Genomic DNA, 60,948 nt, shown 5'->3' with positions numbered 1-60,948 from the left:
CATTGCTTCATTTGTAAATTTGAAACTAAACTAATTTTCTACTCATATCTTGAGTTTAATTCATTTTCTTTTACATTTTATTAAAAAACTAATAAAAAAAGAGTAGCACTTTTTGAAAGAAATGTAACATAAGAAAGGTAAAGGGCAAATATTAACCATGTAAGCTGTTTATATTGCTTGCAATTTAGGTGAAGCAAGCATGTGTAAAGCATTTTAATGTAAAATTGCTTAATTTTGCTGAATTAAATACAAGTAACAAAGTAAACGAGTAACAAAAATATGAACACCACACAAGGGTTAACATTATGGAAAGAATAAAATTAAAATGCCCAAAACATTGGCACAAGTGATGTTGCAGTGACCTTATCAGATAATAAAAAAAAGTTAAATAAAAATTTAACGTGGATTCCCATTTGAAAGTTCTGTTCCACCTTAAAAGCGCCAAGCCTGTGTGCCTCGACAGCAGCATTTAAGGCGGAATGGTAAATTGGCAGCATTTAAGGTGAGAAAGCAAATTCATGTGAGTAATTTATGTAAGGGAAAGCGTGTTTAAAGTGCATATTTAAGAAAACTAAGTAGATAACAAGCTACTTACACCACGTAACGCTGTAGCTTGAGCAGCACGCGCACCTTAACTTAGACACAAGCCACCTGACCAATAATGAGGCAGCAGCAGGTAAACGGGAGAAATGATTATTAACATGGAATGGTATGGTCCACTTTAGGGGGGGTTGAAATCGTATCACAATATTCTTCCAGGCATAGATACTGTATTGTGTTTTAACCCCCCCAAACTATTGTTTTTACCCCTTTAGTTGGGGGGGTGGGGGGGGGGGATAATCTGGAAGAAAGTATTATTTAAAGTGGTATATTTCATTATTTGTTTTATTACAGAGTCTGTGGCCCGTGACTTTAAATATATTTCTCCATCTGGCCCCCAACAAAAAAAGTTGGGACACCCCTGGCTTAGACAGAAGGTGTGAAAATAGACTGTTGGCACGGTGTAAGATAGCAATGAGCGTTACAATGCACCTTGTGCAGAGCCCTAGGTCTTTCAGTTCATTTTACAACCCGTTCTCATAGGTATTCCACTCTGACACGGAGTGAATGGATGCTGTTTAATGGCGTCTTTTTTTAAAGATCAGACTGATTAAAAGTGGTTGATTCTAAATTCTCACAGACCACAGGAGAGGTTTATTCAACTCCCCCACAGACACGTGGATCAGCACCGCTCCCACACTGCTGTCCTGCGCTGGGTAATTACTAGTGTTGGGGTTTAATGTGGGACTCAGAACTGGTTTTGGCGGCCCACTCGTACCACAGTGACTCTGCTCGTATTACCAGACCTGAGGTCACTCTGTTCAGTTAAAGCTGAACTTTGTATTGGAGGAAGTTGATTTAGGTATTTTTTAAGATGCTGGACTGAAACTCAGACAGGGATCACTTTTCACACTCCCACTAACTTCACCAAATGTGTGTGTTGATGTGAGTGACATATGACATCACACAAACAAAGAGCACTAGAGCAAACCAAGAGGCACATAAATCTGATCTTATGACTATGTATCATGAAAAAAAAAAAATTAAGACATTTAGGCTGGTGCCTAAATTTGGGCACACTAACAGAAACATTACATCAATATTTAGTAGATCCTGCTTTTGCAAAAATAACAGCCTCTAAACTCTTCCTATAGCTTCCAATGAGAGTCTGGCTTCTGGTTGAAGATATTTTGGATCATTCTTCTTTACTAAACATTCAAATCATCTCCAGTTCAGTCAGGTTTCATTCAGGTTTCTGATCATGAACAGCTGCTTTAAATCACACCACAGATTTATAATAATATTCAGGTCTGGGGGCTGAGATGATCTGAGATGATCATTCCAGAATGTTGTACTTGTTCCTCTGCATGAATGCTTTAGTAGATTATGAGCAGTGTTTAGTGTTTAGTGTTTAGGGTCGCTGTCTTGTTGAAGTATCCAGCCCCGGCACTTTAACTTCAACTTTCTCACTGATTCTTAAACATTGTTCTCAAGTTGAAGCTCATTGGTTAACCCAGACAGAGCTAGCATCCTATTGGAGCAGTAAAGCTTGATCGCGCCTTTCTTCTAGAAGTAAGTGGAAAACTAGAGGAGAAACAGCCAGAACAAAATGGTGGTGTGGAGCTTAGGAGATAGCTGGGGAAAAAATACAGCCTAAACCCTAAATTATATGGTGTTCATGGTGTTTTCCAGCAGCTGAGGTCCAAAACTGATAATTGTGAGGATTATTTGATCCTTTTCTGTTTAATTTGGCTAGGTTTTTGAGAGACCCTGAAAGTACCTGGATCCTGGATTCTCTCTCTTCTGGGGAGATGGCGAGCCACCCAAATTCAGTTCCTGACCCAAGTGCCACACCTTTGAGGAAGACAAGCTGTTGATTTCACTGTTGCAAACGCTGATGTTTGTGGTAGGAACGGATTCACCTACAACATTGTTTTTTTTTTTCCATCTTTTCCTGGATTTCATAAGAGGGGTAGGACCTTGCCTTAATGCCCATTCTCCATTTCTTTTATTTGTTACTTTGAAGGTGCACCCAACAATGGACATTGACATTTACTAGACATTTTCTATATACTTTGAATGCCGGCTTATTTCTTATTTGTTGTTGTTTAATTTAAATACATTTCAATCTCATACCATATCTGTGGCTCTTGTAACTCATTGTGTCCATTTATTTCAACTCCTCTATCCGAACCTAGACTCTTGTCCACCCTAGCTCACTTAAGTGATTCCTTCAACTAGCAAATTGGGCTACATATCCTTCCTCTAAACCATGATGTTGAACAATCTTTGTTTTCAGGTTATTTGAGAGTTGTGTGTTTTGAGGCTCTCATGTTGCCACTCTTCAGAGAAGATGCAAAGAGGAGAATGATGAATACAGTGTACTTTTCAGATACCACAGCTTTGAGAGAACATTTTACTGCTGCAATAAAACAATGTAGTATAAAGAAGAAGCGTAAGTGTGAGGGAAGACATCCGCTCTGAGGGAAGTGGTTTGTGCTGAGGTAATGTCTTTCTAATGAAAATACAGCCGACCACACCCACAACCGCACTGCACAACCACACTGCACCCATTATCCAAACCTCCCGCTCCGAGCCGGAGCTTCTCCCAGCAGCAGAACGCTGTTCCAGCTGCTGTTCCAGACATGTCTGAACACACGGCCTACTCTGTTCCCTTTCACTGAGTGATGCCCTCTTTACTCCTTTCTGCCAAAACAACCAGCATTTCTCTTGTATAAAGACCTGAAGTTCTTAGTTCTGATGGAATTGTTTGATTATTATTAGTATACCCTGGTGAAAATAAAAGATATACTTAATTGTCCTTAAAACATATTGAGAAATTGAGAAAAAAATGCTGTATATATACAAACAGATTTATGTACTTACTTAAAATATATATTAAAAATACATTAATACTATGCTTTTATCAAATGTTTGAAAGTAAAGTTTCATCACACATTTTTTTTAAGTACAATATAGTGTATTTTAAATAAATAGACCACAATCAAGTACACTTTTAGTTTAATGTAATTCAGTATACTTCTAAAATACTTATTTCCAAATATAATACTGTATATTTGTAGCAAAGTGTGTTAAAAACAACTGTTACAGAAGTTCACTTAAAGTGCAATGTATCAAAACCTTAATGTAACTTTTTAGAAAGTTAATTAAATTACTACTACTAATAAAAAAAAAAAAGTTTGTAATATGCTAAAAACTGTAGTACAGTATATTAAAATATATTTTTATACCCAACAAAGTATATTAGAAGTGTGATACTCACAAAAGAACAAGAACAAGAAGCACATATGTTCTCTAATGTAAATAGATACACATATATTTAACATCAAATCTTAGTACATTTCTAATATACCTGGTATATAATAATCATACAGTTTCAATACCCATCAAATGTATTATAATTGTGTTCAAAATATGGAGTTACATACGACGTAGTATGTTTAAATGTTACTTAAGTATATTTTAAATATTTCCATTTTACTACAGTTAAGTACACTTTGTACTATTTTTTATACAATTAAAGTATAATAAATACACAAAAAGTACTCTTTAAGGGTAGTGCAGTATAAGACTCTGTGGTGTGGCCTTAGCTTTGGTCCTTAATAGTATTTTTCCCCTTACATTACTTTTACTTTTATACTTTAAGTATTTTAAATACAGTACCTTTTACAAATTTTACTTAAGTAAAAAGCTTAAATTGATATTAAAACTTCGACAGAAGTATTTTAAACCCTAGTATCTATACTTCTACCTACAGAGTAATGAATGTGAATACAGACATCAAAGACAAAGTTACATTAGAATTGATTTAAAACATATTTTTATTTATACAGTGCTCTATAAATACATATTAAGGGAATTGTTCTTGGCAGTGATTGATTTTTACAATGAATAGTACATTACATGTTCAGTACACCAGTACTACATCAGTACACCAGTACTGCATCAGTACATCAGTACTACATCAGTACATCAGTACTACATCAGTACATCAGTACACCAGTACTACATCAGTACACCAGTACTGCATCAGTACACCAGTACTACATCAGTACACCAGTACTACATCAGTACACCAGTACTGCATCAGTACACCAGTACTGCATCAGTACACCAGTACTACATCAGTACACCAGTACTGCATCAGTACATCAGTACTACATCAGTACACCAGTACTACATCAGTACATCAGTACACCAGTACTACATCAGTACACCAGTACTACATCAGTACATCAGTACACCAGTACTACATCAGTACATCAGTACACCAGTACTACATCAGTACACCAGTACTACATCAGTACATCAGTATACCAGTACTACATCAGTACATCAGTACACCAGTACTACATCAGTACACCAGTACTGCATCAGTATACCAGTACTACATCAGTACATCAGTACACCAGTACTGCATCAGTACATCAGTATACCAGTACTACATCAGTACATCAGTACACCAGTACTGCATCAGTACATCAGTATACCAGTACTACATCAGTACACCAGTACTGCATCAGTACATCAGTACACCAGTACTACATCAGTACACCAGTACTACATCAGTACACCAGTACTGCATCAGTACATCAGTACTACATCAGTACATCAGTACTACATCAGTACATCAGTACACCAGTACTACATCAGTACACCAGTACTACATCAGTACATCAGTACACCAGTACTACATCAGTACACCAGTACTACATCAGTACATCAGTACACCAGTACTACATCAGTACATCAGTACACCAGTACTACATCAGTACACCAGTACTACATCAGTACATCAGTATACCAGTACTACATCAGTACATCAGTACACCAGTACTACATCAGTACACCAGTACTGCATCAGTATACCAGTACTACATCAGTACATCAGTACACCAGTACTGCATCAGTACATCAGTATACCAGTACTACATCAGTACATCAGTACACCAGTACTGCATCAGTACATCAGTATACCAGTACTACATCAGTACACCAGTACTGCATCAGTACATCAGTACACCAGTACTACATCAGTACACCAGTACTACATCAGTACATCAGTACTACATCAGTACATCAGTACACCAGTACTACATCAGTACATCAGTACACCAGTACTACATCAGTACACCAGTACTACATCAGTACACCAGTACTACATCAGTACATCAGTACACCAGTACTACATCAGTACACCAGTACTACATCAGTACATCAGTACACCAGTACTTCATCAGTACACCAGTACACCAGTACTACATCAGTACATCAGTACTACATCAGTACATCAGTACACCAGTCTTACATCAGTACATCAGTACACCAGTACTACATCAGTACATCAGTACACCAGTACATCAGTACACCAGTACTACATCAGTACATCAGTACACCAGTACATCAGTACACCAGTACTACATAAGTACATCAGTAGTGTCTTAAGAATACATTACAAGTCCAAATATTTGTGGACACCCTTTCAATTTAATGCATTTTGCTACTTTATCTTTAAACAGCCACTGCTGATTTAAATTGGCTAGACCCTGTAGAAAACAAGTACTGCCATTAGAATAAGACTCTCTAGAGCAGAGAAATATCCAAGAAGCATGGCCCAGGATTTGGGGAGGTCTGAATGCAATCAAATATGGAGAGGAATTATTGCCAATTTGAAAAGCGAACACTACCATGGAAAAATATCCAAAATGAAATGCATTTATAGTAAATCTAATACTCTTAACATTTAACACTGTTTATCTTCTCAGATATGTAATAAAAATACCACTCTGTTATGACTTTACAAAGGTGTGGGTTGACACATATGTACATCAATAAGTACATCGATTAGAAATATCAATACATATATTTTGTATTTTACATTTTAGTACAAAGGAAGGATGAGTGTGTTACGCTGGGGTGACTCTGTGCACAGGGGGTTATTTATAGGGGCATAGGTTGGGTTAATTTGGGTTGGGTGGGTCATGTGATCTGGTGCGGAGCTTCAAGCATCTCCATTAGGAAAGTGTCTATGGGCGTGTCTCCGATGAGCTTGAAGAAGAACAGATGCTCGAGACACTTCAGGCCTATGGAGCGAAGAGCAGGAAGCCGCAGGAGGAGCTTAGCGAACCTGTGGATCAGAAAAACAACAGTTTAGCTTAAAGCTAACGACTCAATATCAATATTAGGTGTCTTCTGTGTTGAAGCAGAGTTTTAAATTTCATATACAAACACTGTGTAACAAGAGGATCACTCTGAATGGTCACATTATTACACATATAGAGGAAGAACATTAAACTTTACTTCATAAAAAAATTAATTTACAATGTAATCTTTTGAAAAAGTGCTTAAATAACACAATGTAAAGGATGCATATTATGCTAAAAAATGGAAACTGAATGTGAACACGCAGGTCAGTCTCCTCTGCTGAGACACACAAAGCACCGCGCTGTTAAGATACGAACGCGCCAAAGTCAGAGCACATCTGCCTCTTAAAGGGAATGAGAACTGGCACACTGATTGGTCTATTACATGCTACGCCCAAAACACACCCATGATTAATTTAGAGAATTAATTTATGCCTTTTGTGCGTTTCGAGCTGCGCAAGACATATTTTTTTTGCGCCTAAATGGTACAAAAGACACAGAGACACGCCCTAAATCCAGCTACATAATACACAATTGACCAGTGCGCTATAGATCAGTAAAATAGGGCCCTTAGTGTTACACTATCATTCATGGCTTTTTTTTTTAAATATCAGTGATTTAATCAAAAGCTGAAAGCTGTGATGTCTGGGCTGTAGAGGTCTGTCCCGTCTGTCTGGTCGTGAACTTGACCACAGGTTTTCATCACAGGTTCGGCTTCACAGTAAAACCTCCGCTCAACCCCCTGAGCATGTGTGCAATAAAAGCACTGCCGGACTGAGAGTGTAAACACGGCCTGCTGGTGTTAACAGCCGTTTAACACAGTCGTCTGAACCCGAGCTTCACAACACATACGCCTGGCAGACGCTCGCTCATCTGCTTTGAAGTTGCAAATTAGCACCCATTTAATCACTGGGTTAAAACGTGTGCTGGACAGTAGCAGCAGTAGAGCTCAAGAGCATCACTATTGGAATATTGTGACTTTTGGTGCCTCATTACTTTAAATAAATGATGGAAGATTTTCTATTCTTTTTCTATTCTATTATCATACTTATAAGACACACTCTACACAAATAATTATATTCTCCAGCTTATTTTTATTTTCACATTTGTAAAAAAAAATGCATGCATCTATTCACACTATTAAAGTCGTTTGATGGAATTGTAGTTGATCTACAGAGTCGGAGTTGAATTGTTTGTGTTGACCTTGTCCTGTTTAAAAGATACCGTGATATTTTACAGGGTAGACAACTTAATCTTTTCCTCAGATAAGTATGGAGACAATGGGCCCCTTTTTTAGCAATCTACTGATCAGCTGTTAACCACACACCATTCTTGACTGAGGGTGTATCAGTGTTATCACTGTGTTTGCTATCATAACGATGGGAAAAGTATTCTTTGGATGTTTGGGTTTAAATGGGAAATAGATGTATCAAAGATAGATTTTCTCTAAACGTAAAACCTTTAGCCTTCAAATGTTCGATAGAGCTCAATAACATTATTTATTGAGCAGCATACCGGCTAACAAAAGCTAATCTTTCTTATTAAATAATATTTAAATATTTTCAAAACCCACCAGAAACCTGAGGACACGTATCAGGCAAACTCATGCTCTCTTTAGATTGGATAGACAGAATTTGGTTGGATGGATACAATAGCCTATAGTTCGCCAGATACACACCAGATAAATGCAGCGTAACTGTTGACGTCTGTATAGGCGTATTGTTTTCAGTCAGTGGTGCACCTGTGTTTATTGTTGCCAAGATAGCAATATGCCAGAAATGTACCTGAACATACCTCACCTTCCGACCACCATACCCATCAGTGTAGATATATTCACAAGCTATATTGCTATTTAAATGATACAGGTGGAAGGTATAAACTCACCTGCCAGGCTGCTGGGGGTATCTGTGTTTAGTGTAGGACTCTAAGGAGGCGTAAACCTTCTCCCTCAGCACTTCCACATCTGACGGACTGGACAAACCCTTTGCATCTATACAACATATTAAACAACAAAGATCAATATATCAATATTATCAGCGCATTACAACCTATAGAACATTTTTGTTGATTATAATCTTTTACAGAAAGGAGGATCAAAGATTTACACTTCATCTGCAGTCCTAAAATTCAACTGCATGAAGAATTACTAGATAGCTTAGTATGCATAATATAAAAGTTTATTTAATTAGTATCTACTAAGATTGATTCAGTATCTACTTGAATTATTATGTAGCAATTATGAATTAATAAGTAAACAATATGTAAATACTATAAATGTATATATTTAGAATTATTTAGTTAATTATTGTAAATTAATCAGTATCCTACAATTAATTATTTAGCATATTTTATAAAGTATTTTACTTATTTGTTATAGTTACAAATATTTAATTAGCATATTTTATACATTTTTCAGTATCTACTTATCAATTAGAAATTACCATTCTACCATATTTTATGAATTTCTTAGAATTTATGAATTATTACTGGTAAAAATGAATTGTTTTGCATATCTTATACATGATTCAGTATCTATTAATCAGTAAGTAATTACAATAAATTATTTAACACATTTATGTTTTATTTAGTATTTATCAGACATTCATTAGTTACAATTAATTATTACACATTTGAATACTTATTCAGTATTTATGAATTAATCAGTAATTACAATTTATTATTGATCATATTTTAGAAATTATTCATTAATTGAAATTAATTATTTAGCACATTTCATGTTTTATTTAGTATCTACCAGTCATTCATTAATTACAAATAATTATTTAGCACATTTTAAATTTTATTCAGTATCTGTTAGTAATTCATTAATTGCAATCACCTATTCTACACATTTTATGTATTATTCAGTATCTATTAATTATCCAGCTATTACAATTGTTTAGCACATTTTATATATTATTTAATATCTATTAATCATTCAGAAATTACAATTAATTATTTAGCATTTTAAATGTATTACTTAGTATCTATCACTTATTCATTAATGACAACGAGTTAGCATTCCCAATAATAATTGGTATCTTCTAAAACTTTTTACTATACAATACAATTAATCAATATGCACTATAAATAATTACATTTTTACTATGAATCATGCAGTGTTTACTATGTAATAATCAGTCTCCACTATAAATATGTATTTGTGTATGAATTCTTCATGTATAGGATGACTTGTTTAGTGATAGTGTACAGCAGGGGTGTCGAAACTACGGGCCGCGGGCCATTTGCGTCCCGTTTCCTTTTTTGGAGCGGAGTATTTTAGAAATAGAATGAAACTTGGCCCGCTGTTAAGCAGGTTTTTATAAGAGGGTGCGCATTTCTAGCGCAAAAAACGGTGCAAAAGAGTCTAAAAGCGGAGAGAGTGCGCATTTCTAGCGCAAAAAACGGGGCAAAAGAGTCTAAAAGCGGAGAGGGTGCGCATTTCTAGCGCAGAAAATCGGCCCAAAGAGTCTAAAAGCGGAGAGGGTGCGCATTTCTAGCGCAGAAAATCGTCCCAAAGAGTCTAAAAGCGGAGAGGGTGCGCATTTCTAGTGCAGAAAAACGGGCCAAAGAGTCTAAAAGCAGAGAGGGTGCGCATTTCTAGCGCAGAAAAACGGGCCAAAGAGTCTAAAAGCGGAGAGGGTGCGCATTTCTAGCGCAGAAAATCGTCCCAAAGAGTCTAAAAGCGGAGAGGGTGCGCATTTCTAGTGCAGAAAAACGGGCCAAAGATTCTAAAAGCGGAGAGAGTGCGCATTTCTAGCGCAGAAAATCAGGCCAAAGAGTCTAAAAGCGGAGAGGGTGCGCATTTCTAGCGCAGAAAATCGGCCCAAAGAGTCTAAAAGCGGAGAGGGTGTGCATTTCTAGCGCAGAAAATCAGGCAAAAGAGTATAGAAGTGGAGAGAGTGCGCATTTCTAGCGCAGAAAAACGGGCCAAAGAGTCTGAAATTAAACATCAGTTTGAAAAATCTTAGTTTACACAAGACTGTCAAAAATAAAGATAGTAAGTTAAGTAAAATGGTGTGTTAATGAAATAATCAGGAAAAATGTATTATTTAAAGTGGTATATTTCATTACTCGTTTTATTACAGAGTCTGTGGCCCGTGACTTCAAATATATTTCTCCTTCTGGCCCCCAATAAAAAAAGTTTGGACACCCCTGGTGTAGAGGATCAATGTAAGATTTTAGTGGGAGTTTAGTGATAGTGTAGAGGATCAGTGTAGGATGTGAGTGGGAGTTTAGGAGCTGTGCTGGTTGCTGTGGTTTTGATTAACCTGGGTTAAAGAGGACGATGGCTCGGAGGCATCCCAGCTCAGTCTTATCCATCTGCATGTCCTTCATTTTAGACACCAGCTCAGACAGCACCCTGCAGAACAGCCGGAGGAACATCAGACACGTGAGGAGTGAACACCAACTGCACACCTCAAACTGAACTGTGTGATTTTATTCAGTATGCTTTTTTTTTCCATACCACTGTACATTCAGAAACTACCTGAACTCCAGCCTAAAGTTCTCTAAGTTCTCACTAGGGGTGGGCGATATGTCTCTAAAATAATATCACGACGTTTCAGGGTATTTTTGCGATAACGATATACTTGGTGATATAGGAAAACTAAAATAATTCATTCATTTCAGGAATATAGTATAATAGTATGACAGTATAATCATAATGTGGCAAAATAAATAATATAGCATAAAATAATATAATGCAGCAAATAATATTGCAGAATATTTAGTGCATGCAGAATAAACTGCAAACAAAAACAATTATACAATAAATACACCTAAAGCTTCACAGTAAATAATAATAGACTACTTTTAAGACAGAACATCTCTATTATCATGATATGGATTTTTAATATCATGATATTTCTTTGTCACGATATATTGTATACAATATAATATTGCCCACCCCTAGTTCTCACCACTATCTAATGTCTCCTACCAATAATTACATCAAAGCATCAAATAGCAAGGAGGTTGTGGGTAAAAGCTGGGTTATTAAATGAGCTCGGTTCTGGTGTTCAGCAGACCTGTCGAAGATGGAGCCCACTCCTGCACTGTGGGCACTGCTGCGGTGCACGTGCAGACCGGTCGCCAGCAGAATACCATCCTTCACCGTCACAGAGCGATGAGAGAACGAGGCAATCAGCAACTCATTCCAGCCTGTCCACACACACACACACACATTATGAATAATAATGGTAAAAACAAATATTGCCATTTTATACAGTTCATCTATGAAATTGTTATACAGTACATTAGTATTACAAAGTACCAGTCAAAAGTTTTCTTTCATTTTATAATTTCTTACATTGTAAATTTAATATAGAAGACTATAAACAGGAACACATGCAGAATTATTAATAAACAAAAAGTGTTCGGGCATTTTCACACCTGTATTTGGTTTCTATGGTCTGGGTCGGTTGATGAGTTCATGTACTTAAAGCGTTTTCTCCCTCTGTTTGGTTTGGTTTCACACAGGCTAAAGGCACTAAAATGCGCACCACTACACCACTTAAGCATGTTCTCTCCTCTGATTGGTCAGAGCTGTCTGACGGGGGAGCAAAAAAAGTAAATATAGTGAGAAGATTCTGTATTACAGTGTGTTTCAATGTCCTCTTAGTGTGTAAACAGCATGGAGCAGCAGAGATGTTATCTGGCTAATATATCAGATTAAAGAGATCACCTGCACCTCCACCAGTTTTCACACCTGCTCAATCGAGACCGCACTAAGGGTACAAACTAACCAGAGTCTGTTTTAACCTGACCAAAGAGTGCTGGTGTGAAAACACCCTTAAACAAACCAGATTATGTTTTATAATTTAGATCCTTCTCTAAGCAGCACATTTATCTTTGAGGACAGATCTGTACACTCTTGGTGAGATTTTAATCTCAGTGTCTTCATGAGGGAGAGTCACCTGGAATAGTTTTCTCAGCGTCTTGAAGGAAGGAGTTCCTGGAGGTGCTGAACAATAGCTACTGTTTTTCCTTCACGCTGTGAAGCTCCAGCTCATCCCAATTAAATCACCTCAAATCACCATCTCAGTTCATCAGTTTAGATCAGGGGATTAATGTGGAGAATAAACACTTTTTCACTGTTTACTACAGAATTCCATAAGTGTCCCTTAATTATTTACATGTCTTTATTATTAATCTACAATGTATAAAATAAATAATAATTAAAAAATAATAAAATAATGAGAAGGTGTGTCCAAACTTTTGACTGGTACTGTATATTCACACACAGCATAAATACATGTATTATCTGTATAATCTCTGACCTGCTCGCAGGAGGATGACCTGGTCGTCCAGAGGGAGCTGAGAGAAGTGCGGGATGCGTTTGGCCCACTCTACCAGAGTGAACAGCTGCTTATCAGCTGCCTGGCAGATGTTGGTGACGGGGTCATTGGTCTGCTAAAAAAGAGCGATAGGTTCAGTATAATCAGAATAATTCATTATACATACTGGATAAATCATAGGGGATACTAAATATTCAGAGTAGATAATATATCATTTAGGGGTGGGCAATATTATATCGTATACAATATATCGTGACACAGAAATATCATGATATTAAAAATCCATATCGTGATAATAGAGATGTTCTGTCTTAAAAGTAGTCTATTATTTACTGTGAAGCTTTAGGTGTATTTATTGTATAATTGTTTTAGTTTGCAGTTTATATGCATGCACTAAATATTCTGCAATATTATTTGCTGCATTATATTATTTTATGCTATATTATTTATTTTGCCACATTATGATTATACTGTTATACTATTATACTATATTCCTGAAATGAATGAATTATTTTAGTTTTCCTATATCGCCAAGTATAACGTTATCGCAAAAATGCCCTGAAATATCGTGATATTATTTTAGAGCCATATCGCCCACCCCTAATATCATTTACCGATAAAACATCATAGTAAATTGTAGAATGTTGTAGTAGTTAAAATAGTTCAGACAATGATGCATAGTGGATATAGTGGTTCATAACACATTCTGAATAAATATTTTTCTAGTTACTGAATAATACATAGTGGATATTGAATATTCAAAGTTAATAATTAAAATTGACTAGAAATACCTTATAGTTTGTTACAGTAGTTACTAAATAATGCATAGATGATATTAAAGAATTCGTATTAATAATTAATGATGGTGTGATTGTGATTTTTATTTCACAATTTATGGTACTTGCTGCATAATCTGTAATGGATATGTTATATATAAAAAATAAATACTGTACACTGTATAGTAAATAATGTATAATTCATAGTAAATATTTAATTTATAGAGAATACTAAATAATCAGTAGTGGGTGCTTAATAATTTGTTGGATATACTGAATAATTTGTAACATAGTGAATACTTTTTATGTAGTGCATGCTTCATAGTAATAATTCATAATGGATAGTAAATTATTCCTGGTAGATGCTGATAATTCATGATGGATAGTGAATAATTAATGGTGGATAGGGATTAATTCATAGTGGATGCAGAATAATTTATGCTGGATGCTGAACAATTCACAGTGGATGTTGAATAATTTATGGTGGATATTGGATAATTCATGGTAGAAAGTAAACAATTTGTGGTGGATAGTGAATAATTCATGGTGGATGCTGAATAATTCATAGTGGATAGTAAATAATTCATGGTGGATGATGAAAAGTCATGATGCATAGTGATTTTTTCATAGTGGACAGTGAATAATTCATGGTGGAAGCTGAATAATTCATGGTGGATAGTAAATAATTCATGGTGAATAGTGAATAAATTGTGTTAGACAGTGAATAATTCATGGTGGGTGATGAAAATTCATGATGGATATTGGATAATTCATGGTAGAAAGTAAAAAGTTTGTGGTGGATAAGGAATAATTCATGGTGGATGCTGAATAATTCATAATGGATAGTAAATTATTCCTGGTAGATGCTGACAATTCATGATTGATAGTGAATAATTAATGGTGGATAGGGATTAATTCATAGTGGATGCAGAATAATTATGGTGGATGCTGAATAATTCACAGTGAATGTTGAATAATTTATGGTGTACAGTGAATAATTCATGGTGGAAAGTAAACAATTTGTGGTGGATAGTGAATAATTCATGGTGGATGCTGAATAATTCATAGTGGATAGCAAATAATTCATGGTGGATGATGAAAAGTCATGATGCATAGTGATTTTTTCATAGTGGATAGTGAATAATTCATGGTGGATAGTAAATAATTCATGGTGAATAGTGAATAAATTGTGGTAGACAGTGAATAATTCATGGTGGGTGATGAAAATTCATGATGGATATTGGATAATTCATGGTAGAAAGTAAATAATTTGTGGTGGATAAGGAATGATTCATGGTGGATGCTGAATAATTCATAGTGGATAGTAAATAATTCATGGTGGATGATGAAAAGTCATGATGCATAGTGAATATTTCATAGTTGATAGTGAATAATTCATGGTGAATGCTGAATAATTCATGGTGGATAGTGAATGATTCATGGTGAATGCTGAATAATTCATGGTGGATAGTGAATAATTCATGGTGGATAGTGAATGATTCATGGTGAATGCTGAATAATTCATGGTGGATAGTGAATAATTCATGGTGAATAGTAAATAATTCATGGTGGATGATGAAAAGTCATGATGCATAGTGAATATTTCATAGTTGATAGTGAATAATTCATGGTGAATGCTGAATAATTCATGGTGGATAGTGAATGATTCATGGTGAATGCTGAATAATTCATGGTGGATAGTGAATGATTCATGGTGAATGCTGAATAATTCATGGTGGATAGTGAATAATTCATGGTGAATAGTCAATAAATTGTGGTAGACAGTGAATAATTCATGGTGGATAGTAAATAATTCATGGTGGATGGTAAATAATTCATAATGGAATTGTAAGAATAAGTCAGGACTGTGTTCTTACTGAGTTTCCTGTGTTGGACGGCAGGTACGTCTCTGTTTTCGGCTCCACGGCTAATTCAGCATCTAGAATCTTCTCCACCGGCATCTCCTCATTTAACCCAGTGCTGGAGTCAACCTCACTATCACTCATCCTCTCTCGACCCCGCTGCCTCTCCTCCTGTACAGCTACACACACACACACACACATATATATATATATATAATATACCTAGGGTGCTTTTTTCAAAATGTTCTTATTGCTTAGAACTAGTATCGTAAGCTTACAGGCATTTCCCGAATAACTTCATACATTACGTAGTACTTAATCTCCCTTTAATTTAAGAGGAACCTGACCCACTTATAAGTACTTACGTTCCAATTTTTTTACATGCAGTTCCACCTAAAAACCGTCAGGTGCCGACAAAGTTCTTTTTAAAAAATTAGACACTCTGGATGAAAAAGCACATTTTATACATAATTGTCATATACATATATTATGTCAAGCCAAACAGGAAATATATAATGAAAACTGATATGCTATATGTAGAAAAAAAACATTTGTTTTTTACAATAACTAAATCAACACAAAAAAATAAATTCTACAGCTTGAGTTATATGCTTATGTGATACTGTTCTAGTCGCACGCATTAATATATGTAAAGTAATATTTTAATCTATGATTGTGTTACATTCTAATTCGTGGTTTAACACCAGAACGCCAGAGACGGTCATTTACATTTATTATTGACTCAATAAACTATCTGTTTAATTAGATGTGGTACTTTTATTATATTAGATTATACTTTTGCCTAACAATATTATTAAATAAACACTACAAAGCACCAAAATGTAAAACGTTTGAGTGTAAAAATAACCGTCTCTTTTTCCCACCATTTCAGCTCCTCAACTCTGCTACTGTTTAACTCAGAAACAGCTCAAAATCACATTTTTAACTTACTAAATACAGAATAAAATAAAAAGCTTCAACCGGTATATATATACTCTGCTTCGTAACTTTGGACAATAAGAAGACTTTAAGGAAACAGGCGTAAAATTGGTGTTTTTAAAGTTACACCATTTTTAAAGTTATGCCGTTCTTAGAGTTACATCGTACTTAAAGTTGTGTCGTACATAATTTGAGTTGAGTTGTTCTTAAAATTGTTTAGAAATCACTAAGATTATGCGTTATTACCCCTAAACATTTAAAAAAATATTTGCATGTCCCCACTGACCAATTATTACATTTTCAATGAACATCAGACAAATCAAAATTAAAAATGAGTGTACCCTATTTTTAACTAAATATATAATTCTTCTAAAAGTTTGTCTGTCTGAAAGTCCCCCTCCTGTTTATATTGTAGCTGTTTTTTTTTTTTTAAAGAGGCCTGAGTTTGAAACAGGCTGCAGTAATTCAGTGCTGGCTGTTGATCTGTGGAAGCTCACCTTCTCTCTTCATGCCCATGGCCAGACACTTCTGATAGCGGCAGTACTGACAGCGGTTCCTCTGCCGTTTATCTATCAGACACTCTTTACTGTCCCGGCACATGTACGTCAGATCTTTACGCACTGTTCTCTTAAAGAAGCCCTTACAGCCCTCACAGCTGAACACCCCATAGTGCTTTCCTGCAAATAAAGAATGAATAAATAAATAAATAAACATTAAGGCAAAAATTATGCGTGATATCAAATGCATTTAATCTGGAAACTTTAACACATGATTTTGTTTTAAATGCAAACTCATCACATGAAGTTTACAGTGATTTATTTAGATATGTAACACAGCATCACTACTCTTTGAGTACAGACTTTTTTTTACTTCTACGGATTAAATCTCACACACTCATGTCTGCATGCACGCACAAACACACACACATATGCACACAGCTAAAGGCATTTTCTCTTAACAGGTTGTTAAAGGTGGAATATGGAGCTACACTAGCATTTATTTTCTCTATAAAAGAGCTCTGTTTAATGTGTTATTATTATTTTCCTGAAAATATAGTTTTTTTTTCCTGGGTAAATTGTACAATCTGGACTCACAGTCATCGGTGGCTTGAGGGTTACAACCGTGTAAAAAGTAATTAAAAATTGAATAAAAAATATATTTATTGCTACAGGGTAGCAGAACTCGACAGAACACCAGTTCCTCGTGAGCCAAATCCTCTTAGATTACGAGAAAGAACCAGACTTTTTTTGCTTTTTTAAGCAAACTTATTTAGTTTGTTGTTTGTAATTAGGTAAATGCATTTACAATTTCAAGCACTTTCTCCAAAATTCCAGCACTTTTCAGGCCTGGAAAACAGAATGTTATAATTCAAGCCTTTTTCAGGATTTCAAGCACCCGTACGAACCCTGAAAATTACATCACAGAATATTGTTGTGACTAAAACAATACGTTTTTAAATTAATCTAATAACGACTCTCTACGATTTAATGCTGACTCTTTTATTTATGTTTAAAAAAAAAACACTATAAAACATTTTAATTCGCTAATGTCACTTTGTAACACTGAAGCTCTTTGTAATAAACTTCTGCTTCTGTACCTTTTGCGTTTTTTTACCAAAATAATGTAGCACCATATAAACCCATGCATCTTCCCTATTGGCTCCTGGTATTATTTATTAGCATAATGGCAGATTATAGAGGAGTAATAAAGCAGTAACTTCAGTAAGTTAAATTGGGGAGCGAGATGAAGGGAGTTCAGCGCACCTATTTTTCAATAAAGGTATCCATATTGTATCAGTAATTGAAGCTTCTCCTGAGAGAATAAAATAAATTAAAATAATGTGAGGTGATGTTGAGTAAAGATAACCTGAAGATCGATCTCCACAGATGGAGCAGATGTGTTTGGACAGGGAGCCTGGACTGATGCACTGGAAGCTGCTGCTCCTGCTGGTCAGACTGGGAAGAGGCTTCATGTCGTCTGAGCTGCTCAGAGAGTGAATCTATAGAAGAGAAACACAGAGTGAAACACAGTGTTACAGAGGAAAACTGCATCTCATACACTTTCCACTGGATATTTACAGCACAACACTCTACTGAGCTTATATCACACTCAGCCTGAACAGCACACACACACACACACATTTAAAACTAGTGCTTTAAACTCTTCTCTGAACCAGTAGAGGGCAGTAAATGATTTAGATATACTTGAGAGAAGTCCTTGAGACTTTAGACGCTGTAAAATAACTCTACACTTGGTAGCTGAATCCATTAAACGTATCCACTGTGAATTATTTATTACTGGCTACGAAATATTTAATATATATGATGAGTTACACAGTATCCACTATTAATTATTCCAAATTTAACTGAATTATTTAGAATCATTCAAAATGTAACTGAATTACTCAGAATGAAAAATATATTGTTCAGTATCCACTAAGAATTATTCATAATTGAACTAAATTATTCAGAGTGCACAATATATTGTTCAGTATCCACTATGATTTAATCAGAATTATTCAGATTTTAACTAAATTATTCAGAATGCACAATATATTGTTTAGTATCCACTATGAATCATTCAGAATTAAACTACATTTTCCAGAATGCACAATATATTGCTCAGTATCCACTATGATTTATTCAGAATTAAACCACAGTTTGGTCCGACCCTGCAATGTGATTGGCTGAGAGGCGTTCTATAAGTGCCGTTCTCAGCCGGTAATGCACTGTAACTGAAGCTCTCCATGTATTACTCCGCCACATACAGGTAACCTAGCAACCATGCAGCTCTTACAAGCCAAACAGCGCTACAGCTACAAACAGAGCAGCAATGGAACTATTTTAAAGTGCTTATTACGTATATTACCAATATGACACGTTATAGCATGCACCTCGAGTGTATTATTGCTTAATTATTCAGAATTGAACTCAATTATACAGAATGGACAATATATTGCTCAGTATCCACTATGAATTGTATATAATACACAATATATTGTTCAGTATCTACTATTATGTGTGTTATAGATTATTCAGTATCTACTATTAATTATGCCGTTGCCGCTATGAATGATTTATTTACTACTATGAATGATTCTGTTACTACTATAAAAAATTCCGTATTTATAAGGAATTATTTAATATTTGTTATGGAAACATTTAGTATCCACTATAAATTATTCAGTGTCTATTAATAAGTGAACTCTAGTGTCTACTAAAAAAATATTCAGTATGTACTATGAGAGTTTTCTTTACCACTATAAATAATTCAGTATTATATCAATAAGGAATTATTTAATATCCACAATAAATTATTCTGTATAATCTGGGATGAGAACATTCAGTATTAACTTTGGAATACACCGTATAGGCTACAAATTTTTCAGTATCCACTATGAATAAGTCAGTAATTCTTCTATAAATTTGAATTAATTGAGCAGTTATTCTGTGTAGTGTATTGCAGTTTCAGGGTGAGAGTTTGACCTGTGGGCTGTATGGGCTGTAGCCCCCGCTGGGGGTGCTGGGTACGGGGGAGGTCAAGGGGCTCAGTGAGGAGGAAGTGATGACAGAGAAGGGGGATGCCAGGCTGCTGATGACGGACTGGTGGTGATGGGTCATCATGGAGACGATGGGGGGCTGGGAGGGGGGGGGTCTCAGGTGATTATGGGCGAGATGCACTGAGGAACCTGAAAGAGAAAGAGAGAGAGGTCAGTGGGATCACTCTTCACACATACTATGTCCAATCAGGTTGCAGAAAAGTACAATCTAAGGCGAATGGAGGGTCAGCTGGGGTTGACATGTACATTCACATTAATGGACACACATAATGCACATAATATCTACAAAAATAATTATAGAAGCATTAATATAAGTATACATGTTCACAGCAATGCAGATGACGAAAGTCCAATTAGCCCACCCACTCATGTGGACCCCCTTAATCACTAGGCTAAAGTGATTGAGGTGATTGAGTTTACATGCCTCCTCTGATACTTGTGAAGTCAGACTCCACCTTTTTCCATCTGCCACTGATGTAGCATCAGAAGAAAGCGCTGAATCTCCAACTCTGATACATTAGCTAAGAGAAGCCCGTGCTGATCAGCTTCACAATGGGAGTGACGAGGGGAGAGAGCACCACCTACACACCCAGAGAGAGAATGGGCTACTGGACTCTCTCGGACTCTGGCTGCTGATGGATCACAGCAACAGCCCCTTAGTCAACTGGACCAAAAGTGCACTTTGATGTGATTTATTTACACTATATGAGCAAAAGAACTGGGACACCTTCTCATTCATTGTTCAAGTTTGTTTATCAGATCTAAAAACTCATATTTTATTGACAATAGTTCTGTACAGGGACCAAGCAAGCTAGACAATCTATATCAGGGGTGTCCAAACTACGGCCCGCGGGCCATTTGCGGCCCGTTTCCTTTTTTGGAGCGGCCCGCGAGGTATTTTAGAAATAGAATGAAAGTTGGCCCGCTGTTAAGCAGGTTTTTATAATGTGAGATTCAAACTTTGAACGCTAGGTGTCAGAAACGGGCCAAAGAGTCTAAAAGCGGAGAGGGTGCGCATTTCTAGCGCAGAAAAACGGACCAAAGAGTCTAAAAACGGAGAGAGTGCGCATTTCTAGCGCAGAAAAACGGGCCAAAGAGTCTAAAAACGGAGAGAGTGCGCATTTCTAGCGCAGAAAAACAGGGCAAATAGTCTAAAAGCGGAGAGAGTGCGCATTTCTAGCGCAGAAAAACGGGCCAAAGAGTCTAAAAGCGGAGAGAGTACGCCTTTCTAGGGCAGATAATGGGGAAAAGAGTCTAAAAGCAGAGAATGTGCGCATTTCTAGCGCAGAAAAACAGGGAAAAGAGTCTAAAAGCGGAGAGGGTGCGCATTTCTAGCACAGAAAAACGGGCCAAAGAGTCTAAAAGCGGAGAGTGTGCGCATTTCAAGCGCAGAAAAACGGGCCAAAGAGTCTAAACGTTGCCGTAATTAAAGAGTTTAATATTATGAGACATCATGAAATTAAACATCAATTTTAAAAATCTTAGTTTACACAACACTGTCAAAGATAGATAAAGATAGTAAGTCAAGTAAAATGGTGTGTAAATGAAATAATCAGGAAAAAAGTATTATTTAAAGTGGTATATTTCATTATTTGTTTTATTACAGAGTCTGTGGCCCGTGACTTCAAATATATTTCTCCTTCTGGCCCCAACAAAAAAAAGTTTGGACACCCCTGATCTATATAATTTGGACATTGGGATTTAGAATAAATCTTTCCTGGACAGTAGAGATAGTTACTCTAACAAAAGCAGAATTAACTATTTTTAATCTTTTTAATCTTGTACCTTTGAAAGTTTTAAAGAAGAAATGATAATGAATGAATGAATGAATGAGCAGGTGTCCCATGACTTTTGTCCATTTAGTATACATACTCCCCACACTGAGAGTGGACAGCTCTTCCCAATCACCCAGGAAGATCGTGCTGGACTGACTTTAACTGGCCTCTGCTGAAAGATCTGGCAGCCTGCTGCTGACCCGAGGTCCTGCACTGGGGCCAAAGGTCAAAGACCACATCTGGAGATGACACTCCTAACACTGTTCTCAAACGGGTCCTGTGATAAAGTCAAATAGGGCTGCTTTCTCTGCTTTTTTTCTCTCAGATTTAAACAGTGCATTTAGTGCATATGAGCATATGAACCTACAGCGTTATCAGCTCTGATTTCATTACTATTATTATCAAGTTATTGTGAATATACAGAAATGTATTTTGGTTTTGTATGAGTGGCATTGTGGGATATATGGCTTCCATATATTTATCAACCAGAAGAACAGCTACCATGTGTTTGTGTCCAAAAGAGAGCGAGAGTGTATGCGTGGTGTGTGCATGTGTGCTTATTCTGTATGTACAGTACCAGTCAAAGGTTTGGACACACCTTCTCATGTGATGTTTTTCTTTATTTCTTTACATTATTTTCTTTATTGTAGATTAATATTAAAAACATGAAAACAATTAAGGGATACACATGGAGTTACAGTATATAACAACTGAGATGGTTATTTGGGATGAGCTGGAGCTTCACAGCATGAAGAAAAAGCAGCAACTATTGTTCAGTACCTCCAGGAACTCCTTCAAGATGCTAAGAAAACTATACCAGGTGACTCTCCTAAATGTGCTACTTAGAAGAATCTAAAGTATAAAACTATAATATTATGGTTTGTTTAACACTTTTTGTTTATGATATATATAATCATGAGTTCCTGTAAAGCTTTAATATAGTTTAAAACATTAAATTTACAATGTAGAAAAGCATAAAAATAAAAAAAAACTCACTAAATGACAAGAGGTGTGTCCAACAATTTGACTTGTACTTTATGTGAATAAGTAATAAATGATTTTGTCATACTTTTTTACTATATACCTCAACAGTATATTCACCCAAATGAACATTCGCACCTATGAAGGTCAGCTATCTATTGATCCTAATTCAAATGATCCAATATTGATCCATATAAACCCAAGATTGATCTTTATTGGCCATTGATTGGCCTTTTTTCTTGTGTATTAACATAAACCATCTTCAGAGCCAGAGAGCAGCTGCAGCTACAGACCAGCAGTTTCAGACCAGAGGTTTTAAAACATGCCGTATGTTTAGAGAAGCTAAGCTAACGTTAGCAACAAGGTTTATTCTCACTCTTTTTAGCAAACAATTCAGCCTTTTCCCTGAGTTTACCATTCCACCCCTTAACAGGCTGGTATTTGTGTCAATTTCATTTCTAAAATTACACACCTTAATCTTGAGGATTTCTATTTAAGCATTATGTAATTGTAATTGTAATATCAATTGTAATTGTAATAGAAAATATAAAAAACATATTGAGGTAAATATGCAATTGTCAAAATATAATGAATAAAAATGATAAAATAGGCGCTTTCCTGAACTTCATTTTAAACTCAATATTTTCCCAAATCCAAATTAAACATTTTATATTTTTGTCTAGATTTTATGTCTATTTATGTCTATAAAGATGCAGAATTTGGGGTTGATTTCTGTTACTGATCTGAAATGATTAAGTGCATTAGAGAATGAACAGGCAGCTTAAACATTTTTTAATTCTTCTCTCACTCAATGTTATTAAAGCCTGCTAGAGTAGTTAAACAAGATGTGTCTCAGGCAGTAATGTCAGAAATGCATTACTTTACTGTAATCTGACAATTTTTTCATTAAATAGTCATCTTACTATTTCCAATCCAGTAGTCAAATTAAAATTACTTATCCAAGTCACTGTGCGTCACTATTTTGTCATTTCCCTTAGTAAAAAGATACATAAGTATTGTCACTTAATTGATGTAACTTTTTGGCCCAACCCTGCCAAAATAACAGCACTCACACAGCGAGTACCCCTCAATTCCACATTTTCAATTCCACGTAAAATGTAGCATCAGTAAAATTAAAAAATTAATTAAATTATAAAATTTAACAAAAAGCCTTTTTAAGCTCTTTTCTGACACTAAAGTTGTGTAGAAGTGTGTTGTGTGAGAATCACAGCCAAACGTATTGTATTGCTGTTGTATTATGTACTCACTAGGGTTGTACAATATTGGAAAAAAAATACATTGCAAATGTTCTTATTTCAATTATATATATATCGCGATATTAAACAATGCAGGGCCCGTGACGTCACCAGCCGCGCGCTGTCTCGCATCCGGACCAATCAAGAGCTGAGTCAGCACCGAGCTCTCAAAACCCGAGGAAAGAAGCAAAACAACAGTAACCGACCCTTTAATCAGGCGTTTAAATGGCTTTTTAAAAGGTATATAAACGTGTTTTTTCTGGGATTAAAAACCTGAATTCAGCTGTAACTGGAAATATCTGCGCAAACCTGTGCTGGACTGAGGTGCACAGCTTTCAACATGTGGCGCTTTCCCCTGGCGCTCCCCCTCCCCCTTGTGCTTCTCAGGCAGAAGCAGCCTGTCTCTCACACAGACACAGAGACAGCGCTGTGTATCTACTTCTTGTCTCAAGAATCAAAACATTACAACATGTCGTGTTTGATTTAACTGCCCTAAGTGACAAAAAATGTATCATGCAGCACTAGTACACATCAATATCAAATATAATATAATATAATATAATATAATATAATATTTCTTCTCTCACTCAATGTTATTAAAGAGTATTACTAGAGTAGTTAAATAAGATGTGTCTCATGTAATCTGTAATCTGAGCATTTTTTCTTTAAATAGTAATCTAACGCATTACTATTTCCAATCCAGTAATCAAATTAAAATTACTTATCCAAGTCAGTGTTCGTTAATATTTTGTAAAATTACGCAAAAGATGCTTAAACAATAAAAAATATTGTGGAGCCCTGGTACCCATTAAAATAATATAAAAATAATACAAAAATAATATGAAATAATACACAAAATGTGTAATTGTAACTAAATCAATATCAAATATAATCAGGAACTTTAACAATCAGAATTGAATCAATTCTGTAAATCAGTGGTGATACTCAACCCTGTTACTAAACAAGACCGGAATCTTTCAGAAAAAAAAAATAGGCGGTTCATCTTCATTACAAACTACTAACACTCTGAAGCTCATTCCACACAGCTCTGCATTCTGCAGCCCAAAATAAATAACCAGCGCTGGTTTGGCAGCAGGATGTACTAATTGTGCCTAACAGGCAGCTATTATTATAACTGATTAGTGGACAATCACACAAGTGTGTACGAACAAAAAACACACTAGCAAAGTGAAAGAAGAGCCTGTTCACTCTGTTCATCCCAGTTCCTGCAATGAAAGAGGAAAAATAGCGTGAGGAGCTGATGGGAGTTCGGGCGGTTAAAAGGGTGACTGCACATAACGTGGCTATGATGTCACTTTTATCCATAAATCACAGAGGAGATTCCTTTTATCTCTCTGCTATGTTGTATTATATATTTACTGAATGTTGTTACCATATGGCAGTATATTAAACACAAAAAAGCGCAAATAAATGTTTCTCATATTTAATTTCATTTATTAATACACAGTACCAGTAAAAAGTTTGGACACACATTCTCATTCATGTTTTTATTTTTTCCTACATTGTAAATTAATACTGAATTCATTCAGACTATGCAGGAACACATAAGGAATCCTGTAGCAACTTAAAAGTGTTAAACCAAAAAATACTTTTAGGGGAGCTGTTAACTTGCGGTTTCTGAGGCTGGTAACTCTGAGGCTGTTAACTTATCCTGTGCAACAGAGGTAACTCTTGCTTTTACTTTTCTGGGGCGGTCCTGATGAGAGCCAGTTCCATCATGACCTTTTAGATGGTCTTTGCAACTTCACTTACGTTCACTGCTTTTTAGATTGTTTAATTCTGTGTACTACGAGTTTATCTCAGAATTCCGCGTTTATTCCTCAATTCCTTCATTCCATCAATCCGTGATTCCATTTTGTGAAAATTGTTGGAGTATAAATACATATATGTCATTGTGCCAAACCAATGAAGGTCCACTGAAGGCCAGTGAGCGTGATTCGGAGTGAGCACACACGGATGGTGCGTGATTAATTACGGAGATGTCGGAAGGTCTCGCGGCTGTGGCTGACATTAGGAAGCACACTCTCTCAGTATGACCGTGACATGATCGACATGGACATCACACAGCACAGTGGTGTCCTCATTAACCAGAGCAGAGCAGGTTTAGAGGGAGGAAACGCAGGAAGACAGGTGTTAATGAACGCACCCCGGCGTGATATCACACGCCATGACACGCAGTGCATCACTGACAGGGTTCCCAACATCAAATCATTCACATCAGCCATTACATTAAAACCACCTGCCTAATACTGTGTAGGTCCAACTCATAACACCGAAACAGCTCTGACCTGAAAGCAAAGACTCTACAAGACTTTCGAAAGTATTCTTTGCCAGGTTAGATATCAAACTACGGTTATGTCCAGCTCTTTTGGTATTATGTGATGATTTTGGATCTGATTTGAAGCTAATACGAATGAAGATTCTGATGGCAGGCTCAACAGTTGCGATAAAGGCTATTTTAAAGCAATAGTATGAGCCTAATATTCAGTTGAGAAACATTTGGTTACAGTATTTTCTGCACATTTTGATTCTGGAGCGGTCTACAGCCAAATTTAGTAAGGCTACTTCAAAAAAAAAAAAAAAGGATTCTTTGGAATCCAAAACTGAAACTAGAATTACAGAAGATTTTTTTAGGCCTCAGATTTGTGATTTGTAATTTGTGAGAAACTCCATGACCTGAGCATGTTTGGTAGGTACTGACCATTGCATACCGGGATGTTCTGGAGATGTTCTGACCCAGTCATTGCCTAGAACATCATAGTTCAGTTTATGGTTCTGGTTATAGTGTCTCAGATTTTACAGAAGTCACTTGAAACACTTAATCAGTGTTATCAACTTCACCTGAGAGTGGTTTTATGTTAAGGATGGTTGGTAGGCCGATAGACAACGCTGATAGACAAAACAACCATGTTGATTATTATGTTTTTTTAGCTGGCAACATGCTATTTAATCCTAACTGATGCAGTGAGTAGCTTCTCAGCTTCCCAACCATGTAGAAAGACATATCCTGTATTCATAGAAAAGACACAGAAGCTTGTAGAAACGATGCCACAGTGAATGTGTCATATATAACCACAGCCAGGCTTGATTACTGCCAGACCTGTAGAATCACAAAATCACTTAAATAGAACCTGTCTGACAACATGAAGCAGATAAAAGATCACAAAAAGCAACACATTATGCCACAATCTGAATAATTTCAAAAACAGATCATCTTTCAGTCTGGAAAAGGTAACAAAGTCATTTCTAAAGCTGTGGGACTCCAGCAAACCACAGTGAGAGCTATTATTCACTAATGGAGAAAACATGGAACACTGGTGAACCTTCCCAGGAGTGGCTGGCTGACCAAAATGACTCCAAAAGGACATGAACAACTCATCCAGGAGTAAATATTCTTTAGACTGACATTACAAAAGTGGACCTTTTTGGAAGGTGTGTGTCCCGTTACATCTGGCGTAAAACTAACACATATTTTCAGGAAAAGAACATCATACTGTACGTAAAACAATCCTGAAGGAGAATGTCCGGCCAGCTGTTTGTGACCTCAAGTTCAAAAGTTCATACTTGGGTTCTGCAGCATGAGTACCACATTCTTTGGCTAATGTTTGTAAGCAGCCTGCATGCCTAGATACTCAGTTTTATACAGCTGTGACCATGGAAGTGATTAAAACATCTGGAATTAGTTCTCTGGATGGGTAATTAAATACTTTAGCAATATAGTATATATTGGGACATACACTTTTGGTGTTATTGTCCAGACCTCTCTTAACCCTCATGCTATCCTCAAATTTACGAACACCCTTTATTTTCTGGGTCAATATGATCCCAGCAATTTAAACCTTCAGAAAAGTATTATAATTATTGATCATTAAAAACGTTAGCAAAGTTTACTCACCAGTTATGTGTCAGTTTTTTATATTATTGCTCAACTTTTTATAAAATTGTCAGTTTTTATTTTTGCTCATCTTTTTTTTTTTAACTATGTCCGTTTTTTTTTATTGCTCAACTTTTTATAAAATTGTCAGTCTTTTTTTTTTGCTCAACTTTTTTAAAAAACTGTCAGTTTTTTTTATTTTATTGCTCCTCTTTTTATAAAATTGTCAGTTTTTTTATCTTATTTGTGTTTTTTTAACTGTGTCCGTTTTTATATTATTGCTCAACTTTTTTTTTAAAACTGTGTCAGTTTTTTATATTATTGCTCAACTTTTTATAAAAGTGTGTCAGTTTTTTCCTGTTTTTTTTTTCTTTTTATTTTCTTGCCTTTTTATTTTTATGTGGTTTGCCCTTCAGGGCCACCATACAGTTACTATATGTTTATAAAAAAAAAATTATCAGCTGTTTTGATATTGTTATAAGTGTTTTATTAGTATTATATAAGTAATGTTTTGTTAAATCAGGGCCTAAAGTAAAGAGGCATTTAGAGAAATATTATAAAACTGAATGTCATAGTGACCTCAACATTATTACCACACAAATTTTTTTTTAAATATTGATATTTCTTATGTTTTATGTCATTAAAACAGCCTTAATAAGACAGACATTAAAGTTGAAATGTTGGAAACATTTAGTTTTTCATAAATTGTCTTCATTAAATTAAGTAAAGACAATGAATATAAATCACAAAACTAAGAGACTAAACACTGAATGAGGTCAAACTGACCCTCATGAGGGTTAAGAGCAACTATCCTAAATAATGTGTTAAATTAAAGATCTACAGTCTCTAACTAAACAGCACAAATGTGAGGCTAAAAGATAAGGGTTTCTAAGGGTTTTCTTAGTGTCTGCTGAGAGTAATATAGTGAGTAAGGCCAGCAAATAGCTTACACCATGCTACACTAATACGCACGGTAGGACTGTCCGTCATTCTGAAGCAATCAGGAGGAAAATACTGAGTGTAGAAAGATGAGGTAATTAGTCCACATTACATGATTCACAATTACGATTAACGCTGAGTAATGATCAGGAAGCTGCAATCCTCAGAGCTCAGAGTGTCTTAGACAGCTGTACCATTCTCTAAGATCCACAACCACTGGTAAAATACAAAAAATACTGGTTTAATTATTGGGTACTACACATACACTCACCAAGCACTTTACTAGGAAGTCATCATGGCACAGGACTAAGAATCATTTAGGATCATGTAGCCCTTCTGAAGCAAAGTGCAAAAACTCGACATGGTCTCCACTGCACAAGTGGACCAACGAATGACGTCTAAAAGGATGTTGACCCATGCTGTCTGGAGAGTCACCAACATACCATCCCATAAAGCTTGATGGGCTTATATTGAGTAAACATGCAGGCCACACTATGCCTGTTTGCAGGGTCAATTCTAGCCAGATGCTACAATTCACCATGCACTAACTATCTACTGTGGGTGGTAGGGGTGTGCTTAAAAAATTGATTTTTCGATTTAAACCGATCTTCATTTAAATGGTCAGATATCGATTTATATAAACCCAAATCAATCTTTAGAATTAGCCCATTTTTAGTACAGTTTTAACGTCTCGCGTTTTATCTCGCGAGCTCCGCCATCTGGCCCATCGACCCACCTAAAAGAAGAATGTAACTGTTGCTAATATTTTAATAACAGAAGTTTCGGTGTTCCTTGTATAATTAAAACATTTCATATTTAAACTACAATTTTTATTGCAACTGAAATTTACCTAAATTATCGTTTTTGAATCGAATCGGGACCTTGTGAATCGGAATCAAATCGAACTATGAAATTAGTGACAATACCCACCCCTAGTGGGTGGTAATATTAGACTTGTATTGCAATAATTCAGAAATGGAACACCCCATCTATCTGCACCTACTATCAGACCTCACTCCAACTCCCATAATTCACCTGGCCTTACCATGAGCACATCAACCTCACAAGATAGCACCTTGCAACTTATACAGGTGTGGGTGTTCCCAAGTTCCCAATGATCAAATTACGTACTGGTACCCTATGACTTATGGCATGTCAGTATAATTACAAATGTATACAAAACTGTTCAAACTACACACTGCAGATTCATACTGGATTAAAAACACTTTACATTTATTACTATAAGACTCTTAAAACTACACACACACTGCAGATTCATACTGGATAAAACTCACTTCCACAGTTCTTACTGTCAGACTGTATAAACTACACACACTGCAGATTCATACTGGATTAAAATCACTCCACAGTTATTACTCTCACACTGTATAAACTACACACACTGCAGATTCATACTGGAATAATATCAGACTTTACAAACTCATTATTCATTATTTCAGTAGAATTTTGTGCTGATTCTGCTCAAGCTGTTATACTTAAACTAACTACACAATACTGGATAGCAGTGAGACATTTTATCCAGGATATTCTAGAAATACACATACATCTGGATCCAAAGCTCTTCATACTGGGTCTTTATACAAAGAATGTCAAAATTAGAAAAAGACAACAACAGTTTTTATATATTGGTATATTATTGGCTATGAGGGTTATTGCTTTATTTTAGAAGAGAGTAAAAGTGCCAAGTATAGATAAATGGTTAGGTGAATTCATTACAACATTAATTATACCATTAAAGGTAACATTAAAGGTAAATATTCTTCTTTTTATGATATTTGAGGCCCATTCCTTTATTTTCTATAAAACACTAACTTATCACGTGTTACAAGAGGCAGTGACTGTATAGTAATCCTCGGCAAAGTTTAAATTCCTTTAAAATATGTGTTTTCAAAAAAAAAAAAATATATATATATATATATATATATATATATATATATGTCAAATTAGTTGAGTTTGAAAATTACCAGAGAGATCTCTAAATCCACAAAACTTACAGACGCTTTCAATTAAGTGCCTTAAAACAGGAAAAGTCTTAAAACTGCAGGACAATGACGGTTAACCTGTTTTAACCTGTTATAGAAGCAGAATAACTCTGAGCTAATGGGCAGATTTCCTAGAAACCCTTCAGGAATGTGCAGCAGGTTGAAGTCCATGTGAAGCTGAAGTCCACGGCCCATTAACACAGACAGAGGCAAAACTCTGGGACGGCCATAAATAAGCAGACAGCAATAAAAGTGCTGACCCCTGAAACCCAGCACTGTCACCTGCACACTTCAGCAGTGCTAACAAACTCATCCACATGACTGCACTACACACACACTAACGCACAAACACACAGTGCTGGTTTTGCTATTCTTGTGAGGACCTTTTATGTACTTAATAATTGTGAAAAAAAAAGTGTAGCAAATAGGGGTGTGCCATATCGTATCGTACGTGATAAAATCGCCAAAAATGTGGAATATCCTGAACTATATTATACCCTGAAATATCGTGCCATATCACCCACCCCTAATTATCACATCAAAGTACTAATTTTTTGCCGTTTTTAGCAAAGTAAAAATTCATATTGTTCTCATTTCACATTATTTATCTACTAGATTACTTTAGTCCTGGACATATATTTGAAGTGCCTTATTAGTATCATGACATTCATTATTAGGATCATTGACTTCTGTTACAAATCTGATAAAATTATATATATTTTTTAATATCTCAGTTAGCCATATCATATTGCATGCAATAATAATAAAAAATCATTCAAAAAAAATTTTTCGAATTCAGTGTTTTGTCATATCGCCAAAAGTATCGCTATTGTAAAAAAAACAAAACATGAAATACCGTGATATTATTTTAGAGCCATATCGCCCACCCCTAGTAGCAAATGTATACTACACTTACACCTATACATAACAGTAATATAGATTTTTGTATCAATTAAAGTACCAAGTTTTGTAAAAAGAAAAAAAAAAGTTCTCAAAAACAACTAACAAACTATAATACATCACATTAATGCTTGTGAGGACATCTTGGTGGTCCTTACAAAGGTAGCAAAACACTCACACACACACACTCACACACACAGCTGATTTAAAACCCCACTGGATTTATGGCTGTCCGGTCCAAAGTCCCGTGGAAGAGTTCATGCAGCACAGGCTCCTTTCACTCACGCCACTTTCACTCACGCTGTAGTGAAACACGCGGCTGAAATATAGAAAGGTCAGCGGGGTCAAATCAGGCCATAAACAACAAACACACAAACAGCACTCACCCACATGCAGGTAGCCGTGGTCATCCATTCCTCCACTGCTCGCTCTGTGAGTGAGTGTGTGAGAGGGTGTTTGAGTGTGAGCGTGTGTGTGTGTGTGTGTGTGTCAAAGTGTGTGTGTGTGTGTGTGTGTGTGTGGAGCATCTCCCTCGTTGCTGAGGGGCTCCACACAGGGGGGAAGTGAGCGCGCGCCAGAGAGGAACTTTCCCAATGACACAGAGAGCAGCACACATGATTTACAGCTTCCCACTGTGCAGTACTATGTTCACAACACAGTGACGTAATTTATTCAGCGTTCAATCACACTGTGGGGTCATTATCAGAATACTGTGCTTTTTGCTCCTTAGTTTGCATATTAACACCACCCCCTGCAAAAACTAAAACTAAAACAAAATTGCAATGTTATGTTTCAGTGTTGTGTAAAACTATTGTTTTATATGTTGGTCTTTCAAAAAGTAATAAAGTAGTGTAACATTAAAAAAATAATAATTATATGATTTTTTTTCATGACAAACAAGTGAATTATCCTAATTGAACCATAACCTGTTATAGGTGAGGAACACCACTGCACTAAAAATGACTATATTGATAGAATAATTAGCAATGGAGGTAGTAATAAAATATTCACACTGCTTGTTAGGATTTTTTCTGACATCTTTTGGCTAATTGACCCGGGAACACCATTGCTGTTCCTGACAAATGAACATAATAGGAGGGTTAATAAAATAAGCAAGTTAGTAAGTAACCTTTTTTAAGTATAGCAAAAAGTGCTTCACATGCAATACAATAAACATAAAATAATAAAACAAATACTAAAACAAATAATAAAACTACAGTGTAAAATAGATTTTGGTGTAGTAAAATATGATAAAGAGTACTTTGTACCTATATACCTTTGTTGAGTAGCACACCTCTGTCCTCCCTCAGTTTTCTGAGATCCAGTAATTTTGTGCCTTTTGCCCAGCACATAATTTGCCCCGATAAATCATTTTTTACACCGTCATCCAGGCTCAAATAGCTCCACACAGTTGTGATTATTATAGGTGTATTAAACACCTTCCTCAGTGTAAATAAATGCATTGGGCGGCGTTGTTCTGTCGAGTTTTGCTACCCTGTCAAACCGAGCTACCCTAGTGTATATTTAAACAAAATAAATGCCAGAAAAAGACCCATGTATAAACATACTTTCGGTAGGATATTTGGAAAGCCTGAATCAATATATCAGCAGACAGTTTAGAGTTATTAGAGATAATTATAACCCATATTTTTTTCACTGCTCACTTATTATTACTTTTATTATTATCTGTCATTTACGCATTTGTAATACCCAAGAAGAACAGAATTAAGATAATAAATAAATAAATAAATAAAAATTGTTTCCGCGCATGTCTTTGTTATTATCAGTACAGTGATGGCGGCTCCCGGAAAAGAAGCTAGCACTGCAGGTTGTAAACAGTGTTTTTTATGTTTTTAATAAGCTTCTTGTGCAGTTTTTAAGTTATTAATGCATCGTTGTAAATGTCAGGGCTCTCCAGATTCTACCAATGAGGTGTGCGGCTACTTTGTGCCTGGATAACGGTGTAAAAAAATATGTCCCGAAGCACCCGTTGTAAAGAGTGCTGGGCAAAAAGCACAAAATTGCTGGATCTCAGAAAGCTGTGGGAGAACAGAGGTGTGCTATTCAACAATACATCCAAATACATCCAAAGTCCATTTTACATCAGAGATCTCCTTTAAGTCTCTTTTTAAAGATCTCTTTTGACCCAGCAAGTCTTATATCCAGAGGCAGAGTGTTCCACAGTTTTGTAGCATACAACGAAAATCTCCTTTACGTCCCCACCTCATCCTTGTGACTACTGAAAGCCATTGACTAGTTGACCTCACCTCAGTGCTCTGGCACTAGAATAAGACACTAATAGCTCAGAGATATGTTTTGGCCCATCGTTCTGCACCGCCTGATATGTTAAAACCATAATTTGAAACTGAATCCTAAAATCAACAGGGAGCCAATGTAGATGTAGACGCCAGCACAGAGTTATATGCTCCCTTCGTTTAGTCCTAGTCAGAACCCTAGCGGCTGCTTTCTGAACCAACTGTAGCTGAGCCATTTCCCTCTGACTAAAGCCCTATCCAGACAGGATTAGTTTCTAAGGGGGACGTCTGTGAAAACTTTTTCACACTTCTACTTAGTGATAAAACTACAGCATCTGAACTGCGATTCAAAAAACAGGAGGACCAGTAAGTTTTTTGGCTTTCTTGCGTTCAGTAGCTCCTCCATTTCCACTCGCTGTTGTGTTTACATGGATCAATGTGGCAGTGGACAAATTGCTATTTTATGAAACGTGAGAAGACGAAACTCAGAGGTGTGAGTCTGGATGGGAATAAAATTACTAGAGGTCCACAGAGTTCAGCAAAAAACAGTAGATAATTCAGCCTGTAATTTTCTCAGAGAATGTCTAAAAAAAACAAGTACATGGTCGTTCCGGATGGGAATAAAATCTCTGAGGACCCCCCATAAAAGAGAAAATTACCCCAGGAACCTCTGAGAAACTAATCCCATCCAGATAGGGCATAAGACATGTAAATAGTGCATTACAATAATCAAGGTGAGACGATACAAAAGCATAAATAATCTTCTCTGTGTCCTGAAAGGAATGCATTTTTCTGATATTGGCAATATTTCTCAATTAGAAATAACAAGCCTCTAAGAGCTTTGTTATATGCATTGAGAAATTTAGCTCAGAATAAAAAAATATACCAAGGTTTCTAGGATAAGGATTTGTCTGTAAAGCCAATGACCCAAGTTTCTTCCACACGTATCTGGCAACACTTTCAAGGCACAAGACCAAGACTCATTAATTTGAGAAAATTAAAGCAAACTTTAATTTCTTGAATATATTCAGTGAGGCATCCTAACCTACTGAAATCTTTCTTCATTACAGAGAGATAAAGCTGTGTGTCGTCTGCATAAAAATAATAAGATGTGTTACACTGACAAATCAAGTTCACTAAGGGAAGCATGTACAGAGAAAATAAAATAGAACCAAGGATTGACCCTTGTGGAATTACATGAAAAATCACACATAAACACACATAAAGACATTTTTCCTCCAATAAATACCCTGAAAGTTCTATTCACTAAATATAAAATGAACCAATGCAACACAGTCCCAGATATCAACTTATGAATTTAGAAACTACACAGAAATCATATTTTCCCAGCTTATCCATGCTTGCAATAGTAGTGAAAATAGTCATTTGATGGAAACGTAGTTGAGCTGGAGAAACACATATGATGATTTGTGACTTGTAAATTGTACAACGTGACTGTTCTTGTTCAGTTTCTAAGTTACATGTTGATTTTCTACAGTTATTTTAATGACTGTACCTGAGGTACAGAACTAGTCAATTTAATACTGAAGACTATATTAAAGCTGTACAAGAACACATGCAGAATTATTCTGTAAACAAAATAGTGAAATAGTTTCCTCAGTATTTTGAAGGAGTTCCTGGAGGTGCTGAGCAATAGTTGCTGCTTTTTCTTCACGCTGCTCATCTCAAATCTCAGTTGATCAGGTTTAGATCAGGGGACTGTGGAGGACAAACAATTACTACGTAATTCCATATGTGTAACTTAATTCTTTCATGAAATAAAGAAAAACACTGAATAAGAAGGTGTGTCCAAACTGATACTGTATAGAGACAATATATTAAGAGAAATATGAAGGAATTTATAATTATTAATTGCTGAACATCTTCAGTGTCTTCAGTCCCTTGAAAACAAAACAGTATGAAGGTTGTGAACGTCACTGATGGGGTTATGCAAGGATAACAGGGTGGACAGATAATTCTTAAACACAAGTATTTAACAATAATTTACTGTACAATGGATGTATTGTCCCAACCTTTAAATACCATCAGTGTGTAGTCTTGCCCACCGCGGCTACCTTTGCTTTGGTATTCAGTTATATTGTATATAATGATTGACTGTCTAAAAAACTGTTGTACACTTTAAGAGCAATTAAGCCACTGTGCTGCATTAATTTACTCATGTAATGGAAAAAAACATGGCAGCAGTAGGGAAGCATGGGCCTTTATTTTTAATAAGAAACAAGAAACAAAAACCCTTAATAAGCAGACAAAGAATTTGTTCAATCTTTTTCCATATATCCATAGACAATTCCATTTAATTAATGAATTATGTCTTTTTTTATTAGAACTAAATTTCATCCCTTTTATCTTTACTTTGCTTGGCTTATGGCAGTTATAATGCTGATAATAATGTAATAAGGTTTCCACCAGGATCTGATATAGTATGATATTATCTAATATAGTACAGAGATATGAGTCGAACAGAACTCTCAGATCATTAGAACCAGCATATTTAATTCATATAATGATGCATTAGGAATGAGACAGAGAGTTCTGCCCTAAATAAGTTAAATTGAAGAGCTACTATGCTGCCCTTCAATGGAATCAGTCGACAGAGAGCATTAGAAGAATTGATACACTAAAAATGTTTAAATCCACAGAGAAAACGTTCTTCTTTTATCAGTAACTAATTTAGATTGTTAGTCTCTATCATGTAACGGCACATTTTTCTTTCATTATTCTTGTATTTAAGTTTATTTTTCTATTGTTTAAATATACTGTTTGTTTAATTTTCTTGTTTTTTATTTAATTCATTTTTTGTACAGTTTTTTTTTAGTGATTTATGTGTCTTTCCTATTTATATAAAGCAGTTTGAATTGCTACTGTGTATGAAAGGTGATTTACAAAAAAAAAAAAAAAATTTTTTGTCCTGATGTAATGTAATATTTTTAATTAGTGGGATTAATTCTAAATTTTAGTTAGTGGGAAAAAAGTATTACATCACTCTTTCAGTGCAGGCAGAGCAGTGCTTTACAGAATGCCGGAGGAAAGAAATTCCCAGAATTCCAGCAGCTCAGACCCTGCAAGGCTGATGAAAGGCCCGGAGACCCCCTAGGAATCCCCCCAAGATTTCCCTTCAGAGTGTGGGGTCACTTAAGGGTGAGCTCCAGTTACCAGGCTGAGGTTATTCAGGAGTCACCAGCACTCTGGGTCCTCAGCTCCTGCTGGAGGGGCAGTGCTGGGAGAATGCCGGAGCTGACCGCTGGGGTGGGCCGCTGGGGTGGGCCGGCGGATGGGAACAGTGTAAAAAACACTCCACAAAAGAACGGCCCCTCGTCCAACCCGTCCCACACTAATCAGGCCTCTTTCATTCGCTCTCAGTTAGGTAATAATGTACTCCTCCATTACATTTTATCCAGCAGCTTTTCTCACTGTAATAGATCTGCATGTGTCTGAGTTCATGTGTCAATATAAGCAGAACCATTACATATTATACATTACATATACTAATCAGTGGTGTCAATCAATTTTTTTGCGTGGTGGTATGGGATCTTTCTGTGTGAAGTTTGCACAGTCCAAACTGGAGGTGTTTGAAATATGTACTGTATGCCCTGTTCTTTCTCATTAGACATGCAGTTAGTTAGTTTACTAAGTTATTTCATTTAAAAATAAAATAGACTGTGTTACCATACAAAATTACAACAGAATTACAGTTCATTTCAATCAGTGCGATTAAAATTTCTGGTATGGACATTTTTGCTGTTCCAGAATTGTTATTTAGGCATTTAGACATTTACATCTACAGTGTATCACAAAAGTGAGTACACCCCTTAGATTTCTGCAGATATATAATATAATATATCTTTTCATGGGACAACACTGACAAACTGAGACTTTGACACAATGAAAAGTAGTCTGTGTGCAGCTTTTATATAACAGTGTACATTTATTTTCCCCTCAAAATAACTCAATATACAGGAGTTGTACAATGAAACTGAAACACCTGGTTTTAGACCACAATAATTTATTGTGGAGACGGAGAGTTCTGGTAGAAACAGGAGAGTTGAGTTGCACATTTAATTCTGCTGTGATTTGGGCAGCCGTGGTTTTATGTTTTTTGGATACAATCCGGGTTAGCACCTGAACATCCCTTTCAGACAGCTTCCTCTTACAGCGTCCACAGTTAATCCTGTTGGATGTGGTTGGTCCTTCTTGGTGATATGCTGATATTACCCTGGATAATGTGGCTCTTGATACATCACAAAGACTTGCTGTCTTGGTCACAGATGCTTCAACAAGACGTGCACCAACAATTTGTCCTCTTTTGAACTCTGGTTTGTCACCCATAATGTTGTGTGCTCCTACCCTGCTAATTGAACCTTCACACTCTGCTCTTACAGTTGCAATGTGCAATTAATGAAGACTGGTTACCAGGCTGCTCCAATTTAGCCATGAAACCTCCCACACTAAAATGACAGGTGTTTCAGTTTCATTGTCCAACCCCTGTACAGTCATTAATGTCTAAACCATTGGCAACAAAAGTGAGTACACTCCTAAGAGACTACACCCCTAAATGTACATATTTACTACTGCTTGTCATTTTCCCTCCAAAATGTCATGTGACTCATTAGTGTTACTAGGTCTCAGGTGTGCATAGGGAGCAGATATGTTCAATTTTGTGGAACAGCAACAAGCATTTGGGAAGTGGTGTACAGCTCAACTGACTTTAGACTTGATAATAAAACACAGTGGATCAACACCAGCAGATGACATGTCTCTCCAAACAAATCGTCACTGATTGTAGAAACTTTACACTAGACCTCAAGCAGTTTGGACTGTGTGTCTCTCCACTCTTCCTCCAGACTCTGATCCCTTGATTTACAAATAAAATGTAAAATTTACTGATGATCAGTGATGGTTTGGAGAGACATGTCTGTCATCTGCTGTGTTTTATCATCAAGTCTAAAGTCAGTGCAGTTTTGTTTTCCCACAAAATCTTACAGCACTTTATGTTTCCCTCTGCTGACAACTTTTATGGAGATGCAGATTTCATTTTCCTGCAGGACTTGCCACACTGCCCACACTGCAGAAAGTACCAATTGGTCTTATATAATATTCTAATTTTCTGATACACTGATTTTTGGGTTTCATTGGCTGTAAGCCATAATCATCATCATCAAAAAAAAAAAAGAACGCTTAAAATAGATCACTCTGTGTAATAGATCTATGTAATATGATATTCTATTTTTTTTAGATGGCCCTGTATGTTAAATATGTTTAAGTAAATAAAGAAAAAAAATACTAACAAAAAAAAACATGTTGACGTGACAGTTATTAAGTTCATGCTATTGAAAAATACTTTCTACTATAACTGAAAAATGTATTTACCATACTTAAAAAAATAGAAGGTAATGCTACAAGAAGTTGACACAAACCGTTGCATTTTTTTTTTTTTTTTGTTGACCCAAAGCTTTATTTTTTGAGTGTACATTCATATAGAGATAACAGGAGGGAGACCAGAATCACAGCTGTTTTCTGACATTGAGAGACAGAAACATGTCTACAGATGCTGTAGCTACACCAAAACACTGGTTGCAAACCTGACAAGTTTTACGAGAACACCTATTATAACAACACAGTTCAACCACAACTGGCCAGCTCCAGCAGTGTAAGTTGATGACAGCCGATGCGATTGCGACTGCGACAGCGACTGTGATCCCACTGGCAATATAAGAGCAATTTGCAACAAGTATCACGTTGATTACGTTTAATTTTTTATTTCTGCTGTTTATGTGGATTTCTGGTGATTGCTGTTGTTGGTAAATGTAAGTAAAGGTTCTTATTTGTTTTAGTTTGTTGTTGTTTATATTATTACTATTTTATTGACTTAATAAAGTTACTAATATACTAATTTTAAGTCTGTTTGTGTAGTTTAATTTTTACACATGCGTAAGTGTACACATTAAGCTCATGTATTATTAAAGCCAGCACTCAATATGAGTGATATTTTGTCCTCATAATTATCATAGCTAATTAAGGTATTTAGTTCCTTGGTTTTATTCATGTCCACATTTTTGGGGTGCCTAAATATAACCAATTACGGTATACAATCTTGTGTGCAATATTTACCATGTAAATATCTATATGTGTTTCTTTTAGGTCAGTATTTAACATTATAACATAATGCTCAGTTTAATTCTGTTTTATTCATGTGTTAAGATAAATCAATCCTTTATTTTTAATTTAGTTAAAAAAAAACGTAATAATTTTTATTGGCATGGAAACCATAATAAATATAAAAAAATAGAACCAAAGTTGTAATATGATACACTTCATACGTATTGCATATTTGATGTGAATAGTTAATTCTGGTAAGATAACCGAAGCAAGTGTCAACGCATGCGCAGAATGCCACTGGCCTGAAACTGCTGCCTTAAATCCGTGGCTCTGCGGTTCAGAGCCTTCTCGCGCGTTAAAGCCCTGCCCGTATCCTAGCAACGCTGGCATCGCTTTTCATTGGTCGAGAGATTTTTTTTAGGACCAATCAGTGTTGCCAGTTATTAGTTAGTTCAATTTACAGTTAACGTCATCGTCTCAGTGTATCGCATCATCACAGCGCGATAGATGGAGCGCTTACTGTCCTACATTTGGGGGAAGAAGCAGCGGAGGAGTCACAGAGAGCCCACGGGAGAGCAGCCGCTGATCCCCGAGGATGAGGCTTTGTTTCCTGCGGGAGCATCGCCCTCTCCCGCCGGGCAGCGGCTACTACAGGAGCCGCCCCAGAACAAGAAGGAGGAGACTCTGGGCGAGATGGAGGAGAGGATGAGGAAGACATTTGATGAAGAGTTTAAGCAGCAGATGGAACAGAGTGAGGAGAGGAGGAAGAAGCTACAGCAGAAGCTGCAGTATGAAAAGCTAAAGGTGGAGGAGGAGTATAGACAGAGAAAAGAAGAGAGAATAAACAGATTTGAGGCAGAGAGGAAGAGAGATGAGGAGTAGGAGAAGAGATAGGCAGAAGAAGGTTTGACTGGACAGAAAATGCAGGAGAAAAAAAAGTCCAGGAGAAGCTAGAAGAAAAGCTATGAAAGAGAATGCATGGTGAGGTGGAGAAGAAAAGCGTCACGTAGAGATCCATGAACGAGAGCTGGAAGAAGATAGACAAGGGAAGGCTGTGAAAAAAAGAAGAGCTGGAGGAGTTAAAAAAGGGTAGAGGAGAAGACTGGATGTGGCGGGTCCTGGCCACCAAGTTTGACCAATTTGATTGTGTTCCCAGTTCACTAAAAACTCTTGCTACCTGACAGGTGATCCAGTTACTGGAGAGAGTCTGATATGAATTGTTATTTAAAGTTATGTCAAGTCAAGAGGCTTTAATTGTCATTTCATCTGAGTACAGGTACACAGTGTAACGAAATGACATTCCTCCAAAACCATGGTGCAAACATGGCACAACAATACAATAAACAAACATAAAGTGCAAAAGTGTAACGACAGTGCAACATAGAACTATAACACTACAATAAATACAGCATACAATACAGTATAAATAATTCTGTTTCGTCTCAGTTTCGTTTGTGTTGAGGAGTCTGATTGCCTAGTGGATGAAGCTGTTGCAGAGTCTAGTAGTGGAGGCTCGGATGCTCCTGAATCTTCTGTATTTATGCAGCTGCCAAATTTATGTTTAAAGAATTATTGCACACTTTCTGTAAATCCTATAAACTTTATTTCACTTCTTAAATATCACTGTATTTATCTGCTATATGATATATTTCACTGAAATTGCTGGTCCGAACAACCAATGATTTCTAAAGGAAAATCTTGAAAATGTTCAGGGGTGCCTAAACTTTTTCATATCACTGTAAATGTAAAAAGGAAAATAAAGAGAAAGAGGCATACTGTAGAGAGATAGATAGAGTATTTAGTCTGCATCCAGTGTTGGCCTCTGATCCTCAGAACACACAGCCAGCTTCACCTCAGCACCTTCCCTCCCTCTGCCTTAGCGCTACAGGAAGTGCATCATAAATCTTCCTCAAACACCCTGACAGAAGAGTTCACAGGACATGACCCATGACACACTGATCAATACACACACACACACAAACACACACAAGCAGACATAGCTTCCCACATGATCGAACAGAGCTGGACCACCAAGTACAATAAACACATTCTTCAGTCAGACATCACATATACCCATACTGCTGCACTCACATACACTATTTTTTTTTCTTGTTACACACATCTATCATTATTTGTTACAATAATTGTTTAACAAGGTTAATTAAGAGAAAAATAAAAAGTACACACAAAGGTCAAGTAAGAACAAAGGGATAAATACATTTATAAATAGAGGTGATAGCTAACAAATGTAAATATAATATAGCATAAATATACATGCACTTCTGGATGGCATACCCAGAAGGCCTCCATTGCAGTATGAGCATGAAATGTACGTGAGTAAGCCAAAATCCTTCTGGGAAAACATGTCCCTTCTGAGACTGTGTGCAAGGCATCAAAATCAGAAGATTACCAAAGTATTCTGGGTTGCAATGTAGGGCCGAATTTTAAGAAAGCTGAGTTTGAGTCCTATATCATGGGTCTTCCAGCAGGACAATGACCCAAAACATACTTTATAAAGCACCCAAAGATGGATGGAAGCAAAGCGCTGGTGAGTGGTAAAGTGGCCAGCAGAGTCTGGATCTAAATCCCATTAAACAGCTGAGCAGAGATTAGAAAATGCTATTGGTTGAAGGAACCCTTCAAATATGAGAGACCTGAAGAAGTTTGCAGAAGAAGAATAGTCCAATTGAGAGGTGTAAGATGCTTCCATGATGGTTATAGGAAGAGATTGATTTTAAATATATCTTTTTAAAGGATGTGCAACCAAATATAAAGTTGAGGTTGCCAATAATTTAGTTTGGCTCATTTTTGGAGTTTTGTGTGAAATTATATCAGTTATAGCAAATTTTATCTATTTTAGCTCTCGTTGTTTAAATACTCACGAAGGAAATAAATGCAATAATTTTCACTTGAGAAATAATTTTCTGGAAAAGTTCAGGGGTTCCAACACTTTTGGCCGTGAATGTTAAATGGTGATAATTTCCTGGTCAGTAGTTTCATCAACATCTTGCGTCTAGAGACGCGCAAGTGTTTCAAAAAACCTTAGAGTAGCGGAAACATGACGAATGCTGGTAAAAAGAGTTAGCTAATACCCTGTAATGAGTTAAATGGTGAAACAAAGGGTTCAAAAGTGTGTAAACAATTTGGACTTCCTGACTGAACCCAGCATAATTTTTAGAATTATACGTTTATTCAAGGTTAAATCAGCGTCATTTTAAAGTTGTATCAATGTTGATTCTGATTTAAAAGGTGAATTAACATGACATGGCTTGAAAATACCTAAAATCATATTTCAGGGAATTCTTATATTATTTGCTGTAACAAAATAAATGGTGAAGCTTCACTTTTCATGTAGGTATTACAGCTTCAAACATTCAGAAACAAAAACGGTTGTCTATTTTGTATAAAATATCTGATAAAACTTAAAATAATGTAACATTAAATTAGTTGTAACATACCAAAAGTCTATCAAATACCAAAAAAGTACAGAATATTTAGTGCATGCATATAAACTGCAAACATACAATTCTACAAAATATACCCTTTATAATAAAGAATAGACTGCTTTTAAATGAAATGCTGATTTAACAGATATATTATGCTACATACTGCATGGTTGCCAAATAATTAAATGTTGCATTATAATTAATATCTATTTATATGAATAATAAATCTAGGGTTTGAGGGAATCAACTTTTTAATTTGATGTAGTTGTTTTCTATTTTGAACACATACATTTCAGAATTTCTGAGTGGTCTTATGATCAAAATATAAAAGGTGGATAAAAAAAATCATAATAATGATACAGTACCAGTCAAAAAATTAGATGTATTTTCTACATTGTATATTAATATTAAAGACATAAAAAAACAAAGGGACACAAAATTATTTTAAGACCCAAACATTTCTAATGTTATCTAGCTCTCTACTTAACTTCTCTCCCCACTAATGTTAGCTAACTCATCGCTAATGTAAGCTAGCTTTTCACTAACCTTTGTTCTCTCCCCGCTAATGTTAATTAGCTTGTTGCTTATGTTAGCTAGCTCTCTGCTAACCTTAGTTCTCTCCCTTCTAATGTTAGTTATATTGTCACTAATGTTAGCTAGCTCTCCACTAACCTTAGTTCTCTAGGTGCTAATGTTAGTTAGCTCACCGCTAATAATAGCTAGCTCTCTGCTAACCTTAGTTCTCTTCCTGTTAACTTGCCGCTAAAGTTAGTATGTTTTCCTGCTGGCATTAAAATTGTCTGAAAATGTAATACCTACAGCACATTACAGTAATTTTAAGACAATTTAAGACCTTAATTACCCAAATATTAATTTAAGGCATTTTAAGACTTTTTAAAGACCTGCAGGAACCCTGGAATAGAGTGGAGGACAGTGAGTGAAGAACACAGTGTTTAAAAACTCCAGCAGCACTGCTGTATCTGATCTACTTATACACTGTACCAGCACAACACACACTAACACCTCATACACCACCACCATGCTAATCAGTGCTAATCACTGCAGTGCTGAGAATAAACAAGTGTGGTGGTCATAATGTAATGCTTGATAGGTGTATGTATATATATATATATATATATATATATATATATATATATATATATATATATATTTGTGTACAATGGATCTGAAAAACATCCGAATGGAATATTAATAGCAGATTATATAAAGATGCGAGCTCTAACTGATCAAAAACAGCCTGATCCACCAGGAAACTCTCACACTCAGGGGCACTAAAATAGACCCCCAGGCCGCGGACGCAGGAGAGCCCACTTGGACAAACTCTGGACAGGAAGTTGATTGTGGCTGAAGAATGTACAGGTTACGGCCCTCATCACCTCTCTGAGGAAGAGCAGGAATACCCTGCCAAACTACAGCCCACTGCGCCCGCACGCCCATACGCCAGCACAGTAGCTTCAGGAACAGCTATTAGCACAGCTGAGACCCTCAGACCGGACCCTCGGAGCCATGCTCTACGTGTCCAAGTTCAAAATACCGGAAGTAGGGGCACTGAGAATGATGGGAAAGGACACACACACACAGGACACAGAAAGTGCACTATAGACTGTTAAACGTGCATTCCATTAAAAGAGAAAGTCGTATTTATAGAGTGAGTTATTAATACACAGCAGTATTCGTGAAATACATTATTAAAGTGCACTATTAATAGATTATTAAAATCCCACAAAGTCACGCACAGGATCAGGATGTCAACAACAGATGTGAAATGAATTAAAACAGTATAACCAAAATGAATGATTAATTAGAGCTGTCAGTGATGATGAGATAACATACATGATTAATCTGGAAACAACGTCATATTAAGGTTATTAAATAACATTTTATTTAAAAGTGAATCAATGTTGATATTGTAACTAAGGGTGGATGTGATTTAGTGTGTAGGTTTGACATCCCATTACTCCAAAATGCTACAGTAATTAACTGATACTTAATTATGATGATATCATAATCATATAGACATACCTGTCAAGTCTCCTGTTTTGGCCGGGAAACTACCGTATTTTACTCATATTTCCCGCTGTTCTCCCGTATTAGTATTTTCCCGTAAATTTTCCGTATTATATTAACATTTTAGAAACTTTGTTATTAAGGATGGTTTCTCTTAACCAATCGTGGTACCGGTTCAAGGAGAAAGTCCCGCCTTTCAGGAGAAACAGCCAATCAGCTTCCTGGTTTTGCAGAGGAGGGTCAGTGTGGGGAAGACTATTTTTACTATTTTAGGTCACCAGCAGTCATTTTGCAGAATTTGTGCACCCTGTTCAATTTTAAATCCATTAAATAATATATATATATATATATATATATATATATATATATATATATATATATATATATATATATATATATATATATATATATATATCCAAGTGCATTCCTGTAACAAATAGTAAAGACTTTATGTAAATATCTAGAAAAGGGTTTTTAATTTGGCTGTATTAAAAAAATTACATATTACAACAAAGGTAGACCTATCAGATTCTAATCATCTAATTGTAGTGTGTAAGTGGTTCACATGTGGTTATTTTAGATTTCTTGTAAACCTGTTTTAAAATGTAAGGGATATTGAACCTCGGTTGGTCTGGTGGGATGGCTCGAAGCGGGCGGCGGAAAAATTCCCTTATTTTTAAATCCAAAACTTGACAGGTATGTATAGAAAGGCTTTTTTAAAGGATTTAATGGCGACAGTTTAATATCCTGGTCTTATAGGACTCCAAAATCTGGTTTGTGCAAAACCAAATAGAAACTTTTCCTAGGTTTGACTTCCCATTATTCCAAACTCTGGTCAATACACGACCAAATACTGTTTTCTTTCCGCACTAGAAGGCACACTTAAAATCCGTAAATTTTATAATCCAGTTTTATGATCCAGTGCTTCTTACCAGTCAGGTAAGAAAGTTACTTACAGTACAGAAAGTTACTTACTTAAAGTAACTTAAAGTTACTCCGCTGGAGTGCAGCATAATACAGGAGTTTTTGTTTAGTTCCCCAGCACTGAGACCCAAGACTGGGGCAGTATTAGCATTAGTCGCTAATTTCGCTAAGCGCTAGCTCTTTTGCTGTTTAGAAGTGAGTATATTAGACTGTAGCCTGCTGCTAACCCCGGCTAGCACTGCTGTAGCAGCATTAGCATTGCCTGCTAAACACACTAGCTCTTTTGCCGTTTAGAGCTGAGTATTATTGGATTGTAGTCTGCGTGTTTACCGTGTTAAAACAAGCTACATGGTATGAACCGCTAGCTAATATCGCACTAGCTTAACAGAACACTCAGAGTTCCTCAGAGTAGCTCTATCAGGCTTTACTCACCCAAATAAACAGTTTTCATAGGAGAAATCTATGTAGCTTAACATCCAGCGCTCGTTTGACTTTAAAAGAAAATGTTTTTTTTTTTAATAATTACAGTTTCTGTTTACTTAACTTAGCTTAGCCTTACAGGTCTCCCCACTCAGCAGCAAGAGCGGCTAAATTAGTAGGAAAACATAAATTAGACGACACCCCTGTGCCTATTATTGTCGCATAATGTGTCTTATAATCTGGTGCGCCTTATGTATGAAAATAGACCAGAAAATAGATGATTATTGATATATAGTGCGCTTTATAATACAGTGCACCTTATAGTGTTAAAAATTCGATAGTCAATTTTCCTGCATTTGTCATCCCATTAATTCAAATTCTTACAGTGTTAATACTTAAAACATAGATACGTGAAACATGAATACTATTACAACTATTACTACTGCAGCTCGGTCCACTTTTATTCTGTAACAGCACTTTTATATTATGTATTATTCATGCTTTATTCTTATTTTATTTTTATTTCCAATTCCTTGTTGTTCTTTTACATGTTTTTAATTTTACTTCTCTTTGTTTTAATTATGTTTGAATCAATCTTGCTTTATTCTTATTTTAGTTTTTATTTCCATTTTTACTGTTGTTCTTTTACATGTTTTTTTTTATTTGACTTCTCTGTGTATTTTCTCATTTGTAAAGCATTTTAAATGACCGTTGTGAATGAAAGGTGCTATATAAATACACTTGCCTTGCCTTGCCTAAGTGTTCTTCAAGACTTTGGTGGTGTCATTTGATAATCCTTAGATTTTGTTATTTTATAACAGTCTAAAATCTGGTCTATGTACTGCATTTTTTTTTAATTACCATTTTCCAGCAGCTTATGCAAGCTGCATGACAGGGATTCAAATCAGCAAACCCCTGGTCATAGTGGCAGTGCTGTAGATGCTGGACCACTCAGTGTCTCCGGGAAAGTTTCTTTTAATGTTTACATAATGTTAGTATTTGTCTAGCTTGTTTAGTGAGAAGTGTTCTAATAACGCAAAATAATGCAAAACATTATTATCTCAGATTTGTTCTATTTTTATAATGTTCCTGAAACATTATTTCTGTAATGTTACAGACTAACGCTCCAGGAAACTTTCTTAAAATGTTCTCTGTTAGCTGGGAAATTCCTATTATAATTCACCAGTGATGTTTTAGTGGTTGAATGGTCTACTGTTGAGTTTAGAAGGTAGAAAACAATTTATTCAGGCTGAAATATGGATTAAATCTCATAACTAACTCTCACTGTCTTACACATCCCTCCTTTCCTCCCTCTCTCTCTCTCTCTCTCTCTCTCTCTCTCTCTCCCATGTGCAGATACACACACACACACACATACAAACACAAACACAGGACACAGAAAGTGTACTATCAATAGACTGTTAAACGTGCATTCCAGTAAAAGAGAAAGTCGTATTTATAGAGTGAGTTATTAATACAAAGCAGTATTTGTGCACTAGTGTACTAAAGAAAGAAAAATACAAGAGAGTGTGTGCACATTCCTGCAAAGTCACGCACAGGATCAGAACATACAAATATATTGTTAGAAAATAAAGCCTAAGAGAAAAAAAACTTTCTTCCTAGATTACTTTTTTATGAAAACCCCCTACCTCCGAGTATGAACAAGTAAATAATTATAAACTAAGATTTGTAATCTAAATCAGTAATATTAGTAATAGTATAGCCAAAGAATTGAAGCCCATACCCCTGAGGATGATACAGTACATTATTTTAAACCAATACATATATTAAAACAATATTAGTAATGCAGTGGCTTGCAAAAGTATGCATACCCCTTGAACATTTTTACATTTTGTGACCTTATAACTACAAACCTTTTTATTTTATTCAGATTTTAAGTGGTACATCAATACAAATACTTTTGCATGTCACACTTTTCAGATTTTGATTTGATTGATCATTTTTGTTCCACTTCAGAATTATGTGCTACTTTGTGTTTGTCTATCACTTAAAATCTCAATAAAAAAACATTTAAGTTTGTAGTTGTAAGGTGACAAAATGTGAAAAAGCTCAAGGGGTATGAATACTTTTGCAAGCCCCTGTAGTAGTCCTATTGCCAGCAAACGGCCTGAGTCTGAGCCACTGTACAAAAAATTAGGCTGGTGGTTTTAATCTTATGGCTATTTTGTTGTCTTAAAACGATTAGTTCTATTCTACTATACAGTATATCAAGTGCTGTTGTCAGATTGGACACCGAATGCTTTCTTTATGTAAGAGAAAATAAAGAATTCCTGCCAATACATTAGGGCTAGGTGCACATTACCAGGCTGAAGTGACTCAAATCAGATTTTTTTGTCAAATGTGGCTCAGATCTGATTTTTTCATGGCTGTGTGAATGTGCCAAATGTGATTTTTTCTAATCAGATTTGAGTCACTTTCATATGTCTTCCTAAATCAATTATGTAACTGATCCATTAACAAGCAACATGAATGTGAACGGTCAAATCAAAATTCATGCTTCTTTTTGCTTTTATGCATTAGTGTTAGCGCTACGTGCTTCTCTCTCATACACATAACACATCTCTTGGAGCAGCTGTGCAGCTATAGCTGCAAAAACAGCAAAAGCAAACAGCCCAGCCTTTTTTCTCCTCCTCAACCTGAGCATGACCTTCAGACCAGCTGGTTGCTGTTTCTCCACTCCAGCAAAAGATGCTCCACATATGAGCTGCTAACTCATCCATTTCCCTTTATAAAGCTAAGAGCAGTGTTGGGAGTAACGGCGTTAAAACTAACTAGCGTTACTAACGCCGTTACTTTTTTTCAGTAACGAGTAATCTAACTAATTACTATGACTATAACTAGAACGCGTTACCATTTCCGACACCCCGTTACTGCACGTTACTTTAGCCGCTCTATTAACTTTTTTTTTTTTTTTAACTTCGCTTTGCCCTGGCTAACCCCTCCTCTTTCCGGTGAACTTGAGCTTCTGGTCGCTGTGCCTGTGGTTTGGCGTGGTGAAGTGAGGCACAATTGTGACGATTTGCTGCTCTAATTAATTCAGTGATTGCCGTGGACAACCCAAGTTCCGAATTAAGGACGTTAAGCTCTTTTTAGCTGCTGCGGTTTTTGTGGTGCTGCTGCTTTCTCTTTTGGTGAAGCTGTTATATTAATACCATTTTAGCGGTCATTAGATTGTTGTTTTTGTCCATTATTTTGTTTTGTTTATATTTACATACTTCCTTTGAGTGTGGCTTGATTTGTTTAATTTTATCCCCAGACTTGTTTTCCGTTTTTTACGTTTTTTTCAGTATTACAAGTTTTAGTAATTTTCTTTGGTTGTGTGGAGAATTTCGTTTTGTTTTTTTGAAATTCGTTAGATTATATTTTTGTCAACATTTTGGATTAATTTTCGTTTGTTATTTTTATAATAATAATAGTAAATGCATAATTGATTTCCTTTTTTTTGACGGGCGAAATAGTTACTTTTACTGGTAACTAATTACTTTTATAGTGGAGTAACTCCGTTAGTAACTCAGTTACTTTTTTGGAGAAGTAATGAGTAACTATAACTAATTACTTTTTCAAAGTAACGTGCCCAACACTGGTTACGAGTCTCTCGTCTCTCAAATATGAGTTTTTTTTGTTATTGGTGAAGAAGGAGACGTTTATACACATATCAGTGTGTGCATGTGATGCGTTTCAGATACAGATCACTTACATTTGTGAATGTGAACCATCAATATAGCCAAATCTGATCCGAGCAAAAAAATTCGGATTTGTGAACGTAGCCTGGGACTTTCTGCAGCAGATGAAAAACATGGTCTAAACAGTATGAGAAATATCAAGCCTCTGTTATTGATCTGTGGAGCAGTGGAGGAACTATGTCATCGGGAATGATGGTGTGCTCTAGTGCTGCGCGATATGACGATAAATATCGTCCCTATCGTTTCTACAGTAATTTTATCAATTATTCATGTGAATATATAAAGTAGGCTGTGATGAAATGTATTGGCGTGGTCACTTTGCATAAACTCGGTTTATATAAGTGATAATAAAGTAATCTTCGCAAAAAAATCTTAATTCATAATGTGGTTTTGCGGCAAGACGCTGCTTTAAGTTGTTTAAGGGACACTTTAAAAAATGTTCATTGAGTTTATTTTGATAACTCAATTTAAATACCTGTATAACCTGTATAAAAAACTCTACTCTTTGGACACGGTGAGTTTTAAAGCTGAATAAAGGTCTAATAAGCACAATTTCATGAGATTTTATGAGAAATGTCACTGTTCAGGCATGTAACTCCTGCCCCAGAGTGACTGGCTCTTAGTTAAATGTCACAGCGTCATCCGATTTAACACGCAGCATCTGAGACAGACAGACCTAACCCCAGAGAAAGGCCAAGACTACACTTATAGCAACACATCATGCACACTCGACAGCACGGCATCGAGGAAATAAACAAATAATGTGGATGTTCTTATTTGCTCTGCATATTGACGAGAGTCTAAGGGTTTTGATCACAAAAAAAAAAAGACTCTGGCTCGTTTGCACTCTTGGTGAAGTTTGTTTGGGCAGGTGGCCGAGAGGAGGTGGTCTCCTACCCGTCTATCAGCTGTACTCCACATGCTTGAGCTATACGGCTGTTCAGGTGCAGTTTAACTTGATTTATTACTCAAATAATCACTACAGCTACTAGCTAATGCCACATCAGCAGCTCCTGCATTTGCCACTCCCGTTTAAATGATTGATTTCCCTTTTTAAGTCAAATTATTTCTGTTTTTATTTATTTATAAAATGTTCTCACAAATACTCTGCATAACACCGGAGAATAAAGTAAAATAAATAATTTTAAACAAATATTGTGACATAAAAAATAATATACAAAACTGAACCATATCTCTGAAGATTTGTCTGTGTGCGTTTGGCGCCCTCTGGCGGCTGGATGGAGATGTACAGCACAGCTGATCCGGAACTGAAGTTCTGTGATGTTTGTTTCTGATCGGGGGTGTTATTGTAGAGGACCGTTAGAAGCAGGTAAACCCGTTTATTTTAGGTTTTTCTTCAGTTTTTAATGGTTTTTAAATGATTTTCTGCTTAAGTTTAGAATCAGATAAATATTTACAGCATCTGAAGATGTTAAATGTGTATTTTAATAGAGATATTAAGGCGCTGGTTCGCTGGTTGTTGGGGGAATAGTGGAGAAGTGAAAGAAACGTGTGTGGTTATAGCTTTTGAGTCAGTATCAGTATAGCGGGTCTGTTGGGTTGCAGCTTTAGTTTTTTTTTATTTGATATAAACATTGTATAACCATATATTTATCATGATTTACTCTGAATTAACACATTATTACACATAAAGATGAATAACCCTAAAGAGCCCATAGTGACGTGTGTGTCATAGACCCTTTTTTTTATCTGGTGGAGACATCAATTGCGCTGGATTTAGGGCGTGTCAGTTTGTCTTTGTTATCATAACGACGGGAAAAGTGTACTAATGTACTAAGTCTCTTAATTAATGATGGGTGTGTTTTGGGTGTAACATGGAATAAACCATTGTTGAGTCCCTTTCCATTCCCTTTAAGAGTCAGGGGAGCTCTGACTTTGGCGCGTTTGAATCTTAACAGTGCAGCGCTTTTGTGCTTCTCAGCAGAGGAAACTGACTTGCACGTTCACACTGTGAAGATGTACCAGCAGATATTTATTGTAAGTGGTTAAATAAAACTGTCTTTTTAAAAATAATTTAATAATTTAATTAAATCATTTATTTTTCATAAAAAAAAATCAAGCTATTCAAACTAGCGATGCAGCGATGTGGGAATTCTAGGCTAAAGCTAATATATCCGATATTACAGAGGTAATGTCCATATACACATTTATAACTTACAGAGAAATTTCATACCCAGGTGTAACTTAATAACTAATAAAAATAAATAAATAAAAATATTAACTAAATTGATTTTAAATAGCACAGCCAGCATCCCTTGGTCCTTTTCCAGAATACAATAAATCGGTCAGCGAATATCGGTTTACAATATCAGCCATAAAAGCATTTATTATCCAATACCTATATAATTTCAATATCAATGTGCATCCCTAATTTGAAATAATTCCCTGTCCACTTGTCCATCTAGTAATAACCCCGTCCCTATAAGAAAGTATCCTTTGACATCATCTGTTATGTCACAACTCTGAAGCTGAAGACACTTGCTACTGTATGTTCAGCAAATAATATTCATTTTACTTAATATTTCTCATATTTTCTCATGGTAAGCTTAAAGAGGTAAAGCTTAATCTGTCCACCCTGTCACAGCAAAATATCACAGTAATTAAAATAATTTTAGAAAATCTAAATGTGTTTCAAACAGAAGAAGAACAGTCCATCAAATGATAATTAAATCTAAAATTGTCCACCCTGTACTGCTGCTTGCAATAACATGGTGGATAAATGCTTGAGAGGAAACAGAAAGTTTGAAAATATGATTTTTGTGCATTGTGAAGTTAACAACGACGATAAATAATTGAAAATTATTGTGGTATTTTCTCTCTCTATATATATACATACAAACGATTACAGATTTAGGTATTAATCTAGGAATTAATAACATGTAGAGCTGTAATTGAGCTGAAGTTCATTCAGCATTTGTCAGCTCTGAAACTAAAAAGTGAATCTGTACTTCTATGTTTGGATCTAAAGACAATCACTGAAATGAAGACCTGGAATATTGCTTCAGTAATTGTTTGCCCTGTAAGTCCTTTTCTACTTTTGTACCTTTTTTCTAATATTTTCTTTCCTCCTCCAGGCTGCATATCTGGGAGCACCATGATCACTGTGGATACTGGTCTCTGTATCGGATCTGTCTCAGATCTGAAGGACCCTGAAGCTCTGATTAATGCTGGAGTCACTCATATCCTCACTGTGGACTCAGAGGAGCCGAACATCTCCGGCTTTCACAAGAAATTTGTTCATGCTTTAGACGATTCATCTACAGATCTTCTGAGCAGACTGGATGACTGTGTGCATTTTATAACAGAAGCTCTCGCTGCATCTGAAGGCAAAGCTTCATCGGTCCTCGTTCACTGGTGAGCTGCAGGGTTTTACTATAAGTGTGGGCAATATTGCTATGTTCATATTGCGACTCCACGTGTTTAAAAAAGCTGCGGTGTGAAGTTGGAGTATTACCCGATGTTCTTCATGTCTTTAGCTCTATCCATATGGGATTAGTGTTTCAGGGGGACGTCTTTAAAAATGTTTCACACTTCTGATCAGTGATGAAACTCTTGTTTTTTGGCTTTCATGGTCACATTACATTGCGTTCAGTAGCTCCATCATTTCCATTTGCTGTTGTGTTTATGTGGATTTCTGGCAGTGGAAAAAATGCTATTTTATTTAATGCAAAGTGACAAAACTCCGAGATGTGCGTCCAGGTGGGACTAAAATGACCTTACGACCCTGAAGTTCAGAGAAAAAAGAGTTGTGACATAACAGATGATGTCAAAGGATACTTTTTTATAGGAACGGGGTTATTACTACTAGAATTATTTTGAATTAGGGATGCACATTGATAGTGAAATTATATCGATATTGGATAATAAATGCTTTTATTAAATATTCGGCCAGTATGGCTGACATTTTAAACAGTGGACTAAAACTTTTGTACAGTACTGTGTTTTTTGTGATATTTTATTTCATTTTTTTCTCAGTCATGTGGGTCAAAGCAGAAGTGCTGCTGTTGTTACTGCTTACCTGATGAAAACAAAGAAGCTGAGTCTGCAGGATGCGTACGCCAAACTCCAGCAGCTCAAACCAGACGTTAAGTAAGTTCAGATAAAAGCTTCTACACTAGTTTTGGTTCCCATGACTTTTGCCATGTCCTATGGAAGATAAAGAATGGTGCATTGATCTGTGACATATGTGTGGGGGGTCTCCTGCATTGAATGTTGTTGTAGTATCTGAATTTCTGCAGGAGTGGCTTGGCTGTTTGCATGGACAGTTCAAGCCAGATGCCACCGGTTACTATCATTACCACCCACTGCACTGCAATGCACTGCACTGCACTGCACAGCTCTGTCCGCTCTTAATGTCAGTTTTCCATGATGTATTGCTGGTTTACACTTGACACTGTGTGTGGATGCAGGAATGTAAAATACCCGCTCTTTAATTGCAGAAATAAACATCCCATTCTTATTCCAACTCCCGTAATTCACCTGGCCTTACTATGAGCACTCTGGACAGTGTTCCGTCAACCTCACTCACAAGATACCACCTCACAAACTATAGAGTTGTAGGTGTTCCCAAGCATCCCCTGAGGCTTATGATAAATTTTTATATACTGCTGGTCCATGACTTTTGGCATATCTAAGTTTTTAAGTCCCGTTTTTCCGCCAAATTTAGTAGACGATCTCGGACTCCCCTTATCACACAATGCAACCAGTTTTAGAGATTGGAAGGGCAGTAATCCAAAAAAGCCAGACATATACTTTTTTAAGTGCCACTAACGCAAACATGCTAAACATACTTGGAGGAGAACACTAACTACCAGATCTGAACATTCACCTTATATTTTCAGAATGAACGAGGAGTTTCTTGACCAGCTGGTCCTGTATGAGTCCATGAACTGTGAGCTCGACACGAACAGTCCGTTATACAAGCAGTACAGACTGAGGAAGGTCACTGAGAAATATCCAGGTATGTCCAGTCTTCCATCATCTACAATAAAAGGTCTGGGTATCATGTTGTAATTGTAGAAGGAACACTCAACCCAGAACAGTTCCATGAACTTTTTTTTTATTTAATGTGTCCATAACACAACAGCAGTATGTGTGTACTGCAAACATACATTCAACTGTAATTTTCACACAGTTTCCAGCACCTTCAGCGTCAAAAAATACCTTGAAAAAGGCTTTGAATTTATTATAGAAAAAATTTGGATTCATTTTCTTTTACTCTGAATGTAACTGTCTATAGCTGCTCCCAATTTTTTCTTAACTGGTTGATAAAAGTGCCGCACTCCGACTGATGGTTCAAACGTTTTATTACAGGTATGTTCTGTCTTACAACGCCCAAGACCACCGTGAACACTGAAATAGAATACACAGTGGCAAATACACATCAGTAAAACCTCCATGTTACAGTCTATGAGTTGTTTGACTGAAAATCACTACACAAAACTTTAATGCTCTCAAACGCAATTTACACACATACAAACACAAGAATATTTCAATTAAATGACTATACCGTGTACACCTCCAACCAGAAGGTTAGGCATTGCTAGAAGTCCATTTCGTCCTGTTTCACAGCCCTTTGTCCTTTTAGACCGCTTGCACTCACCGACTGACTAAAACCGAAACTTAACTTTTTTCCCCCAAGTGCACCATGTGACCAACTGATGAACTGCTGACATGGTCAGATAACGTTATTACTTAAACAATTTTCTGAAGTATACACATAATAATCAAGAAATGTACAAATATAAAATGTACATCAAAAATAAAATAAAATAAATTAATAAATTCACAAAAAAATTAATGCTTATATTACTGCATTCGCTGCACTGTCACTGCATTTAAAGAGGAACGAATGTTTTTATGTCATATTGGCCATGCATCTCGGGTTTGTAAATGAGTTAATATTTTTCATTAATTGGTTTAAGTTGTCACTATTAACATCTGATGTACTATGTTCTTTTGTAAAATGCTGGTCTGTCAGATTTGCCAATCATTGCATTGAGTTTTTATTTACATTTATCTTACATTTACCCCAAATCAGAAAAAGTTGGAAGATGCAAATAATGTAAAGATTTCAGTGGTTGTAATGTTTACTTTAGCCCTATCAGGACATGATTAGGTTCTCAGGGGGTCCTGGGGTAATTTTCTCTTTTATGCGGGTCCTCTTTGATTTTATTCCCGTCCAGAACGACCATGTACGTGTTTTTCTCAGATGTCCTCTGAGAAAATTACAGGCTGAATCATCTGCTATTTTTCACCGAATCCGTGGTCCTCCAGTAATTTTACTCCTGTCCAGATCCACATCTCTGAGTTTCTTCTCCTCACATTTAATAAAGTAGCTATTTGTCAACTGCCACGCACTGTGGGTGTGTGTTTCCACAGAGATCCACGTAAAAACACAACAGCGAGTGGAAATGGAGGAGCTACTGAACGCGATGTCATGTGACCGAGAAAGCCTAAAAATTCACTGGTCCTCCTGTTTTTAATGGCAGTCCGGATGCAAGAGTTTCCTCTAAGTAAAAGTGGGAAATATATTTTGCAGACGTCCCCCTAAGAAACTAATTCCGTCTGGATAGAGCTTTTAACTGTTATTCCACTACTCAACCTCATTTCAAAAATAAAATAGCATCAGAGTTTAGGAATATGTTTACGCTGATGGGCATGGTGGTCTGGAAGTGAGGTGTGTTCAGGTAAATATCTGGTATGTTTCTATCTTGGGTGCGGGAAATACAGTGCACACTGTGTGCCCTCAGCACATGTACACCCCTTTTTTGTAGTTTAGCACAAGATAAGGGCCTAGATCCTGTTTTTAATAGTTTTATGAAGAGCCCAGAACAATGTGCTTTGTTTTGTTTTATTCACTCAGAGCTTCAGAAGCTGCCCAAAGAAGTATTTGCTGTTGACCCGGCACAGACCCAGAACACTGAGGTGGTCTACAGGTGCAGGAAATGCAGGTGAGAATATATTTCAGTTTATTAATGTTTCACAAATATTTGTGCATACCCCTTCTGACACAGATGTACAAATGAACTCATTCAGCACTCATTCAGCTGTTTAATCCCCATAGAAAATTATGCCAGTAGAATTGAAATTTTTGCAGCAGATCAACATGACATTGTACCCATGATCCCATTGGCACCATGCCTAATGCCAGGCGTGGGGTAGAGGGATATAAACCCCCCAGTATTAAGTATTGACACGCCCCCAGTATTAAAAAAGTTTGGGCACTCCTGATATTTTTTATGATTTTCCTTTATAAATCATTGATTGTTCGGATTAGCAATTGCAGTTAAATATATCATATAGCAGTTGAACACAGCGATTTTGAGCATTGAAATAAGGTTCATAGTATTTACAGAAAGTTTGCAATAAATCTTTAAACTAAATTAGGCAGGTGCATAAACTTGGGCCCCAACAGGAAAAACTACACTAATATTTAGTAGGTCCTCCTTTTGCAGAAATAACAGCCTCTAAACTCTTTCTATAGCTTCCAATAAGAGTCTGGCGTCTGGTTGAAGGTATTTTGGATCATTCTTCTTTACTAATCATCTCCAGTTCAGTCAGGTTTGATTCAGGTTTCTGATCATGAACAGCCGCTTTAAATCACACCACAGATTTATAATAATATTCAGGTCTGGGGACTGAGATGATCTGAGATGATCATTCCAGAACATGGTACTTGTTCCTCTGCATGAATGCTTTAGTAGAAATATCACTGTGTTCCTCTGCTATATGATATATTTAACTGAAATTGCTGATCTGAACAACCATTGGTTTACAAAGAAGAAACATGAAAATTACGTTGGCTGCTAAACTGCATATGTAAATAAGGGTCACCTTCAGTGTATTGCGATTTTAGATTAAGGTTTTCAAATTCCAAAGGTAGGAGGACCACAAAAACAATTAAGTATCAAATATTGCTGGTTTAAAAGCGTGCCTGTTTGTTCTGTTTGGTGCTTTTTCCAGACGGACGCTCTTCCGGCACTCCAGCATCCTCAGTCACTGTCTGGGCAGCGGTGCATCTGCCTTCTCTCATAAACGGGTCAGTGTCGGGGGTTCTGCAGAAGATCAGACACAGTGCACCTCGTACTTCATAGAGCCGGTCCAGTGGATGGAGGAGGCACTGCTGGGAGTGATGGATGGACAGGTGCTGCTCGTTATCAGTCACACACTGACAGATAATGACAGTAATAACTGTGTAGTAATAATAATTGCTAATTCAATGTAATATTTTACAGTTTTTGTGTCCTTGACATAAAAGTGAATTGCAATCTGGCTGTTCAGACAGTCAAATTGTAAATTGTAATTTGGGCTTCACCTCAATACATATATAATACATTTGTGTCACATATACAGATACAGATCCCCACTATATCTTGATCCAGTTCAATGTAAAATATTGCAGAACAAAAACACAACATGTGTAATTAGTGCTGTGCGTTATGACCATAAGCGTATATCACAGTATTTTTCAAAATTCTGACGGCTTTAAGGTATATCACGGTATCTTTATTAATATTATTTATTTATAGTTTTTAGATTTTTTTTGGCGGTGCTGTTCTAAGCACCTACGCCTCTAGGGGTATGGCGGTATGTGAAAAATGCATTATGGCGGGGAAATTAAAACCAGTATACCGGATATACCGATAAACCCGCCCAGCACTATGTGTAAAGTGAACATCTTTTTAAGCAAATGCAAACTTGTGTTTTTGATTGTGTAAATAAGTTCATATCCCAATCAAAAACACACTAAACTTGGATAAAATGGATAACACCTCCTCTGTCAGTGAGCTATTACATCATGTTGGAGACTTGGGTTCAATTCCCGGTCGGGGTCACTAGGCTGTGCTACACCAATAAGAGTCCTTGGGCAAGACTCCCTTACTACAACACTACATTAGCCCACCTCTATAATAGGAAAACCTTGTAAAGTCTGTCTGAAAAAGAGCCTTAGCTACATGGCAATAAAAATAATCAAATGTGCCTGTAAATTATTGTGTTAATCTGTGTGTGAATGCTCTTGCTCTTGCAGCTCCTGTGTCCCAAATGCAGCTCCAAGCTGGGCTCCTTTAACTGGTACGGAGATCAGTGCTCGTGTGGACGCTGGGTGACCCCCGCCTTCCAGATGCACAAGAACAGAGTGGACGAGATCAAACACATCAGTATACCAGCTCTCAAGTGACCCTGCTGATCATTTCCTGACACAAATAAAACTTTATATTGTTTACATTTTGTAGTTTTTATTTTTTTTTTTCTTTGGAGAAGAAAGAAAGCCCTTATTTTTACTTTCATTATTTATCCACTAAGTGGCGCCATACTGCTGCCTTCCCATTTATAGCAGTTCCGTCAAATAGAGCTTTGGCAACCCAGCAATTCTTGCTGAACATATAAAAGTAATATAGGGTCATTTTGCTGGACTTGTAATTAAGCCCTGTACTAGACTAAATTTTGCTTTTATTGGTAAATCTCTATTTAAGAGGATGTGTAATCCGCCTATAATATTAGTACATTTTTTACATTTTTGTGAGTAACTTTTGATTATAGATTTGTAAGTTTTTGTCCACACTGTAGTGGTATACCTTTCTGATATGAATTATTTTCCAGTGATTAAATCATAAGAAGGCTGATTTCAAAAACAAGATTCAGTACATAAATACATACAGCACATAAAACAATAAATAAGTAATTAGATTTAGAACCATAAATGTTTTTTTTTTTTTCTTGAATACTGGACTGTTCCAGACTATGAAGGAACACGTAAGGATGTGTTAACTTGCAGTTTCTGAGGCTGGTAACTCTGATGAACTTATCCTGTACAACAGAGAAAACTCTTGCTCTTCCTTTCCTGGGGCGGTCCTGATGAGAGCCAGTTTCATCGTAACATTTTTTAACGGTCTTTGTAACTGCACTTGAAGATACTTTTAAACTTCTTGAAATTCTTTCATTTCTTAAAGTAATTTTTTTACTTAGTTGAGTAGTTATTGCCATAATCTGGATTAGAACATTACTCACATAGAGCTATTAACTGTATACCTGTAACTCAACCTCTTTTTTACAACTTTACAACCGATGCTCTCAAACACTTTATTAAGAGACAATAAATTCAAGTAATTAACTTTTGACGAGTTCAGCACAGCTGTTAACTG

The 60,948-nt window shown here is 36.2% G+C and overlaps 2 protein-coding genes across 5 annotated transcripts; one reads left to right on the top strand and one right to left on the bottom strand.

Annotated features, from left to right (window-relative positions):
* Positions 1 to 4,673: 4,673 nt before the first annotated feature.
* Positions 4,674 to 32,368, bottom strand: rxrga (retinoid x receptor, gamma a). Its single transcript, XM_022673821.2, has 10 exons — positions 32,275 to 32,368; positions 20,066 to 20,268; positions 18,447 to 18,579; positions 17,078 to 17,257; positions 15,657 to 15,820; positions 12,986 to 13,118; positions 11,735 to 11,867; positions 10,976 to 11,067; positions 8,589 to 8,694; positions 4,674 to 6,688 (listed from the first exon to the last, which is right to left on the bottom strand). The coding sequence occupies exons 1-10, from the start codon at positions 32,300 to 32,302 to the stop codon at positions 6,541 to 6,543; spliced, it is 1,320 nt and encodes a 439-aa protein (XP_022529542.2). The 5' UTR covers positions 32,303 to 32,368; the 3' UTR covers positions 4,674 to 6,540.
* Positions 32,369 to 52,028: 19,660 nt separating this feature from the next.
* On the top strand, positions 52,029 to 60,029 carry dusp12 (dual specificity phosphatase 12). Of its 4 annotated transcripts, XM_007245057.4 has the most exons (8): positions 52,082 to 52,112; positions 52,725 to 52,780; positions 53,878 to 54,157; positions 54,779 to 54,892; positions 55,645 to 55,763; positions 57,669 to 57,756; positions 58,769 to 58,949; positions 59,835 to 60,029. In XM_007245057.4, exons 3-8 carry the CDS (start codon positions 53,898 to 53,900, stop codon positions 59,982 to 59,984), a joined length of 912 nt encoding a protein of 303 aa, XP_007245119.1. In that variant the 5' UTR covers positions 52,082 to 52,112; positions 52,725 to 52,780; positions 53,878 to 53,897; the 3' UTR covers positions 59,985 to 60,029. The 4 variants fall into 4 exon arrangements, with proteins under 4 accessions (XP_007245118.2, XP_022529672.1, XP_007245119.1 ...); XM_007245056.4 differs by lacking the exon at positions 52,725 to 52,780 and having other exon boundaries at positions 52,029 to 52,112; XM_022673951.2 differs by lacking the exon at positions 52,725 to 52,780 and having other exon boundaries at positions 52,029 to 52,112; positions 58,769 to 58,998.
* The last annotated feature ends 919 nt before the right edge of the window (positions 60,030 to 60,948 follow it).

The sequence above is a fragment of the Astyanax mexicanus genome, chromosome 18, assembly GCF_023375975.1.
Source record: "Astyanax mexicanus isolate ESR-SI-001 chromosome 18, AstMex3_surface, whole genome shotgun sequence".
Taxonomy (NCBI): domain Eukaryota; kingdom Metazoa; phylum Chordata; class Actinopteri; order Characiformes; family Acestrorhamphidae; genus Astyanax; species Astyanax mexicanus.
Note: the sequence above shows the minus strand (reverse complement) of the source record. Positions and strands in the feature narration are given on the sequence as shown.

Coding starts and splice junctions, on each gene's coding strand:
- dusp12 (XM_007245056.4), top strand. CDS start 52,064: ATGTTTGTTTCTGATCGGGGGTGTTATTGTAGAGGACCGTTAGAAGCA. Junction 54,893..55,644: donor CAGCTCAAACCAGACGTTAA/GTAAGTTCAGAT, acceptor TTATATTTTCAG/AATGAACGAGGAGTTTCTTG. Junction 58,950..59,834: donor TGGGAGTGATGGATGGACAG/GTGCTGCTCGTT, acceptor TTGCTCTTGCAG/CTCCTGTGTCCCAAATGCAG.
- rxrga (XM_022673821.2), bottom strand. CDS start 32,302: ATGGATGACCACGGCTACCTGCATGTGG. Junction 18,580..20,065: donor ACAGCCCATACAGCCCACAG/GTCAAACTCTCA, acceptor TCTCTTCTATAG/ATTCACTCTCTGAGCAGCTC. Junction 13,119..15,656: donor CGTCCAACACAGGAAACTCA/GTAAGAACACAG, acceptor GCTCTTTTTTAG/CAGACCAATGACCCCGTCAC.